Raw genomic sequence first — 57,382 nt, 5'->3', positions numbered from 1 at the left:
GCAGCATGAGTTTCGCAGAGTGCGGTCCACTGTCGTTGCAATAGCAATGGTCGTGGACTTGGCTCGGAACGCATTGCCCGCTGGTAAATGCTGCGCGGTGGTGACGCTCGCTGTCAGGAATGCATTTGATTCCGCCAGCTGGGGCTGGAATAAAGACACCTTGGCTAAACTGCGTGTCCCTGGTTATCTAGTTTGGATAATCGAGAGTTACCTTTCGAAGAAACTTCTTTGGTGTGAGACGGACAACGGGCCGAAGGCTCGGTATTAGGGCTCCTGCTGTGGACAAAATGTTTGACGGAGTGCTCGTCTTCGCGTGCCAAAAGAGGCAATGTTGACTGGTTTCGCAGACGGCCTGGCGGTGGTAGTAGTTGCAAAGCACCCCAAATGTAAGAAACTGAAACCATTTACGATCCTCTTTTAAGTCTACTGGTCTATGTTGATGATATCGACATTATGGGAAGAACGACCCGTGACGTGGGAGATCTTGGGCTGTACATCAATGAAAGCAAGACAAAATATATGGTGGCAACGTCAGTACCAAAAACCAACCAACCAACAACATCAAACTGCACTGGTCAAACAGGAAGAATATAGATAGTAGACTACAACTTTGAGACCGTTGATAATGTCTCCTATCTAGGGTCAAAAATCACAACCGATAACAGCTACGATGAGGAAATCCATGCACGGTTGTGGGCAACCAACAGAGGCTATTTCAGCCTACAAAAACTGTTCGACTCGAAACGTCTCACCATAGGCTCAAAGCTCTTACTGTTCAAGACAATGATCTTGCCAGTCCTCAAGTATTCCTTGGAGACTTAGGTTCTTAGCGAGAAGAATTGTGAACTCTTGGCCGCGTTCGAGAAAAGAATCCTCCGAAGAATTTTTGACCCCCTACATGAGGATGGACGATCCCGTAGTATACATAACGACGAAATCTACGAGCGATACCATAACCGTCGGGTTTTGGATAAAATTCGACTCAATAGGATGCGGTGGGCGGGTCTATAATGGCAATATCTATGGTAGAAAAAGAAGACGAGGGAGACCCTGCCTGAAATGGAGTGATGGCGTAGGTCAGGACACCAGACAGCTTTTAGGGATATCGAATTGGTGGACCTCGGCGCAAAACCGGGATGTCTGGAGTTCCTTATTAAGGCAGGGTTAGACCGGATACCGGCTGTTGCGCCCTTGATGATGATAATGATGAAATGGAAGAAAGGAGATCTAATTAGAGCAAGCTTACTTAACCCCGAGATGCAATATCCTGTTTATGGAGGTATGATGAGATAGGCTGTTTTCAATGGATAAAAATCCAGATCTTGGCCAGTATCTTTTGCGATTTCCAATTCTGTTATAGCAAAAGGTGGACTAGAGGTAGAGTTTTTCGAGGACTATAAAATCAGAAGATTACTAGATGGTTCCACTGTCTCAATGGCAACAATAAAACCTAAGTCCTTCGGCCACCGAATAGTCGTCCTTGAAATAGTAGTTAAGAAAAATAATTACCCAATTAGTCATTGTACGCACTTCTCGCGAGTAGATATTTCACAACGCTGAATGGCATTTCCTTTTCTTCACAAAATATTATATAAATTCAGAACATGAATTGCCAATAATTCATCTGAAAAATAATAGGCACCTCCCCCATATGAACCTTCTGCAAACGAATAATCGGGTCTTCTCTCTAGAATATTGTGCTTTGACTCTCTCAAGGAAAGATCAATTGAAAATCCATGAAAGGCACATTTTCGAAATTCCCTTCCTCAAGTTTCTGCAAATCATTTGCTTATTGATCCCTTCCACCGTATCCATTATTCAAGCTCACCTCCCTATACTCGTATAAAAGATTGCCAAGAAAACAATATACCAAATGGCAAATGTAAATTATTTTCGCAACCACTTCCGGGAAAATACGTTAATTCAAATTTTCAAATTTCATGAACTCATTCACTTTCTCCACTCCATAGAACATCCCCTTCCCTTACAAGCCGCATATCCTGGAAAAACGTTACCCTTTGGGCAGGTTACCATGACGATCTGGTGTTGTATGATTGACAAACTTTCGCCGGTTTTTTTCCTCGATTTTGTTTGGCATTTTGCCGTTGTTCATGATGACAGGCCAATAAAAGGAAAGGACAAGGATAACGAGAAAGGAATTCTAGTTTTTGCCTGATTCGCATTGTCAGTAGGGAAAAGTAAGATGTACAGCAAAATACAGGAGAGCAGAAGCTTCTCGCATAGTGATGAGAGTGAATCCTCGAATAAGCAGGAAGACAGTGATTCAGGTACTGATACGGATACAACCTCCGAGTATGGTAAGTCAAGGTGATTTATGTGCATATATTAGGCAGTCAGGACTCGGGGTTTACCAGGTCGAATGGCAGCCGATGTAATTGTTTTTATCTACAATGTTGGCTGCTTACTTTGGATTCTGGCGAAAAAACTGTTTAGTATGTTGTTAGGTGTATTTGAATGGAGTTTTGCAAATCGTGGATTCAGTGCGGATTGATAGGATTCCCTTATGGTGTATTCGAATCAAAGCGGTGCCTTTGCCCTTAACAATTTCAGAAGATTTTTATCTTAATCTGCAATTCAATCAACTTTGGATGAGAAAATCATTTGGAGTGGAAGTTCTAAACCTTTTCAACTTTCCAATATGTTTTCCTTCACTTTTGGACCTTTATCTGAACCTCCTGAATTTAGTATCACTCCAAGTCGATCCCTTCGTCAGATTCTATGTAAACAACAAGAAAAAATTTAAATATATTCGAGTGAATTAGTTTCGAGAGTTCGCATATTTACCTGCTTTATCTACGAAGGAAATTCAAACAGATTGCGTCCTGTCTATCATTTGATTTACAATATATTGTACTGGAACATAATTTAGGGTGAATTTAAATTGATGAGCAGATGATGATGAGTCAGAATTCTATTGATCCTTATTCTGTTCAAATTAATTCAGAAATGGAAGGAAATTGCTCAGTTAGCCTAATTAAGGAACCAAACAGCACACAAGCCCCTTTCAAGCGCTTTAATCCAGAAGTATGTAAATGCGTACTTGCCTATGCAACTGCAACATTACTATCTTTTATCTTTGCTGCTTCTCATGTTTCAGATTCACCCACATCACCCTCAGCTACGCAGAGTGAACGGCACGATAATGGGAATTCAACAGCACAAAAGGGCAAAACCCAAATCAGCAAAGCTAATTTCACGTCAAAGCTCTCAACCGCAACAGCCCTGGAACAGGACATAGTAACATCATCCGGCACTAAACACCGAACTGGCAAAGGGAAGAAAATTAGGTCCTACGATAGTTCCGCTTTCACATATGAAACCATCATCGGTGGGTATTTTCTGAAGCTTAACCAACATTCCATCGCATATAGACATTGCATGGGTTTGTATGTCATCCCCATTGCATGCACCAGCATAAAGGATGCAATTAAAATTGTGTTTTAATTTTCCTGAAATGATTTCTCTCTGTTTAGGCATTCATTTGTACAAAACGTCGGCTTTAAAATTCAAAAAGTACATTCGAGCCCCGAGAGTGAAAGTTTCCATTTATGATACGAAAACTCGTCTGCTGGCACGAAAGAGCGATGTGAATCGAAATGTTATAATAAATATGGAGCCTGATCACGTTGATTATATCCTTCCTATCATGAGCAACGAAGGGAAGCTGAGTGAGGACGGAAGGTAATTGAAATTATCCGATTATTGTTTGAATGCAACCCTATTTAATTACGCAGTAAAATAAATGTAAATTATAACATAAAAGGGGAGTTAGAAGGTTGCAGATGGGATCGATTCGTAGCACCTTTGACCTACTATAACTTTGTTAGTAACAGTGCGATTTCCACCAAACTTGGTAGGATCATGCTATACCCTTTTGTTTTGTGGTGCTAGAATGAACTTAAGGCGGGTTTTGCAGCCAATTGCCAAAAATTATAGTATTATAATATACTATTGTTAACTGCATTTGGGCAAATATCGATATGGAGGGTATTGCGGAGCCTCGGCACCATATAGTGGCAGCATCGTGATTTTTTTTCATAATTTTCGGTTGGGGCATTTTTAAGAATGGGCCCATTAAAAAATGATCACTTTCGACCCCCGGACTCCCCACATTTCTAGCAAATGTCAAAACTAAGACCGGCATCGGAAAGTGCTAACCGAGACCTTTTATTTGATACCCCACATTACTATATTACTATACAAAAAAATGTACACCCCCCTTTTGCATGTAACTCACTGTATGCGTGAACGTTCACAGCTCCCATTTTTGGGCCAAATTTGGTGTGAATCGCTACAACGGTCTCCGAGAAAAATGCGTATGACGGACAGTTAAGCCCATGAGTGTTTTACGTAGGTACCAGTCGTGGAGACATAATCCTACGGTCCTCTTCAGACACGGATTTATTTTGTGACCACAATTAGAGCCCCGCTGGGACAAGCAACAACGGTACCAGTCTATACCAAGTGCATGGTTTAGCATTCATACTGGTAGATGCAAGAATTACCTAAATCTGTACCGAACTAAGGAGTACGGCACCCGTGTTGAAACGCAACACCACGCCGAGGCCCGAAGGTCTCTTCTCGCTTGAGCACAGCCACAACCACCATGAAACTCCCACTAGGGGGGCCAACCGCAAATAGCCGAGCTGTACTCACATACAACGGAAGTTCACCAGAAGTATGAGAGTCCAGGGGCTTTCCCGGTTCCAATGGTACCAGTATATCCCAACCAATTTGCCATTTCAGATGAGTCCCCGTGCAAACTCGGGTCTGATCGCTCTAATTAAGCCTTTGGAGCATTCGCCTACTGCATCATGGCCGGCAAACCAAAGTGAGTACAGCGTCTCCCGGTGCCACCACTATGGAGGTTCTCCTCGGGCACTTGGTTTTGGTTTGGCCGACAGCGTTGGCATCTGTGCACAGCTTGTGACGGACAGACAGGCCGACAGACACACAGACACACAATAAACCGATTTTAATAAGGTTTTGTTTTACGCAAAACCTTAAAAAGAAGTTACTTAGGTCGCCAAACAAAATTTAAACATTTTAAGGAATGCATGGCTCACAGCTCATTAGTTGCGATTGCATGCCATGACTGTCACTTTCTTGCCATAAGCTCCAGTTATCCGTTCACCAGTTTTTTATTTGGTCATTCTTTTTCGGGCAGTTGGCTCATTTCTCAGTCTCACCAGGAAATTAGGTTCCAGTCTGCCAAAGAATAGGAATTATCTAATGAAAATTCCAACTTCCAACTAGTATTATTTTGTTAAGGGAACGCACCGCGTCCTTAAAGAATTATTGTGCTCCTTTTACTGGTTATAGTGTACCTATTAATCATCAAGCAACCCTCCAGATCTTTCAACCCTGCATCTGGTATTAAGTGTTTTCCCAGATGCCTCGACCTACTTTCCACAAGTGGCGGACACTGTCCCTGGACGTGTATTTAGGTTTCATCACACTCCGCACAAAACCTGCAGGCATATCCTTAGCTTCTCTAGGTAGTTTAGTCGACAGGGACCAGTGAGAATTCCCACTATGATTCGGAGGTTCTTTTTGTTGAGGTTTAAGCAATCCTTTGTGCACTTATGTTCGTATACCCCCATCAGCATCCTGGATTGCTCCTTTCCTGGTAGACCCGCCCAGTATAGTTCTCTCAACTGTTCCTCTTCATTTGTTAATGTCTAGGCATGAAACCGTTTCCGATTACCCAGAATACCCAGAATGGCTCTCGCCCGTGTAAAGGCGTCCCTGCTCCCTTCTTGATTAGTTCGTCCGCTGCCTCATTGTGTTCTAACCCAACATGGCCTAGAACCCAGAGTATCCAGACCTTATTGGACGAGCCGAGTGTATTCAGTCTCTTAAGGCATACCCATACCAGTTTAGGGTCCACCTGGTTAGAGCTAAATGCCTTAATCGTTGTTTGGCTGTCGGTGATAATAGCAATGTTCTGCCCCCTGTAGTTCCTTTGCAGATTAAAGGAGGCACATCTGTCTATAGTGTATATTTCCGCCTGGAATATGCTAGTGTACCTACCAATTGGCTCGAAGTACATTTCCCTTGGACCAGCGACTCTGATACCCACTCCCTCTGCTGTGACGGATCCGTCAGTGTACCACGTAATCAGTTGCTGGCTTAAGCCGTATGTCCCAATCACGCTCCCCTAGTTTGCCTTGTTATTCCATCAAAGTGAAACCTCGTTGTCATATTATCCCTTGGAATACCGCCTAGAAAGAATATCAATCTTCCTTCGGGTTAGGCAGCCCCCCGCCTCACTGATACTCCCGGCTATCTTGCATATTGTCCTCTTTGCTTTCATCAGTATGTGAAGATGGAGAGGGGTTAAACCACAGAAGGACCTTCAGAGATGCCGTTGGGCATGTCCTCATTGCCCCACTGATACACACGAAACGCAATCTTTGGAGTTTGTGCAACTTCTTGGCTTGTGTGTTAAGTTCGGTTCTTTCTACCCAAATTACCGCCCCATAGGTAATCATTGGCCTTATTGTAGCAGTATATATCCAAAGTAGTATCTTCGGACTGCAATCCCATTTTTTTGCTGCTATGTACCTACAAGTCATCAGAGCCCTCGTAGCTTTCCGACATGTGTTTTCCAGAGTAATTTTTGGTCTAGCGTAATTCTGACCTCCATATCATGTAACCTTATGGCTCTCAGGTGATCGAGCTTACATCTCTCAGTAAATGGTGCTATGGTGGTTTTGGCTGGATTGATTTGCAGTCCCAAGGGATACTAATGCCACCAGGCATTAGTAACCCTTAATCAATCGCTTGCCGCTCAGGGCATCTTGTACCTCTGTGTGTGATGTGTTGTCCAATGTTCCTTCGATATCCAAAAACTTACATAGTGCTATTTCATTTGTTTCTCTGGCATCCTGTAGTATATCCGCTAGCTGATACAGCGCAGTTTCAGTTGACCGTCCTGCCCGGTAAGCGTGTTGACACTGATGTAGGGGGTTACGCTCTAGAACGTTAGTGCTAATATAGTTGTCTAAGACCTTCTCCACTGTTTGGAGTACGAACGATGTTAGGCAAATTGGTCTGGAAGATTTAGAGTGAAAGGGATCCTTTTTACCCGCTTCCGGAATAAAGATCACTTTTGCCCATCTCCATGCCCTTGGTATATATCCCATGTCTATGCTCCCCCTTACCACTCTCAGAAGAGGCTCTTAGATGATTCTTAGGCCTCTCTGATTTCAATGGTTTAAAAGTTCCCACACCCTTTACGCTAGGTTTGGAGTATACCTATTTTGCTAGTTTTCAGTTCTCCTTTCTTCCCATATTATTCGTTGTTGGGGTGTCAGGCAGAATATTATCGCCTGCCGCCGTGCGATAGAATCCTGGGAAATAAGTTCTGAGAAGCAAGTGTACCCTGTCTCATTCTCGGTAAATATCCCATCTTCCTTCTTCAAACAGATAGAAAATATTGCCCGTCTTTGACTACAGCTTTGTAAAACCTCGTTGCTTCTGTGATCTATTCGATCCTTTCGCAGAATTCCCTGAAGCTGTTCCGTTTTGCTTTCATGATCGTGTTGCTATACGCAGTCAGTCCCCGGTTTGTTTTGCCCGGTTGAAGAGTTCTTCTCCAGACTTCGTGATGGGCGTTGTCATCGCCACCAAGGAGTAACGCCCTCTTCTCACATGACTTCATCAGTTTAATGACTTGTTCCGGAGAAACCCGGATGTCGTCTCCTGGGAAGTATCCCGATGCCATAGCTGCCTCTCGAGTTCTCCTTCCGGCTTCCAATGAGACTTGGATATCCACAAGATATATACATTTTAAATTACGTTTAGGAATTGTGCAAGCTCTTGGTTTTTCGGAAGAGGAGGTCCCAAATTACCTGCATGGTTCTTCCTTGCAGACCGCGAATCTGCCGACGGTACACCCAGGGCTCCTGAGCCAGCACTATTCCAATGTTCTCTTTGAAACTTGCGTTTGTAATTACCGCGGATGAAGCTTTCGCATGGTGGTGTTTTATTTGGGCTATTTTAGTGCTGGCCATTGGCTCCGTTATTATTTGAAGCTCTTCTCTATTGTGGGAGTATCGCCTGGCTCCTCCGACATAGCGTTTTACTGCGCGTCGCTGTCTAACCTGAGCCCTAGAAGTCTTGATCGTTCAGCTTCTTTTCACTGGGCAGCACGTCAACTTCCCTGGTTGATCCACTCCTTTCCGCCTTTGTTGGTAGGTGCATAAGCGTTGATGGTTGATCTCCCGCGTTCTCCATTTCTTCGGTTTAGCTGGTGAAGGCGTCCCCTAAATCCAAACGTATGTATGTATGTAAACGTGCGAATTTCTTGGAGTTCTGGCTACGTTACTTATTAGTATAACCCATATCGTATTGTTCGTATTAATCTTCTTTGGTATGCCACCCGAGAATGTCCAGCCCGTGACGCGGAACTCACGCTCAGATTGGAGGAAGCGAGCATTTTGGAGACGCCCGATATCAATCCAAATCCTAATGCGTCAGTCAAAGGTCTTTGCTAGTAAGTTTGCTCTTATCTCAGGCATGGATAACGTTTCTATAGAAAGGAAAAATTCGAAATCTGCATTTTGCTAGCCCACAGGTACCTGTACCTTTTAATGGCCTTTTAAGACAATCAGGAAACATTATGAATGATTTTTTAATCCGCGCCTCATAAGGCAGTCACTATCTTCGTCGGGTAAAGGCATAATAAATTGTTAAAAACTATTGTTAAGAATAACCCAGCTACATACACTCTGAGATCGATCTCTTCTTCCCATCGTTCGTCTTCTGCTATAAGGGAAAGATTGGCTTCGCATTGTATATATTCGCCATCTCATCTGCCAAGATGTCAATCGGCATCATTCCAGAGATGACGAATGCTGCATCATCTGAGACAGTCCTGAAGGCAGAGCATACCCTCAGGGCTGTCCTCCTGTAGACTGAACTCAGTTTGGTAGCATTCCCTGACATCCACAACGCCTCCCTCCAAACTGGGGTCGCATAGAGCATGATCGAGGTCACCACCCTGGCTATAAGCAACCTAGAGGTATGCCGTAGCCCTCCCACGTTCGTTCCCTGACATACGCTACGTCTCCCTCCAAACTGGGGTCGCATAGAGCATGATTGATGTCACCACTCTGGCTATAAGCAACCAGGGCCATACTAGCTGTGGATAGTTTATCACAAACATACTGCACGTGTTTCGTATTGCTGAGCTTCCTGTCTATCACCATCCCCAAGTATTTATTGGTGTGTTGGTGATATGATTCCCGATTCTAATACAGGCGTAATTTCTGTTCTGGCGCTTAGTGATGAAGACCGCTTCCGTTTTTTTCCTCCGCAAGTGTCAGACCAGAGGTCTCTAATCAACTTTTAATAGCACTGATTGCCTCGCTTGAGTATAACTCAGCATCTTCGAGATGCTTTGCGACAACAACCAGCGCTACGTCGTCAGCGAAACCCACCTCTGTAGCCTTCCTTAGAAGGGGAAGATTAAGTACACCGTTGTACATGATATTCGACAGTAATTGCCCCAATACGGAGCCCTGGGGGACACCCGCGGAAACAACGAACTCCTGGGGTCCGTCGTCAGTATCATACCAGAACCTCCTTTCAATTAAATAACTATCGACGATAGCGGCAACCTTCGCTAGGGATTTGCGTATTAGATTCCAATTGGCCGAATTGAATGCATTTTTCACGTCCAGGGTTATTAGCATGCAATATTTGCTGGTACTACCCTTTCCGTGGATTGCATCTTCGGCCAAGCCAGTAACCAATTTGATGGTATCAATGGTTGATCTGACTTCACGGAACCCATACTGCTGATCTGAAAGGCCGCCTTGGCTCTCAACAACCGGGTGTAATCTATTATAGATTACCCGCTCTAATATATAGGCCGGTATGAGGATGGTCCACCAGGAGGTTTACCAGGCTTAGGCAGAAGTACCAACTTCTGCCGCGTCCATGCCGCTGGAAATATCCCCTCGGACATGCACGATTCGAACAACTCAGCGAACATGTCCGGCCTGGATTTCACTGCAAGCTTACTCATTCAGAGGTGGTTGGAATGTGTCGGTGCTCTCCTCTTGCTGGGGGAATATCTCCTGGAAGATTTTCAGCAAGAGGGTAGGACACGTGATCTGATCGGTAGCCCTCTGAGCCGCTCTTCTGATTCGGTGGCACGCTGATCAAAGGCCGGTCAGTTCATCATTCCATCAGTAGTTTGGTCTACTGGGAAATAAGCATCTCTTAGGCATGGATGCGTCACATGCTTTGGTGATGTATTAAGCCAGATGGACGACTCTTTCCGTAGAGGCGCCTTCTTTATCTTTATTTATGATCTAACCATACCTCTATGAAGGTCTGCTCATCCAAAGTTTTTCCTGACCAATCTGAAATGTTTCTCGATCTCGGGAATGATGGATCTTTGCCCTGTGGCTGATCGCTGGCGGCGTAGCGTTTGTTGACGCACCACGACATACCACGTGGCAGCTCAGGGCTAACAAAGGTCAGGTCTACAACCGAAACTGACCCCCTGAAAAGTGTTCACAGCACCTTCGTTAGCCAACACTATGTCTCTCTGCGCAATAGCTTCTAATAAACTGCGCCCCCTGGCATTTGATTCTTTGCTACCCCACTCAAGGGCCCAAGCGTTGAAATCAGCAGCAATCACCTCTGGTCTTCGTCCCCTTGCGTCGAGAATAAGGTTATCAAGCATTTCCTCGAATTCAGACGGTGTCGCCTCGAATCTGTGATCCATATGCCACCGTGATGGTTTCTATACGGTTCACTTATGATGGCGATTTCCATCTCAGATTCGAACGTGGTCTGCTCAAGTAAATCCTGAGCGATCCTTTGAATTTGAATTTGAATAAACCTCATTTTCTCATTGCAGTGAGCGTCTTCCTAAATTCCGAACATTTACTATTTCCAGCAATATGCCGCTTATCCTGTCTCCCTTTCACCTCGCACAATAGAAAATTGGGGGTCCCTATTGCACTCCCTGGCAATATGGCCTTTCTCCCACACCTTCTACATCGATCGGATCGATCAATGCTGCTGGTGCATACTTCCGCGAAGTATCTAAACATGAGGCATTTAAAGCACCTCTTTAGTGAAGTTTGTTCTCTTAAACAACTTCTGCATTGCCTCCGCTGGTACACGTATTGTGGCGATTTGAGTACCGCCATAGGATCTGGTAACTCCTCACAGGAGATGCCTGGTTGTTATACGGCCATTCACACTATAGTGACTCTTCCCGAATAATTTGAAAAGTTGGAAGCCAGTGCCGCCCTTGTGATCCTTGAAATCGTTTTAATACGGGCGAATTTGCTCCATTGCGCAATGCTTAAATATTATTTTTCAAAGATATCTTTCCTTTCTACATTTTGTAGCTTTGACATTCATTCAAATTTGAAACGTATTTTTGTAGAACATCGGAGTCACTAGGGGCACCTAAACTAAATTGGCAGATACTTCCTCCCATTCTTAATAAAAAAGTTAGAACCGAATATCATATTTTAAATATCTGGGCGAATCCAGTAGAACACATTATCTAATCGCTTTAAGCTTTAAGCTTTAAGATTGTTTAATTGTCTTAATAAAATCTGCAATTTTTCCAAAGTCAAATTATAAAAAGTGCCTTTGGGTTTGCTTTATTTTTATTAAAATTTCCTAAACGCATAAATCAACTTCTTAAATCATCTGCTTTAAATATCTGTTGAAAAAAATTATTACTTTCTTCTGCAGTTCGCACAAAATTTTCCAGATCCTTCCGTGCAGAAAAAGTGGAAAACTTCCGAAGTTGGATAATTCGCTTTAATTTGGTTCCATTTAACTTGATGATGGGTCTCATCTGCGTTTTACTTTTTTAATTGACAAAATTTCTTCTCTAGAGAAATTCAATGTTGTCTGGAAACTTGAAACGATTTTTCCTTCTTTTTTCCAGCTTTTCCTTTGAATTCGACGAGAATCTTATTATCAACGACGATATTCGTCGAATTAAAGATGAAAATATTGTCATCTTATTTGAGCTTGTGGATACGGTGGTGACAAATTTCAAAACTCGATGGAAGATTAGTAAGTATTGATTGGTTTGCCTGTTTCTGAGTGATGTATTTTGATATTTTATTAAAGGCGCAGGATGTTGACCTCCCAAAGTCATTAATAATTTTTAGGAAAAATGTCGGCCTATTGGCAATTATGTGGGAGGAGTTGGTGTCTTTCAACTCTCGCTTCAAAATAATGTGAAAGCTATCTGTTGGCGGCAGGAAAAATTCCGTTACTATGCCCGTTCCTAGTACTTCCAATTACCGGGAGGTTGGATATAATTAGATACAATTCCATATTGGCATGTCATTTATCATTAGTAGATACATTATTGGCTTAGTTTTGGGGCCAGACTCAGCGCTCTCGATTTGATAGACCGGATTACTTGAAGAAAAATATTCAAATTATTTATGGGGAATATTTTACGATTTGAATTCCTACCGCCTGCGGAAACAACGTACTTTTTGAGTCTATAATCCGTGCCACACCAAAGCTTTCGTTATTATACGTAACCACCGAAAGTAGAAGTCAGATGGATGAAAACACGAATCGTCGCATGGCGTTTTCATATAAGGCTCCAATAGGCCAAATTGAATGCATTTCTGCTGCCCGGGGCCATTATCGTGCAACCCAGTAGCCAATTTGATGGGCACCAATGATTGATCTGGATTATCGAAATGCATACTGTTGATTTGAAATGCCTCTTTTGTTTCAAACAGTTGCGAGCCATCATCAATTGCAAATTACTCGCTGTAACATTTCCCACATACTGTCTAAGAGGCGTATGGGTCCATAGGATAGCTCACCTAGAAGTTTACGAACCTTAAGAAACAGTATCGAAGTAACAACTCAGAAAACATATCCTTACTGCTTCGCCAGATAGCCAGCTTTATGTCCTTGCAATCTTCCTTATATATGTCGTCTTCTTGCCCCTAATCATCTCTATCTTTCACGCTTTGGGCTACTTCTCAGGCTCAATTAAGTCGATGAAAGGGTAGCCAATTTGATTCAGCGTTTAGTAGGGTGGCCAGGCTTTTCCATTCTATTGACTCAGTGATGGTATTCATATTTTGGGGCAAGACCTACGTTGAGCCTCTTTGTCAGCTGGCTTTAACTGCAGCACGTCTCTTTTAAATGCCATAATCAAAACGGCCTTCCTATTCTACGGCGATCAGACATGGTTTTCGGTTATATTATAGCTCTCTCTCGCGCCAGCAGGATCACAGCAGCAGGATCACTCTCAAGACCAATCGACATCAACAACGGTCTACGACAAGGGGATGCCCTATCATGCGTCCTCTTTAACCTGGCCCTCGAGAAAGTGATCCGTGATGCTGATGTAAATGCAAGAGGTACGATCCTCTTTAAGTCCACCCAACTACTGGCCTATGCTGACGATATCGACATCATGGGAAGAACGGGCCAAGACGTACAAACTGCCTTCATCCAGATCGAGCAGGCGGCGCGAGATCTTGGGCTGCACATCAATGAAGCCAAGACAAAATATATGGTGGCAACGTCAGCACCGAAGACAAACCAACCAAAAACATCAAACCGCACTGGTCAAATAGGAAGAATAAAGATAGGAGAATATAACTTTGAGACCGTTGACAATTTCTCCTATCTAGGGTCGAAAATAACAACCGATAACAGCTACAAGGATGAAATCTGCGTGCGGTTATTGTCAGCCAACAGAACCTATTTCAGCTTACAAAAACTGTTCCGCTCGAAACGTCTCACCATAGGGTCAAAGCTCCTACTGTACAAGACTATGATATGATGCCAGTCCTCATGTATTCCTCGGAAACTTGGGTTCTTAGCAAGAAAAATTGCGAACTCTTGGCCGCGTTCGAGAGAAGAACCCTCCGAAGAATTTTCGGCCCCCTACATGAGGATGGACGATTCCGTAGTCTACACAATGACGAAATCTATGAGTGATACCAATACCGTCCGGTTGTGGATAAAATCCGACTCAATAGGTTACGGTGAGCGAGTCACTTAATCTGTATGGATGAGGATGATCCAGTCCGGAAAGTCGATAAGGGCAATATCTATGGTAGAAAAAGAAGACGAGGCAGATCCTGCCTGAGATGGAGCGATGTCGTAGGTCAGGACGCCAGACAGCTTTTAGGAATATCGAATTGGTGGACCTCGGCGCAAAACCGGGATGTCTGGAGTTCCTTATTAAGGAGGGCCTAGACCAGATACCGGTTGTTGCGCCGTTGATGATGATGAATCAACAAAGTGCCTTCAGCACCCTTTTTGACGTACGTGTTATGCACGCCCGTTGGCTATAAAAGCACGCGGCAAAGTTTAAGTTTTACGAAGTTAATTATAAGAAAAGACTACACGCTTTTAACTCCCTAGAAATTTAGTATTGTGAGAAATTGGCTGACTATTTCTCGTTAGTCGTATCCTTTTAGCCTATGAAGTTGTCGATCATTTTCTTTAGTAAGATCAGTTGCCATTTCTTCCTTTTAGTATGCGGGCTATTCACGCTACCTATTGGTGCCAGGCCCTCCTGCAACTTATTTGACCATTTTCACAAGCATAGCTACGAGAGCCCCAGCAGATTGAGATCGTCAAATATAATAGCATCGGGGCCTTCCACGAAACATTCGTGCGTTTTACAGATTGTTGAGGTCAAAGCATCGGCTTGACCGAGACAATTGCATGCAGGAATTGCTCATTTTTCAATCTGGGCAGATGTAGACGGTATTAGCGGACCTTGGTATCAGTAAGCACGTTTTCCTCACGAGGAAAAATTACTAAAGGTAGCGGTCAAGTCGACCAAGTTGGCCAAGTGTCATTTGATTTGACTGGTTTAGAGACATTCCTTTTGTTTCAAACAACTTTGAAACTCTTACATTTTAACCGCATGATCCAGAAGGCAATTTTTTCATTTTTTCTGGTCGATCGCCGTCTTCCTCCACCGCTTCTAGCAGTAAAAGAACGCAGACTCAATAATGTCCACTTCAGCAGACTGAAAAGTAAGTGACGTCAGCAACCTCATCAAAGTTTTGGTAACGTTGGCGCAATGAGAATATAATTATACCGGGATACGCTGCACTGACTATAGTTTGCTGACAAACCTCCAAAAGCCTAATTAGGACCATCAGACTCAAGTCTACACGGGGACTCACCTGAAGTGGTAATAGGCCACGAAGCTTTACCAGGGGTATGCTGGTACAATGGAAACCGGGATAGCCCCTGATAGCCCCCCTGCCTCATGTGCTTTCAGCTCAGTTATAGCGGTTGGCCTCTAAGTGGCAGGTTCATGGGGGTTGTGGTTACTTTCAAGTGAACCGAGAGCTTTGGTCCACAAACGTGATGTTGTTTTTCAAAACGTAAGCCGGGAGTACGGCAGTAATGACGCGAGACGGTTGGCATAAAAATCAGAAACATTTTTCAGTCCTGCATCAACTGGTCTATTTTGTTCTTGCTATTCAATGATGATTCCAATGGGGCGATTCTGCAAGTTTTGTTGCTTTTATGATATTTTTCTGCTTACAGAAAAAGGAGGTATATCTCCTCTTAGAATGTGAACGTCATTTTGCAAAGGGGTAACATCGATTTCATGATAGGAGTTTCCGAAAGAAAAAGTCCTGATTTCGATCCTCCTTCCATGGGTGACCCTTTGGTGAATATTATCTTGTTTGTTATGCATGTGGCTATTTGGCGGCATTTTTGTTTTTTATGGTTTGTAATGACAAATTTTAATTGGCGATGACCAAAACACCATCCTGAGTGGTCGGAGATGACCAAAAGGGTAGAGCTATCCCAAACACTTAGAAAGATGGCAAAATTGACCGTGAACGTCCGCCTGCAAATATTGAAGCACCATCGAAGTGCTCAGTAGGCACGTGAGAATGGGGACCAGCGGGCTGGGCGCCGACTCATTATCATGGAGCCCGTACGAAGCTGTTAGAACTCCAAAAATCGCCCAAGGAAGCTGAACTGACTGAGACCCTGCGACGCAATTTGCAGCCAGAAATTATGTGGGGAATTTCCTCATTTACGTAGCTACAATTAGTAAGCTACGCGGATGGGTAAAAATTAATTGAAAATAACCAAGACCGTAACCTGTCGGAAGTGGACGCGGCAGAAATTTCCTGCGAAATGACCAACAAGTATCTCCATGCCAATCGGGAAGCGGAGGTTAAAGCCATACAGCCTCATTGTTGCTGAAATTGCGTTGGGTTAGCACAGTGGTAAAATTGAATGGGGAGTTACGTCGCTTTTGCCATGGCTGTAGAACCCCTAACTGTGCCCCCGTTGGAGGACTCGATCCTCTGGGGAAGGAGGCCGCAGGACCCAATTGGCACCACAACCTTAAACACTTTGACTCCTGGACAGTCCCTAATGTTGAGGCTTTATTATGATTTACCCTAATGTGACCCCCCCCCCCCCTGAATTTTTGACGACCGATCCCCATGAAACAGGCACAATCACTGTCAGCGGCAATGATCTGCCCGGAACTGAGCGATTTAAATACCTCAGGTCAACGCTATCAGCCAATGGAGAGCTGCGTTATGAAATTGCTTCACGCATTAACGCAACCTGGATGAAATGGCGTTCCACAACTGGTGTCCTTTGTGATCGACGTATCAACGAACGTCTCAAATCTAAAATTTACCGCAATGTCGTTCGTCCAGTCGCTCTCTATGGTTCTGAGTGTTGGCCGACTATAAAAGACAATGAACGGCGTTTTGCGGTAATGGAGACGAAGATGCTACGTTGGACTAGTGGCGTGACACGTTTAGATCACATCCGAAATGAGGATATCCGCGATCGTTATGGGGTTGCATCGATCGTGGAAAAGTTGCCAGAGAGGCGTCTTCGATGGTATGGTCACGCAATTTGTGCAAACGAGAATTCACTTGCCAGGATTGGTCTGAACATCAAAGTCGATAGTAAACGACCAAAAGGCAGACCTAAGCAACGGTAGCTTGATACGCTGGATGGGGATTTGAAAGCCTCGAGATTGCACCCAGATCAGGCATTCGATAGAGCCAAATGGCGAAACCCATCACGACGAGCCGACCCCGCTTGAGAACGGGACAAAGGCTGAAGAAAAAGAAGAATATTTGTCATTACAAATGGCGCCCAACGTAGGGCTGCCAGTCTCGGGAATTTGAGGCTTTCTTCGAACAATTTGATCCGTGGGTCCGCACTGAGGCGTGCAAGCACTTGCCTGGAGCACTTCGATAATAATAATCGTTGGCGTAACAATCTATCTTGGATCTGGGCCTTGAAGTGTGTTATAGCACTTTATTCAAGACCGTAACGGTACACTAGGAGGCAATGTGGTCAGCATTGCGATTGATTTGACTCAGGTACTCATTCACAGCTGAGTCGACTGGTATCCGACGTCAAATCACGATACAAAATCCACTGTCACCAGTGAGATTTGAACCGCCAACTTCCGTACAACAGCCTTGTGCTCTTCGATGGAGCTTCAATATTTGCGGGCAGACCTTCACGGTTAATTTCGCTATATTTTTAGGTTTTTTTTGATAGGTCTCCCCTCTTGGTCGTCTCTAATCACTCAGGATGGTCTTTTAGCCATCGCCAATGTCATTACAAATTACGCCCAACGTGGGTCCTAAAATTTTCTAAGTCCCAATTATTTAAGCCAGTGGAGGATAGCCTATTCCGACTCACAACTTTGTTTTGATGTGTCGCATAGAGCCGCAATAGTTTCTCAGTGTTGTTTCCGGCTAGGCTCCACGGGCACTTGACTTCATCATTCAAGTTTCTCGCCTTTTTCCCCAGAAAGAAGTTTCCCTAAGCCCCAATTTTCCTTCCCACCTCACCTCTACTCTACAGAGTTTCCTGTCCTATCTTCTGTAGTATACCTCAAGAGCTGGTCGTTTCTTGTGTTTGCTTTTGGGACTTATTGTCTCGTAGATTATTGCCTTCCAGAAGTCTTTTTTATCGATGGATCTTTGTGGCTTTACACTGAAAGGTATTGCCCTCTATGCTTCTGTGGAGTGTCTTTCCCTACTACTACATTTTGTCATTGTAGATTAACATTTGCATTTTCAGTCTCAATAAATTGAGTATTGCGCAGCTGTCTCTCTCTAGATAATTATGTTGAACTTCCTAGGCTAAGGCTTCCTAGTCCGTTTCAGGGGCGTCGGCTGTAAATAACTTGCGATCACATATCATATGCGAACATTTGCTGATAGTTGCAACGGTCCACAAATGCTTCCACGAAGACTCCTTTGTACTACAGAACCAACACCATAGTTTGTTTAAGGATTTAATTAGTCCGAAGTCCGCGGTCACATGATGTTCTGTCGGACCAGAGGACTGTCATTTTTTTTGGTCTATGGACTGCTCATTTTGAGCAAAGCAGCCAGTTTTTCCAAAAAGTGGTTTCGTCCATGACGGAGACCTTTGACCAGGAGCTGCGCGGCCGAACGTGCTCAACATGTGTTTTGGTCTATATGAGGGGTCCCTGGGTCCAAAATTGGATGCGGACTCGGGATCACTCAAATCCTTGAATAAAGTTTATTTTGACAAGCTTAGGCGTAAAATAGGCCGCTTTCGTCCTGGATATAATTCTGTAAATGTAAATCTAATGTAAATCTATATCGATTTCGACCTAGCTGTGACAACATCTGATGAGTTTTCTCTCTTAGTAAGTCTTGTAATAGCAGACTAGTTACATTCGCGTATGTCCTTACGTAGCATTAATTACAGGAATTATATAAATAGGATATAGCCTTATTTAATAATGAATCAACATTAAAGAAAAACAGATTAGATAGATGCTAGCTTCTCCCCGAATGGGGCACGCTTGGACTTCCTAATCTGGTGCTAAAGAATGGTGTCGCCTTGGTAATTTACTACAATCAAAATATAATTATTTTCTTCCCTCAAAATCTTGCTATATTGTGTTAGTCCTCCGCGGCCATTAAAGCAAATTCCAATTTTTCTTCATTTTCTTCCTCAAGGAAACTCTGATGGCTGGCACTACATATGCTGGGGATTTTTCAAACTCAACTTATCCCACGACGGGCACATAAACAAACGACGAACTTTACAATTATACAAATATCGAAAATCAAAAAGGAGCGCCTCAATTCTCGAGCACTGGGCCGACAACAATCGTAAAAAGTACCCAGGAACCTTGGAAGTGGCTATTAAGGAAGTCAAATATCAACAAGAAGAAGTGGAGCTTTCTCGTCCCCACACCGCTCTCCAGAAAGACAAACATATTTCAGAAGTTTCAAAACAACAGCAGAAATCATCATTAGAATATGACGAGAAAAATTTCATAATTGCCAGCACAAGTAGCAACAGTGGAAACGTCGGCGCACTCAGGATCCACGCTGAAAAATTATTGCCACTAATTAAGTTCAGGAAGTTTTTTCGATGGCGGACAAAGTTCGTTTGTCCTACGCAAGAGATTATACGTAAACAATTGGCTAGAAAGTGCTCGGTGTGTCGTTTCAACGAGGACGGGGGTCTATTAGCGTACGCGGAGGAAGTGGGCGATGAAGCCGCGACAGCTGATATCATAATCGCTCAAGTCTCCAACCTGGTACAACAATACGTCTTAAAAGGACACACAGGGACTGTCCATTGTCTACGGTGGGTATCGTCTGTCTCGACCACCGGAAAGCAGCAAGTCGGTAAACAAGTCCTTTTGTCAGCTTCGGAGGACCACACCTGTATTTTATGGTACTTGGCAGCCGAAGGAAATTACTCCTTGGAGGTGAGTTTTTAAGGACTTTCTTTTATTGAACTCTAGTGTGTTGTTTGTAAAGGGGTGATCCCCCTGGTTGGCGGATAAGGATGTGTAACTCTGAAGCAGTGTAAATGATCTGAAGCCGGCTATAATGCACTTGCTTCCCCACGGATTTGAATGGCTGAAAAATTAATTTTTATCGAATTTACAGGTGCTTCCGCATGCTGGCCCCATATACAGCGCTGACTTTCTCCACACTTTCGAGGATTCCAACAAAAACGATGATAGTAGGGGTAGCATAACTATCGCAACGGGTGGCCGTAATGCTGTTCTCCACATTTGGCGAATTGATACAATCACTCGACCGGCTCCCAAGAAATCTGAAACATCTACGAAATTGGTGAGTTCCCATGACAATGTGCCATACAATGGAAACCAAGGGAAGATATCCCAGTAATTAGTGGAGTTTCACATATTGTGTTTCATCCTTTTGTAGCGTCGGGGGCAATGCCTACGCCGGTGTCGTCAGGTTCATCTTGAAGCGGAGATATCAAAACACGGCACCCACATTGTCGGCATAGCAGCTAGTCAGGAATTTCATAGAATATTTACCGGGGAGGTGAGCGGCGTTGTTTTGGAATGGAGCCGGGAAGCTGTACGGAACGAAGACGCAGACAATGTTTCCTGGATAAATTCAAGGTAAACAAGAATAAAGGAAACAAATAAATTTTCCAGATACTACGTTCGTAGATATGGCATACGGTTGACGTATTGGAGATGAGAATCAATGGGATTCCTCATATCTTTTGGTTTTCATAGCCTCCGGTCTGTTCAAAGGATAATTTGAAATTTTATTGCTTGTTATTGGTACTACCTAGACTCAGCCTTGGTCTTGGTTTTGTTTCATGGTTTATTATCGACTGAATCAATCTGCTTTGGTAAGCTATTTCCAATATTTATATGGATGTTGTCTTGGTTACATAAATTCGTCTCAAGGTCTAAGGACGAAGGTGAATGATATTTGCTGGGCTTAATGATGTTGAGTTTCTCAGGAAATTATTCCTATTTTGTGCAATGGAATTTCAGAGCGTCTCGATTTTTATCTCAATTTGGAAGTCTGGATAATAACCATGGATTTTTTACGGTCTATAGAGACACCTTACTGAAAGAGATAAATAAAGTATCTCTCTTGACAGGCCCTGCGTCAGGCCCGCTAAGAAAATGCATATAATTTCGTTAGAAACAAGACAATCGGATTGAGTCACAAGCCTCGGAAAAATGCTAGGGCATCCACCTCAGTCGACGCGGTGGAATGGGCCCCGGTCCTGACGAGGGGGGCAAGGGAACTTGACGTATGGACGGCGTCGGGACGTAAGTAAGTTAATCCGTACAAAACAAATACGTGTCTGCACGCTTAATATTGGCACCCTAACTGCAGAGACCGAGGAACTCGCAAGAGCCATTCGGAAAAGGCGCATTGATATCTACGCTCTGCAAGAAACCCGATGGTCTGGTGCCAAAAGCTGCGACATAGAACGCGAACGCGGAAAAAAACGGCTATAAGCTGCTCTATTATGATAGTCCCCACACTCAATATGGTGTTGGCATCTCAGAGGGTTTCCGTGGTGTCATTAAAGAAGTCGAAAGATTTGATGACAGACCGATGAAGCTTACCATTAAATCAGCTGATCGCACTATTCACTTCTTCACCACATACGCACTACAGACAGGTCGACCTGATGCCGAGAAAGATGGCTTCTGGTAACTTCTCGATGAAAACCCTGTAACGTGCCTGACTGACTATGACTATGTCATCGTTACCAGCGACTTTAATGGTCATGTGGGTGAAAAGCAGACGGTAACAGGTCCCATGGGGAAAGCGGTTTGGAGGGCGCAATGAGGGTGGTGAGCGTATAATCAATTTTGCTGACACCCATGACCTTGCACTTATGAATACATGGTTCGTCAAACGATTGTCTCATCTTTCTCCACTTTATAATAGGAACAGTAAAACGCTGTTCCCTATCAGATCATCGCACCTCGACATCGGCCCCCGATTACCAGTTTGCCAATTAAGCCGTCGATAAAACAGCGTGAGGAACGCAATTGCATTAAATGGTGGCGATTTGGTGAGAAGAAATGATTTTACTTACGGGATTACCGAGCATTACGAATGTGGAAGAATCATGGAAACAAATGAAAGACACGATCCACAAAGCGGTCTCTGCTACCCTCGAGGTCACCAAGCCAGGTAAGCAGTACATCAACCGAGATACTTGACATTGGAATGACGATGTTGAAATGAAGGTCCGTGAAAAGAAACGCCTCTACCACAAGTTTCTTGACGATAAAACGTTGGCCAATTTGAAAATTTATAAGAATCCCGGGAAGCAAAGAAAGCGATCGCTGTCACCCGAGCGGAACGTTATAAAAATCTATGCGATAAACTGGATATTCCGAATGAAGGAGAGTGATCTGTATCGACTTGTCGAAATACGAAACGAACGAACACAGGATATCGAACACTTCTGTTGCGTTAATGACAGAACAAAATAGATGGTGAGAATACTTCGAGCAGATTTCAACTGAATAATTTGCTCATCCTCCACTTCTATAACCATTGCCGACATTTGGAGCAATTCCACCTGTCAGCGCAACTTTTGGGGAGTGACGTCCCCACGTGCTCGAGGAGGGCGATCAGACCCTGGTCTGTAAAGGACTCATCTCAAGTGGCTCTGGCCACGAAGCCTCACCGAAGGTTATCTGGTACCATGGGAATCGGAACGGCCCGCTGAGAGCATATGGTCCGGGAGAATTCCTGGAGGATGTGCCCCAGGCCCGATTATTTGCGGTTGGCCTCCTTGTGGGAGTTTCATGATGGTAGTGGTTATGCCTACATGTGGACAGAGCTCCTCGGATCTCAAGCTTGGAGTTGCGCTGTCCAACTCGGGTACCGTACCCCTTAGTTGCGGCAGAGGTGTTAGACAGGTCTCGCATCCACTGGTATGAATGTTGAGCCCGCACTCAGTATAAACCAGTACCGCTGTGCCAGTTATAGCGGCGCTCTAATTACGGTCTCCAAATCAATCCGTTTCGGAAGAGGATCGTGGGATTATGCCTACACGGCACTCATGTTAAACCTCCTGGACTTTCATATCAGCGCAACTGAAGTTGAGGAAGCAATAAAACTAATGAAATCAGGGAAAGCAACAGGACCTGACGACATTGCATCTGAGCTCTGAAAAGCGAAGACCTAGGATCCAACACTGTGGCTCAGTGAACTCTTTAATCGGGTTATGTACGAAGGTAGACCACCATCTGATTTGCAAGAAAGTACCACAGTTCCAATATGGAGAAAGAAAAGTACTCCATCAGAATGTTCAAATTACCGTCCGATCCGGTTACTATCCCATACCATGAAGACACGTTCTGATTACATTCAAAATGAGAATATCCGCGATTGATATGGGGTTACATCGATCGTGGAAAAACTGCGAGGTAGGCGTTTTCGATGGTATGGTCACGTAATTCCCGCTAACAAGAATTCATTTGTCAAGATTGGTCTGAACATCGAAATTGATGGTCGATGGTCAAAGGCCAGCCGATGGTTTGGTACGCTGAATGGGGATTTGAAAGTCTCGGGTTGCATCCAGATCATGTATTTGATGGTGCCAAATGGCGAGACCGCTCACGACGAGCCGACCCCGGTTGTGAAAGGGACAAAGGCTGAAAAAAAGGAGGGTAGGGAACCCTTACTCCTAGGTAAGGACTCAGCTTTCTCATAGGGTATTCTCGGCAAACTGTGGTAGAAATTTCCGTTCGTTCCCTTTACTGAGTCACCATTTTTCACCCGTTGGACTATGGGAGTTCCACTCAAAGATTTTACAATATACAGCTAAAGTTTCACTTTTCCTTTTAACTGTTTTTCTTATTCATTCGTCAACAAAACTTTTTTTAGTAAATAAGGACTAAATAGTTAACTCAACTTAAGGTCCTGCATCTGGGGAGAAGTTGAGGTCGGATCGGAATGACCGTTTTGCGTGGCGATATGAAAGTACTATGTGCATGTGTGAAGACTTATGTGGAAAAATCATCATCATCTTGGCACTATAGCCGACGTCGAGCCCTGGCCATCTGGATCGTTGTCCTCCAATTATTTCAGTCAGGTGACCTCGTCCTCCAATCTTGGAAGCCCAGTAGTTGTTAGGCGTCTGCATATATATATTGCTCTCCTATCGTACTCTCGGTCTCTCTCGCAGTCTCGTTTCGTCGACACGACGTCTTTTTATAACCTTTTTAGGCATACACTCGTCGCTCATTTGCTGGACATGCCCTGCCCACTGAGGGCGTTGTAGTTTAACAAATTTCGAGACTTCTAATTCATCGTATAGTTCATACAACACATGGTTGTACTGGAAGAGCTATTCATTATGATCGCGAATTGTTCTGAAAGTTCGACGAAAGACTTTCCTCTCGAAAGTGTTTAGCAGTTGGGAGGCTTGGGTCAAGGTTCAGGTTTCGCATCCTTAATTTAGCTGGTATGCCAAGTTGCCACATTATCTCCCTTTTTGTGCACAAAACAGATGATGATCCTACACAGTCGTCTAGGATCTCCTGGTCCTCCTAGATTCACAACAGTAGTTGGTATATCGCATTTAGTAGACCCGTTCCACCAGATTTTAACAGCTTGGTTAGAATTTTGTCGGAATTCGGTGTGTTGTTTGATTTCAGTGACCGCACGGTGAAATTAATTTCTTCTGCTGTCGGGGGATGTGGGGATAGGGATAGGACGCCCCCACGTTTATTGATGCTGTCGGCATCGCTGATGATGTTTCCATCTTTGCCCTTGCAGATGTTAATCCTGGGTTGATAACCGTTGTTAATAGGGTTCGCTAGTCCATATGCTTGTCTGGTTGGTAACTGCTCGTCAAAATGTTCCCGTTTCTTACATCTGATTATTCTATTCGAAGCTTGCCGTAGCTCATCATATATTTCTTTTTTGACTCTGGTTGCACTTTGGATATATTGTCTGTAGGCTTCGTTTTCTGCATCGAGTGACATTCTGCATTCATTGTCAAACCAGTCAATTCGCGGTCGCCGAGATTTGTATCCCACGACCTTCTCTGTGACTTCCTCCCCAGCATCCGTGTGCATCTATCTTGCTGATGTCGTGTAGCATAGATGATAGTTTTTTCCTCCAGGGCGGCTGTATATGCCTGCGCCATAACATCGCCCACGAGTATATTAGCCGCGAAGATTTTGCTAGGGCTAATTCCCGATTGGTGCACTGAGGAGATTCTGTACCGATGTGTTGCCTTCACTAAGTGATGGTCTAAACTGCAGTTTGCTCTTCAATAGGATCGTACATCCAATACACTGGACGCCCAGCTTTTACCAATGAGTATGTTGCTAATTTGGCTGAGGTATATGCGTCTGGTGATTTGCGTGTGAATGCGCCAGTGCGGGAAGCATGTGGAGCTTACGACGAGATTTCTACTAATGGCGAAGTCAATTAATCGTTGAAGGTTTGATTGCATTCTTTACAGAGGCTATGCCCTCTAGTGATCCCCCGATGCCAGCCTTCAATTCCGAGTTTCGCATTAAAATCCCCCAACAATATTCTGAGATCGTTTGTTGAGAGTAAGTTAAAATTAGTGTCTCCAAGTGTGCAAAAAATTAATCTTCCACTGCATCTTCCTTGACTTCAGTCGGGGTGTGAATGTTGATGAGCCAGAGGTTAAAAAACGAGTCCTGATACGAATCGCACAGAACCTTTCGTTGATAAGTTTGTCGTGACGTGTGGCTAGACCTGTCTGCTCATTTTAAATACAACTTCAAACTCCTTGTAATACGATGGTTTGCCATTTTTGAAAATTGTGTGCGAATTCATATTTCGCTACCTATCCAATTTATTTCCTGGACTGCAATCGTGTCCAATTTGTAAATCTCGACCTATTTAAGAGAGGCCTTGTTTAAGGAGCGTATATTCCAGTGTCCGGAATAGTATCCGGTTATACATTTGCTGCATCGTTTATCCGTCCAAACCGAGATAAAAGCTCCAGGTTTCTTAGCATGGAGTAGTTTACATGGATGGGTTGTCGGCCCATCGCAAAAACCTATCCAGGGGTAACTACGGTGATAGCTATTTCAAGTGGTTCGAGACGTGCCAGAGTCCACATAAGTATGTTGCAGGTCTGGCTACGTAGTTCGTGACACCCTACTCACTTGAGGTGCTTAGGTGTAATTCAGCCATTCCGGCTACAGCTATCCCTCCCTCCTCCTTTCTCAACCATGGTTTCGGACAGACTACGATGGAGGAATCATCATCATCAAAGGTGCAACAACTGGTATCCGGTCTAGGTCTGCCTTAATAAGGAACTCCAGACATTCCGGTTTTGTGCCGGAGCCCACCAATTCGAAATCCCTAAAAGCTGTCTGGCGTCCTGACCTACGCCATCGCACCATCTCAGACAGGGTCTGCCTCGTCTTCTTTTTCTACCATAGATATTGTCCTTATAGACTTTTTGGGTGGGATAATCCTCGTCCATACGGATTAAGTGACCCGCCCACCGTAACCTATTCAGCAGGATTTTATCCACAACCTGACGGTCATGGTATCGCTCATAGATTTCGTCATTATGTAGACTACGGAATCGTCCATCCTCATGTAGGGGGTCAAAAATTCTTCGGAGGATTCTTCTCTCGAACGCGGCCAAGAGTTCGCAATTCTTCTTGCTAAGAACCCGTCTCCGATTAATATATAAGGACTGACGAAATCATTGTCTTGTACAGTAAGAGCTTGGTGAGACGTTTCGAGCGGAACAGTTTTTCTAAGCTGAAATATGCTCTGTTGGCTGACAACAACCGTGCTTGTGATTTTCGACCCTATCCTATCAACGGTCTCAAAGTTGTATTCTCTTATCTTTATTCTTCCCGTTTGACCAGTGCGGTTTGCGGCGGAAGGATGCTATGTCTTAATCATCAAAGCGTAAATAACCGGTCTATATGTTTTGACATTCATCAAGGCTGAGATGTGGTGGCGATTAACCAACGCATGGTCAATTTGGATGAAAATTGCGCTATCTGGAGAGGCCACGTTTGTTTGGGGACCGCTTTCCGTGCAAATCAGGTGCTTCCGATATCCATAGGGTAGATTATTTTGTCCACTTCAGTCTTTTACGTGCGTCCAACCTAAATGTCATGTACCTTTTAGCCGATGTGTGGGACAGTGTCGGAACCTGAAACACGAAATAGGATATCGCAACAAGTATGGACGTAGAGAACGCAAGGCTAAAATGGGAGAATGGCCGGCAAATGCCGACCCCCCGCGTTCTTTAAATAAAAAAATCTTGAGATCCGAATGCGCGGATGAGGGAGATTCACGAAAGATAAGGTCGCCAATCGATGTTTTGGCTGCCTCAGGCCTTTAGGAAACGCACCTTTTGAGGTGCTCACCTTCTTTGGTATTCCCAGACCATAAAAACGTAGTACGAAACGGAGACTCACTTTCGAGACCTAAAGTCTTAAGCACAACTCAACCGAAGGTCGGGACACTTTTTGACGTGTGAACGCATTTTCAGCGATACCTGGGAAGTCCATACCTTGACCTTACATTGTCAGTATTGTAATAACTCGAATTTCGTGGTTGGTTATCAGGAAAGGATGAGAAGTTCAACTTTGCATGGTGGGATAGGGAAATGAGGCTTAGGAACACTTGCCGGGAAAAGGCGTGTTATTCGAAGTTTGGAAAACTATCGCATCTCTTCGGACACACGAAAACAAAGTTGGAGGCTAGATTAGGCCAACTTCAGGTTCATTTGTTTAGAACCTTTAGAAGGTGTCTGCCCTGGAGTGGTCCCACGTTGGGCGCCATTTGCAATATCTTAATCGATTAGATGATAATCAGAAGACAATTGAGGTTGATTGAAGTCGATCACGAACATTCGATTGAGGATGGAGGTACGTAGCGTGAGATTTTCAATGATTGTCGCCAACACTACGTTTCCAGCCATTTTTCTGACTACAAATCACAAAGACCTGAGTGGCGTGGATTTTGTTTTCAACTTTTATTCTTTGTATAGAAAAGGGAAAGTTTGGGTGGGCAGCATTTGGTTGGCGAGCGGAGTCGTAGCTATGCGGTAGAGCTTTTCAAGCCGTGAATTCTCATCTCGTTGGCGGATTTCAAGCCAAAGATAGTAGATTTTTGCGATTCCGTTTTCGAGTTTGGTACTTTTTCCCCTTGCTGATAAGTATCTGGCTGTCTGCCGCACCTATTTTCTAAGATTGATAAGGGAATTTTGTCGAAAAGTGGAACTTGCGAATATCCTCGCATGCAGTGTATACAGTAACACGTTAAGTTCAAGTGGATCCCCATACAGGCAAAACAAGATGTATCAAATGGAATACATTAAGATAAATATTCTAACAGGGTAAATGCATAAACTCTACGAGATTGGTGCAAATTTGAGCAAAAGTACATTCAAATATTCTTACATAGGAAATACACAAAAACCTTTCATAGCTGAAGTGTCCACTTTCCGAAATTTAGACCTGTTTTAGACCTACCATGCCTCTGCTACATAACGATGAAATCTATGAGCGATACCATGACCGTCTGGTTGTGGATAAAATCCGGCTCAATAGGTTGCAGTGGTCGAGTCACTTAACCCGTATGGATGAGGTTGATCCGAACCGAAAAGTTAATAAGGGAAATATCTATGGTAGAAAAAAAAGACGAGGAGGACCCTGCCTGAGATGAAGCGATGGCGTAGGTCAGGACGCCAGACACCTTTTAGGGATATCGAATTGGTGGACCTCGGTGCAAAACCGGGATGTATTAAGGCAGGCCTAGACCGGATACCGGTTGTTGCGCCGTTGATGATGACGTCTCTGCTTTTGCCTTCTAATGTACGTGCGGACCTACACTTGAGTCTCTTGTCAACAATTTTTATCCTTGACTAGGCGTTGTTCTCTCATTGCGCTATTTTCCACAGCTGAAGAAAGTATAATTTGTTCTGGATCATCGTTTACCGTATCGTCTAGAATCCAGCTCAAAATTAGGATGGATTAGGTAGAAGTTTATCTCTTCAACATCTTTCTCGGCCTAGGTATTCACTACAGGGAGAAGTTGTCTCTCTCCGTCGCTTATTTATTGAAATATTCGGAACTACTGCCATTTTGGATTCTAAATTTTCTTTATGGCATGGCAATGTACTTTGGCTCAGCTTCAGTAGCTCTCCCTCCTTCCCAGAACTTCCGAGAAGCTTCCATCCTTTCCCCACTTTTGTACGCCAAGAAGCTCTAGGATGACCTTCCTGTCGGCAATCCTAAGATGGGAAGTTCCATTCTAGCCACCATGATAACGGCTATCTAGTCGGTACGCCGGTGAAGTTCTTCATCTTTGATTATCCAGAGTTCCCTGATGACATGGTAGAGTCACTTTAATGAGCGAGAACAAAGGTGAAGCACTCCACTCATCTCTTCTGCATATCATCGTTGGAAAGGAACCCACCGTTACCGTTCTTGACTAGATCATGGAAAGATTTGCGAACACCTGCAAGTTCTCTCTCGGTTTTGAAATCGTAATTATTTGTAGCAGCTTCTGCTTTCGTGATCTGCGCGATGGTAAATCTCCTTTCGCTGCATTCCAAAATTTCTCGGGTATCGGAGCTCGCCCGGGTTACGTTCGACACCACATACAATGATAATTAGAGTGCTAAGTCTCTTACGTGTATCGCCTTTCCTAGTCCGCAGTCAGCCAGCCTATGGAAGATGGAAGATGACACGGGAAGCACCCTGAAACAAGTATTTTGAGTTATGGCTCAATTTGCTCAGCGGGACTACTCTACCATCCGAACACCAAGATAGTTCTCCAATTATCGAACGACAATCGGGATTGAATTTTGTGGTCGTCCTTGTTGGTTTGCACATCCAGAAGACAACTCATAAATCTACTAGTGACCCCAAGGTTGTTATTCTGATGCCGGTCTGACAAAACTCGATTGATCCTGTGATCCAGTAATATGTTACTGCCAAAGAAGTAGAAGCCGCAAAAGTTTGCAAATCCTCACCTTTTTGTTACGGTCACCAAGACCATGTTTGCTCCTCTGCTGTCTCCTGACCGAAACTGGCTCCCAAGTAATGACGGCAGGTGTAGTTACCGTAAGCATTAATCTAACACTGAATTCACGGAGTGCAGTATCATAAAACCAGGACGAGAAGGGTTTTTTCTAAAATCCCACCGCCTTGCCTAACCTCAAAATCTCAAATGTAGGAACTCTCGCTCAAGTTGGAAAAGTGGCCATTCTGGGGTACTTGATACCCTTTTTAATGAGCTTGTGGACAATCCAAAACCAATATTCGTGTCCTTGTTCTATAGCTGAAAGTCCAACCAATATGTCGGTAGGGTCTCACTAATGAAAAGCAAATAGGAACTTGCAGATTGCCGGTTGACGAATTTCTATCTCTTCTTGTGGATGAAGGTGTTTAAGGTAAATATTAAGAAGGTCCGAAGCACTCGTTGAGACGTCTGGAGATTACACGAGCATTCGGACAACAATTATCCTTTCTTAGACGAGCATGGGGTTTCCTATGGTAGTATGTATGATTATATAAAAGCAACATCAAATCTTTCAGATTTGAAGGCGAGAAAGTGGACTCTGGATGTCCACTTTCTCGCCTTTTTTCAACTTGCATGTCTGAATGGAGTTTGTTCGGGAAAACCAACTGTCTATGATGAATGTTGATCAAAAGGGATTCATTCCTAAGAAACTTTAAGCAGAACGCGTCGTTGTTATTTTTCGTTTTTCAGGTGTCCTTTTTCCTACCATCTTTGGTACCATCCAGCGTGGCCATGTGTAGATGGATATGCATACGTGACAGTAGCTTCAGTTTAGGGTGCATTTAAATTGGCAATTTAATTTCGCCTGTTTGCAGAGGATTTATTTGCTATTTCAAAACATGTCCCTCATGCATATAACACGGATGAGGTGATAGAAATGTCATTGATGTAGTTTCAACTGGTAGCTTTTTGCATAATGAACAGATTCCCAGAATGAAGCAGAGAATAAATATTTGAGGGAAATTTTCAGGTAGATAAATTTTAGCGGTATTTACTCTCCATTTGATGGTAAATTTAGATGCGCAGCGATTCGATTGCCGTGGGATATGTTCGCCAACATCTATCCACAAAGCCTTCCATGGTTGCCGCCGCAACATTTTTCTCATTAATTCTAGATTACGCCATCCTTATTTTGTGTTGGCTGTTACTCCCTAGTATACGAATGCCACGCCATTGCCTGCGGTTACAATTTGTGTGATCGCAATAAAATTGTCCCAATAATGGTCGTAGCCGGACTGTGGTGAAGCTCATTTAAATGCAGCCTAAGCAACGGAGGAGTTGATGGCCCTTATTCTATTCTAATTGTTCTGAGATTGAACCAAAAATACTAAAGAAATTGATATTTAGTGCGGAAACATGAACGAAAATCTGAGAGCTTATTTCTTTGGCCAAAAATAGAAAACCCCATCCATGCTTCGAATACCGAAAATACTGTGGTAGTTTTCAAGATTCTTGTCCTGGAATAATTGCATGACCCCCGCAATTTATTAAATTGTATTTACGGAATTCATTAGGTTCTTCCTACTATTCAGGCTCTATTGGTGCAATTAAGTAGTATTTCAACCTCAGACTCTTGAGCATTCACCGAAGTTCTTAAGACATGAATGGAACGCTTATTCTCAATAAAGAGTTTGAGGGATAATTTTCCAAGGAGCTGTATCTACAAGATTCGGGGCATATTTTATAATTGGTCAATTGGACAGAATTCATTGATGCATAAATATTTTAAAAGAACTTGATGCATATTTGATTTTTCGATAAGAGGCTTATTAATTTTATTTTACCGAAGATGGTATTTTGACTAGGACAAAAACTGGCAAAGGTCAAAATTGAGAAAGGGGCTCGAAAATGGTTCCCAAATATTATTCGTGTTCTTCTAGTAGCTTGAATGCAACAAGGATGTAACTAAGTGCGAGGAATATAAATATGGGCCTAGTAGCGTATGGCCAATGTCTGAACCGCATTATCAACTCCGGACCATTAATAACAACCCATACCAATCAAGCGGTGTAATTACCGGGGATTTTAGAATATCTTCGGAACACATATGGGGGGATAAGGTTGACAGAGTGGTACCCAATATAAAGCCATATACTCAGTTCCAAAACCAACCCAATTTCATCCCACCCCGAAGAGCGGATCTTGGTCGGGGGTAACTTCAACGCCAGGGCACTTGAATAGGGCTTGCTTCTCCCAAACTCTTGAAATGGCGGCAAGAGCAGGACTTGTAGTTTCAAACACCTGATCTATCCCAACGTTCCGGCGTCCAGGCTGTGAGGGAAGCATTCCCGCGTACCTGATAACGACAGTCTGCGGAGTGTCCATGCCTAGGAGGGCATCGAGAGATGATAAACCTTTATATATTGGTGGGTGGTGGAAATTGCAGATTGATAGAAGCAGTGTCGCAAACTGCACTGCTTCAAGCAACTTCTAAATGATCGGGAAAAGGTATGTAGCATAATAAAAGAGCACAAATCTACAAAAAGGAGACTCCGCACGATGAGATATCGGTTGGCTCCAAAAACTCATCAGAAGCAGTTAAAGCGATATGTGCTGCCGGAGACTTATCCCCATTGCAGTTAGGGTCTAGAGCAGGGAGATCAACAGTTGTCATGCAAGTCGTGAATGCCGTTAATCGAGCAATGGTGCACAGCCCTCCAGGTCGACAGCTCGTGCTTCTCGTAACGCTTCACGTCAGAAATGCCTTTAATTCCGTAAGATGAAAAGACATTTTAGGCACACTAGACAATACTTTTTACGTGGCGAACTATCTCTTACGGATATGGAGAGATAACCTGAGGAACCATTCGCTGCTCTTTGAGACGCTGGAAGCTCAGAAGAGGATGAAGGTTACATCGTGAGTAGCGCAGTGATGCATCCTAGGGCCGGACCTCTAGAACGCTTCTTGTGATAGTCTGCTTAGAATTGACATGCCAGAAGTGTTGGACCTGGTCGGTTATGCAGATAATGTCGCGACGCCTGTTGCTGAACGCACTGTCGAACAGGATCAATGCAGATTTAGCATATTGATGCCACGGGTAAGCGAATAGATCACTGCTCATGGTTTCAATTTTGCATTAGAAAAGCCGAAGTAATCATCGATCGGCGAGTCGATAATCGAGTAAAAATCAAGGGTAAACTACCTTGGACTGACCCCTGACTCAAAGATGAGCTTTTTTCTAGCAAATCAAGCAACAGCGAACAACGCTGCAGCTGGAGTTTCAGTCTTAGGTAGGCTAATGGCAAATATTGGGGACCCTACATCTAGCAGATGACGTTTCTTGATGAGTTTATCCTAGTCTGTCCTGCTCTATGGCGCAGAGGTATGGGCGGAAGCTCTTCTCAAGGAAGTATATTGTAAGCGTCTCGCACAAGTACAGAGACGGGCGGCTTTGTGGGTGGCGCCCACGTACCTCACTGTCTCTGAACCGGCCGTGATAGTGATTGCAGGTATGATCCCCGTTGCTCTTCTTGCTAAGAGCCTAAACCCTTTTTCAAGCGGAAGGGAGAAGGGACATTGGAGGCACTGTCTCTGAACCGGCCGTGATAGTGATTGCAGGTATGATCCCCGTTGCTCTTCTTGCTAAGAGCCTAAACCCTTTTTCAAGCGGAAGGGAGAAGGGACATTGGAGGTGGTTGCACGTGAAGAACAAATGAGTGGCAACTCTCTTGACAAAATGAAACTAGACGCAGATGGGCTGCGCGGCCCATTGGCAATTCAGTGGGCATGGAGGTTTTCAGTCTTACCTTCACAAGATTGGAAGGGCACGACCTCCTGATTGTATATTTTGCAGTTGAGTTGTGGACGATACCCACCACAATGTTTTTCCTGTAGAAGGTGAGATGATATTCGTCAGCAGCTCTATTTAAATACAGGGGATCCCTCTAGGCAACATTGTCGCGGATTTACGAGCGCCGACAGGTAGAGCCGTGTTGCACATTACGTTCGGGTTCTTTTTCTTCTTCATCAAAGAAGATAGGGTCAACCGGTGGAGAAGCTGAATGGGCGTTCTTGAACTAGCAGTTCTCTTCCCCCTCCCCCTGATGAAAGGAATTCCTGGATTCGAAGGAAGCTAGCCCGAAGTAATGTGATAAACGGTTCCAAGCAAGCCCTCTGACGATGGGGAGGTGTTTACTTGGTAATCCGACGGCGTACCCTTGCGAAAGCCCAACGCTCTGGACGTAAAAGCATTCACCTATCCTACCTCCCCTTTTTATATATATGGATAACGTTCACCCATTAATGTTGCACAGCGTTTCAACCTAGCAATCCTTCGCAGTTTGCTGAAATGCGCATCAGTTTCCCCCACGGGAAGCATACACTCCTCTTCTACTGTTCTCCGCCAAGTGTTCCGAGGCAACCTACTGGTCGGTCGTCTTGAGGTAGTCGATCTAGGGTAATGTGTTGAGTTACATCAAGTTCGGTGCAACCTTCCGCAGAAACGATGTTTTCTAAATATACAAATTGATCAGATTCGATGTATCTGCTCATCAGACCGAAAACTTTCTTTTTGTCAGTGTTTATGTTAAGTTCGATTCTTCTCGACTGTCTCTCCAAATCTAGAGCCGTTTGGACAAAGTTCATAATTTAATGAGAGCGTAGTCGAGGTGTTCGAGGTCAGCTAAACTATGATGTCATGGTCCACTGAATCACCCCTCCTGCGTAGAGCTGTCGAAAGCCTTCGCGAAATCAACGAAGAGGGAGGGAAGCCGAGATCTAAACTTCCCGCACTGATTCAAAATGATCCGCAGGCTGTTGATGTGGTCATGGCAGGATAATGCTGAGAGGAAACCAAGCTGCTCTCTGTCGATCGTATAAGCGAAATAAACCGCGGAAACTGCAAGATTAACGATGATTAGCTCTGCGAGGAGACCGTCAAGCCAAACGACAATACTCCGTTTGAGTGCATTGATTTCCGAAATGAGTTCTATTCTGTCCGCATAGCACCCTAATTAATCATTTCATCCAGAAAAGGTTAAGAACCATGGTCAAGTATTCCTTCTTTCTCTTCCGCTGTTCGTCATAAATGAGGAGTCTACTGTTAATGTCCCTCAAAGGACCATCGAAACATTGGCGACCATATGCACGTTCTTTGGCGATGCGGTATCTTCTTCGGTACTCATGGCGTTTTGCGGAATCTTCCGATTTACTGACCAGGGCAAAAACAAATTCCTTTCTTCTTGCGTTGAATACTAGATTTAGCTTCCATTAGTATCGGAGTTCGAAAGCATTGCGTTTACCAGCACTAACAGCGGTCAAAAGAGCCTCCAAATCTTGAGACACCTCTCCGAGACGTGACTAACGAATTGAGTAGCGCCACAGAGAAAAACATTTTTGATGGCGGTCCAATGCTTATCAATATACGAGTACTTAGGTATATTATTCAAGGTCCGATCATATTGACCCTGGGGGGTCACGGCTCCCGAAACCTATGTAGAGAGGCAAATGCTCCACCAAAGTGAAGGTAAGTGACAATTAGAAGGTGATACCTTTCAAGGCCAATATGAGCGCCTATCTTGTTACGAGCATCCAGAAGACAACTCCTAAATCTATTGCTGATTGTTCATACAGTGTCGGTCAGTGGAAACACACCTGATCTTATGGCAACTCTATAAGCCAAGGATATGTTACCAATGACGAATGAACTGAAACTGCAGAAATGCCTTCAATTCCATAAGATGGACAGATATGCTAGACGCATTAGGAAACAGATTTCACGTACCAAGCTATCTTTTGCGGATATTCGAGGATTATCTGAAAGAGCGCTCCCTTCTCCATGAGACGCTAGAGGGCCAGAGGAGGATGGAAATTACTTCGGAAGTAGCACAGGGGTCCATCCTAGGGCCAGCCCTCTGGAACGCTTCCTATAATAGTCTGCTAAGACTCGATATGCCCGAAGAGTCGCGCCTGGTCGGTTGTGCAGACGACGTTGCGGCACTTGTTGCCGGACGCACTGTCGAACAGGCGTAAAGCAGACTTGGCATAATGATGCGACCGACTAGCAGATGGATGACTCTCATGGTTTCAGCCTTGCGCTGGAAAAAAACCGTAGTAGGCATCTTGACCAGACTGAGAATCCCGACCCTGCGTATTATATCAATCAGCAAGTTGACTATAGAGTAAAAACCAGCGGTTAGATACTTTGGTTTAATGTTCGAAGATGAGCTTCTTCGAGCAAATCAAAGCGGTAGCGAATAGGGCTGCAGCTGAAGACTCGGCCTCAAGTCATGATCGCCCGTGAAGAACGTCAACGCACACTTACCGAGTGGCAACCCTCACAGCAAAATGAGCCAAGGGGCTCATCGACGATTTAGATCCATGGCTGAACCGACAAACGATGAGATTGATTACTTCCTTACCTAACTTCTAAGCGGGCCTGTTGGTTTTCACTCTTAACTGTACAGATTTGGGAAGGCGCGCAATAGAGTGGTGGACGACGTTGAACACACGTTTTTCCCTTGTAAAAGGTGGGGCGGTTTTCGTCAGCAGCTTTATACAGACGCAAGGGAGCTCTCTTCAGACAAACTTGTCAGAGAGAAACTGGGAAGCGCTGGCAGCTAGAGCCTTATTGCGAACTATGTCCGGACTATTCTTATTGAGAAGAAGATTGAATTCGACCGGCAGAGGGACTGAATGGCGCGACTCCAAAAAAATGGTTCTTGGAATTATCCGGATTGCGCGGAAAGCGGGCCACAAATATACATGTGTCTCACCAGACGGAACTACTTTTAACCAAATTGAACACGCGCTTGTCACACGCCGGCCTCTCAGCCTTGATGACTATTAGAAAGTTCGAAAGTCATTGAAGTTAAATTGGAAAGGCTTAAAGTTCCCCATGTCAATGCGACTTCGATATTTTTTATGGATCTCAGTGATGGTCCAGAATCGGTAAGAGCTCAGGGACCTGAGGGAGGAAGGGGCGGGGGTGATATTGCTATCCTGGCGGATATTCGCTAAGACTAATTCAGACCTTCCAAACCGGTTTTTCGGAAGTTGAAGTTGAAGTTGTGTACAGTATAAGGGCGGAAATGGAACTCGAATCCATAGGTAAGATGATGAGCATTAAAAGGCAAATAAGGAGCGGGTATCTGGAAATTAGGAAAAACAATGCACAGGCAGATTGGAGAAGACAAGGTGAACTGAAGAATAATGCAGGTGCTCATTTAGGTGTATAATAGAATAGGGAGAAAAAGGTTAGAATGAGCTATTAGGAAATAGCTAACCGCCGGAAACGTTAGGTCAGGTGAACATAGGGTGATTGAACTCACCATAAATAGTGGAAAGGAAAGAGGAAAACTATAACCAGGATTTGCGATGATATGTTGAAGAATTCCTCGTAAAGGAATTCGCAGTTCGTGGCCCGTCGGGTGACTGTTCCTGCGAACTTTTCTTTAGATGTTGCTTAGCGTCTGAGCTCTTGCCCACTCTACACCGCTAGTGATCTTGCTTGACCTCGTCTTGAGATCGATTGCGTTTCAGACCGATGGGCTTCGCCTTCTGCTCGTCTGCCAGGCGTTTGCTGTTGTATTCCTAAACAATCGTCTCGTATTTAGCGAGGTCTTTTCCATCCCCTTCGACGACAGTACCGGTGTTCTTATTCTTAGCAATGTTGCTGAGAATATGCGTGGCCTTCTGGTACTCGTTCTTGAGCAGGGCACCAGTGGACCTTCGCTTCTTATTCGGTTTCCTACGACCCACGTTCTTGTTGGTTTTCGCTTTTGAGAGATTCTCCTAGTACTAATGTCTCGTACTTGCTACACCCAGTTTGATGGCGGTGTATTCCAGGCTGGAAGCCACTAGTCCGTCTGGCGCCTTGCTCCGGAAAGTCCCTGCGGTTGGTTTCAGTACAGCAGTGCTGCAGCTGGCACCGAGTGTACTGCTCTCAACGGCTACTATCTTCTGGTTGGATGACAGCAGCTCGTCTTCCGATGATGCGCCTGGTCGGTTTTTATTTTCAAAATTGAGTCCATGTCTTGGTCCCACTAGTATTCCGGGAAAAATGCCCACCCTGGCTAGCCCGGCCACCAGGGTAAGGGTCTTATTTAAAACTGAAGATGCCCAAGGCAGAGAGTTCGCATACTAAATACCTATTGGCCGCGCAGCCCTCGGCTTATGCTGTTCTACCTTCGCTTGGGGTCCAATTAGCATCCATGATACATCCAAGAATAGAAATCCAGTCACATAGTCGAAAGACTGTCTTTCAACCCACTCATTCATTTATCGCCCAATAGTTCGAATTTTATTCAAATATTTTACATAAAAAAGCAAAATATTTCAAAACTTGAGTAAATGTGTTGAGTTCTCATTCACTAACCGACAATGAACCTAATCCTTCTCATTTGAAATGCAAGGACTTGACTACCTACATAATTAAATTTCCATCAATTATTTAGGAATATACAATTATAGTATCCAATTCATCCCCAAAGAATCTTTAATTTATTTCTAGGTCGTTTCGCATTTCGGACGGGCTTCAAAGTCTGCAAATTGTAGAGAAAATTCATCAGAGCGGGAGTGTCCTTTATGCATCAACCATATCCCCAGTAACAACTAACTCGACAGACAAGGTCGCCACTTTACATAAAATCGATACGCGGACTGGAAACCATTCCGAAATATCCACTCATACTCTACCAACAAAAGTAATTAAATCCACAACTTTCAGCTTTGTGGTGCTGGATTGCTCCAGTACTGAAGCTGGCGTCGCCCTCCTCACGTCCGATACCAATAAAATCACGTGTATAAATTTGAAATCAGATACTGTGATGGAAACCGTTGAAGTCAATCTCTCAAGGCTGCCCACACCCTCAAAGCTGAAGAACAGGAGCCCGCAAACCGGTTGCATCAAAGCTATCGATGTCACCTTCAGTTCCGCCGGCGACAGCGGGAAGAGTGTCCTGGCCATCGCTCTATCATCATGTAAACAAGTACAAGGAAATTATATTTTCCTTTATGGCCCTGATCCTTGCAAACATAATGGCAAAATGGCTGAGTCGACAAAGGCCCTCCAGCGGAGTAGGAGGCTAGAACATGGCCTTTCCATGAGCTCCTCCAGGCACAGCGGGAGTACATCGTCTGCTTCATCGGATTGCAAAAACGTTTCCCGATTAACGTCATTTTTCAATGAAGTCCTCGATAAATGCGACAGAATTATTCGATATGGATCGTCCAACACGAGTGGCTATAAGCTAGCCACCCCTGATGAAGGCAATTCCGCAATAGATATTGACGGTAATGGCGATGTTGATAGCGATAAGACCTCGATAAAATCGGATAAAACTTTTACAATTGATAACATTAGCGTGAACAGTGGAAGCAGTGACCGGGCATTCGGGAATACATTCTCCATAGAAGCGAAGAGAAAGGATGTAAACGACACCAGTGATGCGAACGATAATACTTTTATAGTGCAGAAGCCAATAAATAGCGACGGGAAAAAATCTGGTGTCGATGATACCGACGTTTCCGAAGATATGGAATCTTTGAGTTAAGCGGATTTATCACTTATTTTATTTAGGGTATCTTCTTGGTAATTTTTCATTGAGTGAAATAGTCATTTGAGGGTATTCGCCAAGGGTCAGGATAGAATGAATGTGAATGTCACGATTGTGCTGTAAACGACAAGTGTCATTCCTTTTTCGTTGAGCTTCGAAGCTGCTAAGCTGTTTGTAGGCATTTAGGAGCTAAATAGGAATAGTAAATGCTACACAATTTACCGTTGTTTAATTTTAAATGATCCTGATATATCCTATAGATTTATATGATATTCTCCGTGATTTTCGATCGTAGATAGAAGAAATTTTCAATAGTTTTGAAGTTGCAATCTCCAATCATCATCGCTTGAAGCTGACAAATGCTATCGGGAATTGGTACCATGTAGTTCACCTTGCCTCCATCTACGTGTTGTCGAGGATCTTACGCCGCCTACTAGATCTAGATGAAGAGAGTTTGTACATATTGGACTTTTCCCACCATTACCTCAGCATCGTCAAAATAGACCAGCAGTTGGTTAAAGGGTATATTAGTAGTCGAAGATCTCAACAGCGATTCCGCTGCTTTTATCTGGCTTCGCAGATTGGTCATGACCATCCCCAGTCAGTCTGAAAAATTTGATGGGTGTACCGAATTGTCTCATGGCAAAAATAAGGTTCCACAGCTTGGAAGAATAGAGTACCACCAGCCTCCTCCCCCTCGGACACAACCTTGTCGTATTGGGGGAGCTTATGGTAGTTTACTACTACTGGAAACAAAGGATTGTAACTCTCCAAGTGGTAAGAAGTCGCAGACTTCGAATCCACCCGCGACTCTGAGAAATCAGGTCGTGGCCGCGGCTGAGAAATCTGTGGAAGACAGGCTCTCCACTTCAGTGGAAAACCTACACCAAAAAGGATAGTACAGCAACTCCCTTAACGAGAGAAACTGGAAATCTGACTACGGTCGGCCTGTCAGTGACATTGTTGTCTAATAAAATTCGTCAGCAATTCTATGCAGACACCTCAAGCAAGATTGTCAGAGAAATACTAAAAGGCACTAACAGATACAGTCTTGCTATTGAGTTCAACCCCCCTCGGACACCACCTTGTCGTGATGGAGGAGCTTGTAGTAGTTTACTACAAAGGGTATCTAAAACATGAATATCGAAACGAAGTATTTAGCCTCTCCTAGTGGTAAGAAGTCATAGACTTCGAATTCACCCACGACCATGAGCAATCATATTTCGGCCGAGGCGCGCCTCATCACATTCATACCCCTTATAGATAAATCTGTAGAAGGCATGCTTTCCGACCCAGTGTAAAGCTTGCATTTAGTGCCTACGGCGAAGTTAGCCAGAAAGGAAAGTGCGGTAACTCTCAACTTGGGAGAAACTGGAAATCCGACTATCGCCGGCCCGTCCGCGGTACTGCAGCCCAAATCTACCCGCCAGGGGAGATTCGGCCACTAAGGAGAGGGGACTACAGGCTGAATCCTGCCAGTCAGAAACTTCTCCTTCACCCTTACCGGGAAGAGCGGAAGAAAGGGAAGTTGTTGACGTGGACGCTATTGGTTTAACGCCGGTATGTGTAAATAGATCCAATCGGACACCATGAACCTGGAAAGGCCCCGAGCCGATGGCAGGGAAGGCACTGCGAAGGAAGAGATGAAGTACCTTGGGAATGAGGACATTGACGTGGCTGTACCACTAGGTGCGGTAACGTCCAGGGAAATCGGACGCAAGGAAGCGGAATCTCCGGCGAAAGGTGGCGATAAACTGGGAACCCCGATGAGATCCACATTGGATGCACTCTTCTGTCATCTGTGGTGACCAACGCTTTATTGTGCTCCGCACCTGAGCTTACATCCACGCGTCTCGCGAGGATTAGGGCCGGTGTGCCGGGAGGTGTTCAAATCAGCGAGAGAGATCTCAATGAAGCTGGTCCTTCACATAGGATACGGACCAGCCTCTGTTCTGACTGCTGCCGTGGGAGTTTCCTCCAAGGATTGCAAACTGTCAGAGGCACAATTTACCATCCTCCAGGAATGCCTGTGGAAAAAATTGTGGGAGCCTGGAACGAAGCTACGGTTTAACAATCAAGGTTTTCGCGATGGGCTTCTCTATCTGGAGTGCACTGACCAGGCTGCCTTAAAGTTGCTCCAGCAAGCATTCTCGGCTTTGAGTTCCGACGGTCGGTCCAAGTTCACTATTGAGAACACTGAGCTACGCAGGACGGAACGTGTCAGATGTTGGTTACCGGGCCCTCGAAAGAAGGCATGCATGCTGGGTGAACAGAATCCGGGCATGGACTTTGAACACTGGAGGGTAAAGCTCATGAATGCCAAAAAGGACAAATCTATAAACGTGGAAGGTTTCAACTTGGTATTCGAACTGGAGTAAAAGAGTCTGAATGTGCTCAAAAATAGTCACCATATGGTGCTCCACTTTTTCTTAGACAGACTGAAATTCAGTCATATCAGGAAATTGTAGAGCATCATCTCCATTTTGAGATCGAAAAACAATTATGGTCTTGAACTTCTACAATATAAAGCAAATTGGAGCATCTTCGGTGAGCTCTCCCGCAATGGAGCTGCGTGCGGAACCCCCATATGGGGGTTCGCACTGGTGAAGGTATTACCCAGTGAATCCTATCTGCTAGTAACTTTTCCTACACCTTCTAAGGAACAGGCGGAAGAATGGGAAGTCAGAGACGTGAACAGAACTGACTTGATGCCAGTTCGAGTGATCCAATCTATTCAAACCGGACACCGCAAACCATTCAAGGTGCTAAGTGGAAAACAGACGAATGCTCTGCGGGATGAGATGAGATTTTTCATGGATGAGGACATGGGAACTGCGGTACCTCCAAGTGCGGCTTTTCTCAGGGAATGCAAACACGAAGGGATCGAGTCTCTGGCGGTACGGTGCTGGGGAAACCCCGTCATACGCGGACCGCGGCATACGCTTTTACCTGTGTTCCATAAAAGATTGGTCAAATCAACCTGCAGCATGGCAAAGCTTCCTCTTCTGGTGGCAGCGAGGCTAACAAAGCTGCAGAACTGCCCTTACATTTTTCTGGTGCAAGAGCCGTGGGTTCGATTTAACAGAATCTGTGGCATTGGATTAGTAAAGGGGGCTAGGATCTTCTACGATGAAAAATCCATAAGACCGAGAGTTGTGTCCTGATGTCAAGACAGTTAGAGGCAACCATGCTGAGACAGTTCTGTTCCTAGGACTTAGTGACGGTCTCCCTCAACTCACTACTATGGGAACTGCAAAATCGGCAATAGACGTTCAAGCTTGCGCAGATGACGTGGCTGTACTGGTTTTTGGTTGAGATCTCGGAATGGTATGTAGAAATATACAACGTGCCGTTGATTTGATAGACAGTTGGTATCTCAAGCATGGACTTTCAGTAATTCTAGATAAAACCACGATGGTATTATTTACACACAGGAGGAAACTGAATGGTCTTTGCCTTCCAGAGGTGAGGGGTCCTGCCCTTCAACTCTCCAAGGAAGTGAAATATTTGGGAGTTATTCCAGACAAGAAGCTTCTTTGGAACCAACATGTAGAGGTAAAAATGAAACGAGCTCTCACAGCTTATGGGCTGTATAGGCGGACCGTTACCTCGACATGGGGACTTAGGCCTCAAGTGGTAATGTTTATGCATCCGTAGTGTGGTGGGTTAAGCTGAGACAAAAAAGTTTTCACCGTAAACTAGCCGCACTGCAAAGAATTGTGTGTCTGGGTTCACTGGTGCCATGAGAGCGACATCCTGCGCAGCTCTAAATGCATTACTCAATTTACAGCCCCTGAATATATTTGTATATATATTTATATAAGTTGCATTGAGGGCCTTGAGTAGTCCTTTGATCACCTCGAAAATCGTTAGTAATGCAGAAACCGTTTGAACTCTATCTCTAGATTCAATACGGTTGAATTACTCAGGGTACATGGTCACTGTGGCGCAGAGGGAAATAAAATCTCCGAAGCTTTATTGAAAGAGGGGTCAATCTCCCCCATGCCGGGACCGGAACCAGCAACTGGAGTATCAGTAGCATCGGCTAAGTCTGTCGTCAAAAACTGGGAACAAACTCCCATAATAACAAGTAGCAGACCCTAAATGCTGCTCTACACACCAAACTTTTCCTGCCAGAACCGAACATGCGTACCGCAGAGTTTATCATGTCGAAAAGTAGAAGTACTTGCAGGAGTATAGTGGGCATTTTGACTGGCCATAGTTCACTAGCTGTGCATATGTTTAGAATAAGAATTATTCAGGATGATACGTGTCCCTCCTGTAATGAGGAAGCGGAATCCACGCAGCATTTACTATGTGAATGCCCCACCTATTGACGCATGAGGCATCAGATCTTTGGTGCCGATGTTCACCAGTTGCAATGGGTAGCATCACATCCACTACGGAAATCCTGCGATACGTTAACGAATCCGGAACATTTCTTTAGATGAGGATGGCGAGTACAATGGGTCAACACGGCCTGAGTGCTCAGAAGGTGTAACTTCTCCCCCACCACACACACGAGTTCGACCAACGAAGAAACTAGATGGCAGGCGCTTCTTTGAAACACCAAATTTCCTTCCTGCCCCTAGAGCGCCTTAAGAGCTCTCTCAGGGATGAGAACGGGATGGTCAGCCCATATTAATGTGTCAAGTGGTTTCAGGTTCTCTGAGGAGAAGAGGACATTGGTCTACCTGATTACCATTGCGGGGGTCTAACATGAGGTGCGTAAACGTTGTCAACCATTCTTTCCAAAAATGGCTAACTAGGCTTGGCATATTCTACTCCAAAATACAAAAAGACCGCGTTCTGTCAATTCACTTTTTTGTCATAGACGACATGACAAAAAAGTTCATAGACGAACAGTCATTTGCATTGTGCTTTTCTCATCACAATGATTTATGGGGATGGCTTCGGTAATGATACTCAGATTTGTCTGCTGAATGTAAATCCTCCGACAATTCAAGTCATTTATTCGTTCATAAATATTCATATTTTCTTTCTAGTAGAAAATCCCACTGAATGGAGACAGATCCAATTCCAAAATATTTTTCAAACTGAACAAACATTTGGACCCAACAATGAACACAATCTCTTTTGAAGATAGCCTGGTTACACATTTTCAGTTATAGTAATGCCATGGATGTCAGCGCATCCTTGCGAATTCTTAGTTCAGAGAGTATCTAGGTTACCTCTCCTGTACAATAAAAAAAAAATAATCAAGTTGAGTAAGGAATTCGCAACATGGCTCAGTGAATACGGGTCAGGGTAAATATTGTCCCCAGAAAAGTACACAACCCCAGTAGTAAATAGCGGCGAGAGTCATGGCATCCATAATTAAAATTATCTTCCCTCAACAAACATTCAAACATCCATTCCATTTGATGTTGATAGCAGCTTTGATTTTCATTCAATGTCGAGTGATGTTCTAATGACCTCTCAGGGCACTCCTGCCTGGGAGGCGGCAGAGTGTGCTTCATTGAAAACTAATTACGACAGCTGGCGCTAATGTGAATCAAAGGGGGATTCATGGGACTAAGCAATCATCATTTTGGTCCCCGCGGCTCTTGGCAGGTTAACAGGGATGAAATCAAATATGGCGACATATAGTAAACACGTAGAGCGGAGCTAATAAACGATTCCATTAATTTAATGAGAAACTTATACGTAACTACAGAAAAGTGGCTGGGGAGCGAAAAGCAATTATCTACGCACACGCACCCTTGTGTGAAACAGAAAAAGACCATTGGCAATGAGGGCAAAAATGGGTGCCCGAGGGCGGGATCCCGTCCTCGATGGCGAAAACTCAATACAATGCCGGCAGTAAAACTTGATGATCTTTTTTGAGGGATTGTTTCAGGAATAAAAGAAGTGGCCTTCCATGGTAAAGTTTTCTTGCAAGGCATGGGATCCGATTTATCCCTTGTAATGAAAAGGATATCGAGATGGGGTTAAACGCTCACATCCCGAATATTTGGGCCACAATACATACATCCACTTGATTGGTTCTTTATGCGAAATTTTGCCTCGTGCTTCATCAGAATCTCTTCTGGGAAAAACTTCGCTCCCTGCTTTCATTAGGAAGTGCTGATGATATATTTCCTCAAGTTGGCGGAAGAAAAGTTGTCATTATCAAATGTCCTTTGGCATCAATCAACGACGAAGTGAAAGGAGCCAAGTATCCAAGTGACTTTCATGTTTTTCGGTCATTGCTGAAGGCGTCGAGGAACATGCTTTTTAACTTGACCAAACACAGGGACCAGACACGCCAGGGGCCATTGGGTTTCCGAAAGTTTAGCGAAAGGATGTTCCTTTGGAGATATTGTTTCCAAACAACTTCTCTTATGTATCCGTTTGGCCGTTGTGGGCGGAATAACAATCATTTGGTTGTTTACTCATTGTTGACTTCGGTGTTGGGGTCATTCCACAGGGGAGCTGAAAAACCATTCGCGTTCAGACTTCCTCAGAAAGCTTTCAACTTTCCAAGAGTTTTCATAAAGGTACAATGTTCCTATCCTAAGTAATTATCGCTCCATCGTCGCCTATATTGCGTTCCACCTCATCTATCATAACAAAAAGTCGATAATAATTTGAAAGCATATTGTCCTAGACCTGGCCTGCTATAAGCGAAGATTAATGGTATTCCCGTCACCCGCAAGACGAACATCAAATTGGAGATCTTGATGAGATTTCTATGGCAATATTGAATTTTTTTGTGCCAGTGATTCCTTCTGAAAGTAGCCTCACGACCTAAAAGATTTATAAAAATTGCCCGACTCCTTGGATCCTTGTAGTATTGAGAACCTCAGTGACTTACCAAAAGTCCTATTGTGGGCAAAAGAAAGTAGACCAGAACAGGGGAGGAATATAGACTAATTACATATCAATTTAGGATCGAAGTCTGGTCGGAAATTGAGAAATAATTAGTTTTCGTTGTGGTGTATTCGCTTCAATAATGGAATTTCAGCGACGGTGCGGACGCTAGAATTGCTCCTTTGGCCACGAAACAACATCAGTTGCATGGACTCAGACGACTTTATTACCATGTCTGGTTTCCACGCCTCATTTTCTTTTGTGTAATGACCTTTGATTTTACGCTAAATTACTTGGAAGACTTTAATTGCTTAATAACAATTAGGTGAGGGAATTACTGTCAAATTTACGACCAAAGGTAGAAAATATGATAATTGTACCGGCGACGAATATCCTTCTTCATTGGAAGTTTTTTGCGTTGACAGTGATACTCTGAACTTTAACAAAATTCAAGATTCAGTTGAATTCAGCTTACTGTAAGGATACAAGTCTTACCCAAGATTATGCCCCTGGTTGCATCCCTGATGAAGTAATCCTTGATGCTCATATGCTTGCATCTGTTGTGAAAACATAGGCCCTTAATCCTTGGACACTCATCACTCCCGGTTCTGCCTTTCTGGGACTCTTTAGAAGTATTCTTTTACCCGAAGCAAGTGTGGGGAAGTTGTGTTGTAGACATTGGATGTTGTCATCAAAAACTCGGATTATTCTGTTAAGGAAAAGTCGCACTGCATCCTTAAAGAACTATTGTGCCCAAAAAACATGGATTCTTACGCTTATAGATGATTTTGCTAGTTGCTGGTAGTCTTGGAGTTAATGCCGCTTTCTCAGTCGTCTCCTCTAAGGCTGAAGGGAGGCAGACAGAATCATAGGCAAATCTCATATCTAGGGAGGAAGACAATAATTTCATACTGGAAAAGAGCTCTAACCAAGTAAAGTGGCTTATAAACGAAGGGTAGGTAGGTATCAAAGGCCGTTTCGCGCTGTCGTGCGCTATTTTGATGCCCGGCTGGCAGGTCCGTTACGCCCGCTCATTCTACTCTATGTTGCTATGGAACTTAGAGAAGGCTAACTTTGAGTGTGTCGCCAAGATTGTTCAGCGCGTATATTGTATAGTGCCCCACCAGTCTGGAAGATGGTACAAAGCCTTGTTTGGCCAGAATGTCGGACTACGCATGCAGCGCAGTCCGTTGGGAGAGTTCCTGAGCTACTTCGTCAAGGATGTTACTATGGTCTTAGGGCTTCGCTTTCTAACATCCCAGCTCAGGTTGTCCGACGGCAGCAGACGAGGACGTGCAGGGGTACGTTCAAAGGATCTACCGGATTGCAGTAGTAGTCTTCACATCGAATTTCTTACTTCCCCTTGCGGGCGACTAAAAAGGACAGAAATTTGTGGGCTAGCCATCTGCAAATGTGAAATCGCATGGTTATCCCTCTAAAACGGTTATCAAGTGCCACAGGTACTCAACACGGTATCAGCATTGCCATATCCGACCAAATGTATAATAATTTATCAGGCATTTATTCCAGCGTATGAGGCATTCTGAAGGCCCGGAGCAAGGATAGAGCCCCGAACCGCCTCTGAAGTAACCCTTATTCTACGCTATGCTTCGCAGATCTCGTAGAGCAAGTTGCGGTCTTTTAAATGGATCCTTCATATTCGCAAAGCCTGAAATTTTCCAGCGCCTTGCATCTCTTCACCGAATTGAAAGCGTTTCTTACATTTCGCCTCAGCTAGACTACTTCGCATTAATTGTAGTTAGCCCCGCTCTAAAACTATATTTTTTCAATGTTAACTTGATGAGCTTCTCCACCAGTTTCCCCACTGTGTCTAACATACTGAGATGACGGCACGCTTACAGCACCTTGCGGTTGCCTCTGCTCATTAGCACGACCCCTGCAACCTTACCGTGAGAGGAAAAATTCTCACTGCCAAACATGCGATGAGCGCGGTGAGTAGCAATTCCGGAGTATTCTCCCCCTCATCGACAACATCTACTCGGGTGGGGTGGACAGGAAAAAGGTACTTGCACGATTTCTTCTATCTTCACTGTTTCCATTGAATAGGGTGATGCATGAACAGCGCGTTCCCATAGGTTTCTGTTAATGTTACTAACTAACTGTATTAGAAGCGTGCTTTTTGCCTGTTGATTTCATGGCGGAATTACCTCATTGGCTTCTTATATGCTGTGCAAACCGCAGTTTCTTCGTAGAGTTGTAATTTTCGCCGCCCGTTAGTTCGCAGGTGACTTCCTGTGGTGGAGTTTCCTTTTGAGGGTTGATGCCACGGTGATAAGGCTCAATATTAGTTCACTTACAATTAAGTCGCAGTTCTTTTATCCGCGTCTAGGTCTTGCGACTTGTTGACAACCTTGGAAAATTTACTAACGTCGATTTTCCCGATGTCCCTAATGGTAGGTATTTGTCGAACGTCAGAGCATTAGGAAGAGCAGTTTGTCGTTTTGAAGGAAATGTACTGCACCCTCCACGGTTGCATCGTTGATACTAAAGACTTCGTAGCAAACGTCATGTCAGTGATAGTGCCCTTGTAACCAGAGCATCGGAATGTCGGAATACTACCGATATTCAGGACAATAAGCCCGGACTGATCTTCAAAACTTGTGTGCTTCAAGAATCTGGTTGAGATTTACTTTATTCGAGGGCTCTAACGTTAGACTGTCCTCCAACTTGAAACCTGTGTTCCGTATTTAGCATCTCATCGTCGAAGGTGTTGAACATGTTGGAGCAACGAGATAGAGCTCTGCATTGACATACGTTTTAAACCAGCAGCTGATTACCTGGCAGTGAGAGCGGTGGGGTCGTGGTTATTGGTCCAAAGAAAACGTACTTTGAAATAACGGGTAACCATACCCGCATATTCCAGGTGGAAATACACATCATAGATAGATGTTCCTCTTTCAACCCCGAAAGGAACTATAGGGAGCAGAACATTGCTACTCTAACCGACAACCAAGTGGCAACAAAAGCATTAAGGTCCTACCAGGTAAATTCCAAACTGAATGCCTTAACAAACTAAAGACGCTCGGCTCGCTCAATAAGATCTGGATACTTTTGGTTCCAGGCCATTTTGGGTTAGAAGGCAGTGAGGCAACTGACGAGCTGGGCGGGAAAGGAGTAAGATACTGCTACACGGGTAAGAGCCACTCCGTAGAGTCGGATATGGTCTTAAAGAGAGTTGCGTGGAGTTGCCAAAGCTATCACGCCCTCGCATCTCTCCGTGTCGATAAGGGAGTAGATGGGTATGCTTATGCGCAGGTCGGGTAATTGGGAACAAAAAGGTTGCCCATGGATAAAAGGGATATGGGAAAGATACCCAGAAATAAAACAAAATATGGAGGAACTGAAGGGGAATATAGCTATGGTACAGTTTCAAAACCCAGTAGTGGCGGGGGGGAAAGCGGTCTTCCGGCCGTCGATATCCAACGATCGTAATGCCTCAGTAGTGGGAGCCTTGATTTCTTAGGCAACTACAAGGACACGGTAGGGACAACAACTGGCTCCAATGGCGGACCCTTGCAGAAGAAGTTTAATCTATCGCAAATCCGCGTCCGTATGAACCAGTAGAAGGTATGTGTATGTTGAACACGAAGTGCTATCATCAGCCTACCAGCGGAGGCGGCGCTCAAACTTTTAGCAGCAGGGAAAGCAAGAATAGGCTGGGTTATGTGTCCGCTTAGGGAACAAGTAGCGTTGAATTGATGGTTCAGATACCTTGGTTTTGGTCATATTGCGAAGGCATGCACCATTCCAAATGACAGGTCAGAGCAATGCAATACATGGTGAACTTAAGCCATATCAGCAAGAACTGCCGAGCTGACCCAAATGTGTGCAAAGGGAATGAGGGTGAGGACGATCGAAACATTGCAGGCGGCAGCAGGTACCCGGAATTCAGGAAAACCCTCAACGCAAATCGCAGATGAGGTTGATGTAAACCAACTGCCAAGCGGCGCGCCAACTAAGCTAGATGTGACACTCGCGAATGTTAGGGCTGCAAACACAATCAGGGGAAAGGGCTTGGAGTCCTGACATATGTGAGCGCCACTTAGCAAGACAGTGAAGATTATACGCACAATTTGAATTGAAATTAAAGGCTGGACAGCGAGAACTTTCGAGGGGAACACATTTTCCTCGCCCGGCATATTCGTGGATGGTACGACTAAGGAAAAGGTCACCCAAACGTCTTAATGGATGACGGAAGCCTGCGATGCTTCTATACCCAATTACTGGTGGAACAACGAAATTGCAAGTTTGGGAACAACAACGAGAGACAAGGGCAAGGAGGCTTTACTAGATGCTCAGGGCCCTAAAACGGCGGTTGAGAAGAGATACACAGGCAACTGCAGGCCACTTAAAAGCCATTCGAAGGAGTAAAAATAACTGTATGCAGAAAAAAAGCTCTTATGGTGGGGCCTACAGGGTGGTAATGAAAAAGTTGCAAATATCGCCTCACGCCTGTCCGCGCCTCCTAAGGGAGGTTGTTACCACTCTGTTTCCTTACCGCGGAAGCAGCCAAAGGCAAATGGTTGTCCAGGTTGCTGAGCGCATAACACCTCTAGTAATGGCGTAAGGGCTGCGGGACATATGCGGTAGGATAGACAACAAGCCCCAAGAGCTTTGAAGCTGGCAGTGAAGACTTAGCCCAAACTTTTCGCTAACATCTTCAAGGCGAGCCTAAAAGAAGGAATATTCCCTATCCAATGGAAAAAGTAAAACTTTGTGTTGCTTCCCAAACCCTTCAAATCGCCTAGAGACCCAGCATCAAATTGTCGGATTTGCATGTTTGATACAATGGGAAGAGAGAGAGAGAGAGTCATCTGTAGTAGACTATCTATAATAGACTTCTACCCATCCTCAAAAGCAGCAATCGCCTGCCGGAGCGTCAGTATGGTTTTTGGGTGCCTAGTCTATGGTGGCTGCAATTAGCATGGTCGTGATTCTTGTAAAAGGCGCGGTGGTTTCTGGCAGCTGCTGTGCCATGTTGACATTGGATGTCAATAACGCACTCAACTCCGCCCATTGGAACTGAATTAAAGGTGCGTTGGCTGACATTGGTGACCCCAGGTATTTAGCGAATCTGGTGGAAAATTACCTATCAGAGAGGACTTTCTGGTGCGGGACGGATGAGGGCCTCAAAGAGTAGATTGTTACTGTAGGGGTAATACAAGGCTTGGTACTATTGCGTGCTTGTTTTTCCCATCCCAGAGGGAACTACGATTGTCGTCTTTGCGGATGATCCAGTTGCGGTTGTTATAGCAAAGCACCCAGAGGATGTGGAGCTTACTAAATATTTGGGAGTGATAAGGGACGCAAACTGTGCTTCAGAGAACACCTAGCGTATGCTTCGAAGGTTTTATTGCCAGGCTTTTAGCACCCAATCTGATGTGATAGTACTGGTGGTGCAGGGCATGACCCCTGTCGATATTCTAGCGAAGGAAATGAGTGGGCTGTACCATGCACAATGTATTGAGGGCACACTCATCGCAGGAATGTCGCGAGGTCAGAGTCGAATGAACACTGGCAACACAGATGCGACGAGTCTACGAAAGATTACTGAATGCACCCACTAATTCTTGAGATTAGGTTGTGGCTTGAGCAGAAACATGGGAAGACCAACTACGACATTACCCAGTACCTCACGGAACATGCTGTTTACTACAGGCAGTTTGGTTTGGATGCACCGAATTGTCCTAGATGGGGTGGCATAGCAGAGGATGCAGAGCATGTGATATTTCACTGCCCAAAGTTTACAATGGAGACGATGAATCAGAATCAAACGTTGAGCAGAAGCGTCAGCCAGCAGAACACAATTGTGGTAACGCTGAACTCGAAGGAGAATTGGCGTACGGTTTCTTGCTGAAAGATGAATACCGACAGGAGTAAAAGAACGAGTTCCAAAAGGCAAATCCATTACGCGAAGTAATACCTAAATGGCTGTCCCGCAAGGCTAGCGCAGGAAAAGCGGGAAGTGGTTCTTAGTGGGCACGAATACCACAAGGACCCACTTTTCCTCCGACGTTTGTGCAGCGGAGCTTGAGAAGACGTGTCTTTCAGCCATTTTCTGCCTCCATACACACACAAAGAGAAATAGGCTTAAATGGCATAAAGGCGCACAATAGTTCTTTTAGGTCACTGTGGGATGTCCCTTTATAATTGTATTATTAAACACGGAGAGAACCACTTTCGTAGAACGAAGGAGCAAATTATTAGCAAATATTTAAAAGAAAAATAAGAGCCCATTATTGCTTTCATTAGTTCGATCTCTCCTCTTCTCGAACTCGAGATACCCCTTCTAACACGCACTTATGTAATACACAAATGGTTCCCGTAATATGGTAGTTGCGAAAAGATGAAACTCATTTTAATTTGATATTTCCTTAGTTCATTGAATCGACAGAAACCGCTCTCCATGAGGCAATTGGTACGGTCGAGCGATCATTGCAATACAAGCAGTATAATCTAGCTGCCTTCCTGGATATAGAGAGAGCATTCAACGAAATAAGTATCAACGCCTGGAAGGAAGCCTTGCTTAGATTGGAGGTGTCCCTTACGCATTGTATGGTGGTGGGCTTTGAGCAAAAAGTGCAATAGAACGAGGCTTAATAGGATAGGTGTGTATTTGCTCCTGTCCAGGAGGTCCTCTCCACATTAAATACATTGTGGCGTGCAGTGAGACTGCGGCCTTATTATTATTCTAGACGAAGTACCTCGGGAAATCTGGACATTTCCCACGGATTACGCCACACGCAAGCTGAACTTCTCTAGAAACTTTGTTGTGGACTTTCCAACCAGGACATGATCTGAGCCTCAAGCGTAACGCACCCATTTTGACTGACAGCCAAGCGTCCCTTAAAGCCTTGTACTCAGCGATGATATCTTCGAGGCTGGTAGGTGTGCAGAGACGCACTGAACAGTCTGGGCGGTATACTCAAGGTCACTCTTCTCTGGGTTCCCGGACGTAGGAGCATGAGCGGGCTGACGGACTGACTCTGCTCTTGGCAGTCCTTGGGTGGGCACAGTGTGTGTCCCGCTGGAGGCTGCCAAGGGTGGAATCTATTCGTACTGCTTAGCAGCCGTCGACCTCAGGCGAAGGCTCACCATCTGTGTCAAATCACGAAGGACTTAGCCCGCCTATAAGAAAAGCTTGCAAATGCATTCAAGACTACGGCGGTCTGCACGGAGTACTGGCCTATACGGGACCATGTTACCATACTCGGCATACCCTACAATTCGCATAGATGAAGCTGCGGAGAAGAGGACATTTTCTCAACGATTGGCCAGCTCTTGCTACAGACAGTCTATGGACACTAGGTAAACCATTCTTTAGGACCTCTGAGTTGGCTGGACTCTGCCTCCATGCAGTCATAATAGCAGTCATGGTCTTAGCGAGTTTGTGGTATCAACACGGCGCATCACAGTGCTAATTGGGGTCCTCGATGTGGCCACTGATATTTGCCTAGTTCTTCCAGTTCATTGAATATTAATTCATGGTTTCTTCTCTGCAGCAGCTAGAGGTTCTGGAACACTCTTTTAGGTAATTTGCAAAATTGAAAACACAGAAAAGTACTTCTTTAGACAAATATACCATTTTTTTTTCTTTATTAAACAGCCATTATAATTTTGTTGTGTTCTGGTCTTTGCACAGTATTTTTTTGTATCTTTTACGATAATTTTCATTATATCAATTACCTAATTCTCATTAACTACAATAGTCCCATTTGTGTGAAACAAAGTACAATTATTTGTTATTCGTTCAAAGACGATACATTTATTAATTCCTCCTATAGTAATAATCGTAGTGTAATAGGTTCGTTTCACATTCTCTTCTTAACTTGATTAATTAATTTTATTTCTTTACAGCGTTCTCCCTTTTCATTAGCCTTAAATGACAAATTATATTACAATAACACTTTAAGTTTAATTTCGCATGTTTCCATGCTAATAAAGTAGAGCCTTTTATCATAATTGGTTAAGATCTATCTTTTTTTTTATAAATTTCTAACTTTTGATATAAAAATGGAACTTTCCTATTTGTCTGCCAAGTTCAAAGGAAATTAACGCTTTTCAGAAAATTTTCCAAATGCTCCGTAAAAATGATGATAAATTCCGTTCGTATTAGCAAAATTTACTTAGCAGGCATTGTTTATTAAATAATACAGTTTTCCTTATAAAATTTTCAAGAAAATTTCCTGAATGGGGCTCATTGGTTAATTTACTGTGGACTTGGAAAAGTAGAACCTTTTTGACTTTAGTTTTCTCCATCTTCCACTAATTTAGGTCACAATAGTTTCGTTGCATTCGCAAGCACAATTTTCACACTTGTAATACAATATTAACGCATATATATAGTTTGTATGTGTGTATTTACAAAGCATTCGCATAATTTCGCTAATTTAATTTAATTTAAAACGGAAAAAAGAAATAAAAATAAAATCGGATATTGTAATGACCAGACCAGTTCCCACTGCTAAAAACAGAGAGAACTCCTTTTTCTTGACATAAATTATGAAAAATGTGTATCCTTTCTAATGCAGCTGCATGCGTACGTTTAATGCAGATCCTTGCAATGTTATTTGGCTTTTTATCTGAGATTTGAGATTTTAATCTGTCAGATGTACGGAATATGTACAACCACACACAGAATGGCAGCTTTTTAATGGACGTGTATTTATGCTATAGCAACCAGAAGCGTTCCTAACATTTCCAGGAATCGTTGCTTCACTTGAAAGATTTTTCAATAGCAAGGATATGATTCCCAAATGCCATGACAACATACCTGCTTGGTTGCAAACATTGCCAAGTTATATTTGTATTCAAAACAGTCTGACAACGTATCACTCAGGAGACATACTTTTGGTGCAATGGCTCTTCAAGCATCTCATGTCAATCAACATTTTTGCGCAAGGACACAGCTTGTACTTCCTGAATGATATCATCTCCTTCAAGCGTACTTGATTTTGGATTCGAAATATTTAAAAGGAGTTTCCACTTGGAGGAACTAAATCAACAATACAGGAATTGCAGAAAATGTTGGGAGTAGCCAGAGCTTCACCTGCAGAAAATGTCTCGATCCCCATCAGCTTGATTTTTTTAAAACAACAAGTTATCACATTATGCGACACATTTTCTGAGGAAAACTTAGATTGCACCTTTTCAAGCTAAAGGGTGTATTGTATCTTATGTGTTCATTCAAATATACTTCAATTCAATGAGCTCCACAACCAGAAATAAAATGTAGTTCTATCGCCAAAGGCATTCATTTTATTCCGTTCTGATAATACCATTTTTCTTTAAGGACCCTCCACTTGCTGAAGGATTTACGAGCCTTTTAGTACCGTTTAATGTCACTCAATTCTAAGGGTGCCTATCCACAAATTCGATATCCTTTTCTAAAAGGGAGCAATAAACTATCAATGACACTGTGTGGATTTTAAGTTGGAAATATATCTAAGGACATTTATCGTTTGACATCTGGTGCATTTTGGGAATTGGGATTGAGATTTAAACTAAAATTTTTTTTCTCGATATGCTAGTGACACAAGGGAAGTCCAAGGATTTGTTTGTCATTTCCTTAGGGTATCCAGACATGTGAACTCAACTCAAAAACTGAATTGATTAGCGCAATTCATAATGGAAATCACTAAACGGACAAGGGGAGGGACAAGAGGCAATAACACGCCGCGTCATCAGAAAACTTCTGCTAAAAATTAAGGCCGACACGAACGACGTAGCGCCGAAAGAAAAGGTGGAAAGACGAAGGAGGGCTAGACCGCCGGCTCTGCTTATGAAGCCGACGGAAAGCAAGACTTTTGCCGAAGTCCTCAGCTAAACCCGTTACGAATCCTCAGCTAAATCCGTTACCCGAAGATAGCGGGAGGAGGACAACAAATAAAGTTACTTTCCGTGAAGCAGTCAAGGGGCTTCTGGGAGAGAAAGTTTTGGTTTCCAGTCTGAAACCTATGTGTTTTCTGAAAATCCGAGATTTTGACTGCCTCACAGAAAAAAACGAGATAGAAGAGGTCATCAAACACGAATGTCTGGAATGGTATCACTTCTGCGAACTCCCGAGGCGAAAAACTCGCTATGGAGGAAGTTGCCGGGAAAATCAGAATAGAGTGGATAGTGTGTAGGTCAGTCAGGCCATAAAGCGAAAATCTTCAATAAAGTGGAAAGCTGCGTCCTATGCAAGGACCATGGCGGGTCTGATGAAAAAGTTACGTACACTGGCGGCTCGGAATGTTGTCCAGTTAACATGATTCGCATCCTACAAATCAATATGCACTGGAGTGCGACCACTCACGAGTTGCTAGCGCTAGTGCTCATCAGTCAGCAGTACCGAAACAAGGATCCAGTGTCATTGCACCCTGACATATCAGGTACCGCTGCCATATGGGTTCGGGACCCCTTAAGGTTCTTACCCAAGGCCGAGGGGTCTACTTTGTCTGGATTCGTTGTTTGGATAATGTTGCTCAGTGTCTATTTAATGCGGAATGAAACGATGCCGAATTTTCGAAGCAGGCTTGATGCTCTGGGGGACGCTATTTTAGGCTCTTGACTTCAATTCCAGTGCACTTGAATGGGGCATGCCCCATCCAGACTCTAGAGGGAAACAAATTATCGAAATGGCGGCGAGAACAGGACTGGTAGTTTTAAACACCGGATCGACTCCAACATTTTGGCGCCCAGGCTGCAAGGGACCTTCGGGTCGGAGTCACTAGTGTCGCTGGTGGACGGGTGGCGAGTTTGGCAAGACTTTTCGGAAAACTAATACCAATTCCCTGAAATAATAAAAACTTTTTGTTTCTTTTTCGTTGGTGTCAATATTTATTCTTGCAAATTGCGATATTTCGGGAACCATTTGTTCCCTTCATCAGTGGTTCCCGAAATATCGGTTTTTGCAAGAATAAATATTTACACCAACGAAAAAGAAACAACAAGTTTTTATTATTTCAGATAACACCGCATAGTTTCAATTAGATACTATCAATTCATTGCCTTCCAAGTGATTGACACAAACTCTCGGTGTGCGCCTCCCCAGCGCCCTTTCTGTGCATAGGACCTCGCAAAGGCGGACACTGGGAAGTTTGTCGAAACTCTTGGAACAGGTGGGGCGGCGTTCAAGCATACTCCTGGGAGTGGTTGCGCTGCAGCTGTCGTAAATTCAGTTATGAACCTGGTAACGA

The 57,382-nt window shown here is 44.1% G+C and overlaps 1 protein-coding gene across 1 annotated transcript; it reads left to right on the top strand.

Moving 5' to 3' along the window:
* The first annotated feature begins 2,056 nt into the window (after nt 1-2,056).
* Nucleotides 2,057-39,570, top strand: LOC119648829 (jouberin-like). The gene is made up of 8 exons (XM_038050690.1): nt 2,057-2,318; nt 3,119-3,349; nt 3,495-3,702; nt 11,954-12,084; nt 19,017-19,780; nt 19,965-20,153; nt 20,250-20,452; nt 38,324-39,570. Exons 1-8 carry the CDS (start codon nt 2,204-2,206, stop codon nt 39,363-39,365), a joined length of 2,883 nt encoding a protein of 960 aa, XP_037906618.1. The 5' UTR covers nt 2,057-2,203; the 3' UTR covers nt 39,366-39,570.
* Nucleotides 39,571-57,382: the final 17,812 nt, after the last annotated feature.

Source organism: Hermetia illucens, chromosome 2 (assembly GCF_905115235.1).
Source record: "Hermetia illucens chromosome 2, iHerIll2.2.curated.20191125, whole genome shotgun sequence".
Classification (NCBI taxonomy): domain Eukaryota; kingdom Metazoa; phylum Arthropoda; class Insecta; order Diptera; family Stratiomyidae; genus Hermetia; species Hermetia illucens.
This window is presented reverse-complemented; position numbering and strand designations above follow the sequence as displayed.

Bases quoted from the DNA above. Each gene is read 5' to 3' on its own strand.
- LOC119648829 (XM_038050690.1), top strand. From the start codon at position 2,204: ATGTACAGCAAAATACAGGAGAGCAGAAGCTTCTCGCATAGTGATGAG. The intron at 3,350-3,494 runs GTGGGTATTTTC...CTCTCTGTTTAG, and splicing joins CACATATGAAACCATCATCG to GCATTCATTTGTACAAAACG. The intron at 20,453-38,323 runs GTAAACAAGAAT...ATTTATTTCTAG, and splicing joins GTTTCCTGGATAAATTCAAG to GTCGTTTCGCATTTCGGACG.